Source organism: Corythoichthys intestinalis, chromosome 22 (assembly GCF_030265065.1).
Source record: "Corythoichthys intestinalis isolate RoL2023-P3 chromosome 22, ASM3026506v1, whole genome shotgun sequence".
Taxonomy (NCBI): domain Eukaryota; kingdom Metazoa; phylum Chordata; class Actinopteri; order Syngnathiformes; family Syngnathidae; genus Corythoichthys; species Corythoichthys intestinalis.
The window spans coordinates 33,202,753-33,274,841 of NC_080416.1; the positions used below are offsets into that span (position 1 = coordinate 33,202,753).

General features: G+C 41.4%; 2 protein-coding genes across 4 annotated transcripts; one reads left to right on the forward strand and one right to left on the reverse strand.

Annotated features, from left to right (window-relative positions):
- Positions 1–9,548: 9,548 nt before the first annotated feature.
- tatdn1 (TatD DNase domain containing 1) lies at positions 9,549–37,095 on the reverse strand. 3 transcript variants are annotated; one of them, XM_057827967.1, is made up of 12 exons: positions 36,812–37,095; positions 26,979–27,044; positions 26,863–26,912; positions 25,000–25,063; positions 24,782–24,928; positions 24,673–24,715; positions 19,193–19,278; positions 19,061–19,101; positions 18,918–18,994; positions 18,788–18,858; positions 18,594–18,720; positions 9,549–12,237 (listed from the first exon to the last, which is right to left on the reverse strand). In XM_057827967.1, the coding sequence occupies exons 1-12, from the start codon at positions 36,867–36,869 to the stop codon at positions 12,135–12,137; spliced, it is 933 nt and encodes a 310-aa protein (XP_057683950.1). In that variant the 5' UTR covers positions 36,870–37,095; the 3' UTR covers positions 9,549–12,134. The 3 variants fall into 3 exon arrangements, with proteins under 3 accessions (XP_057683950.1, XP_057683949.1, XP_057683951.1); XM_057827966.1 differs by having other exon boundaries at positions 18,788–18,873; XM_057827968.1 differs by lacking the exon at positions 36,812–37,095 and adding an exon at positions 29,548–31,807 and having other exon boundaries at positions 18,788–18,873.
- A 17-nt stretch (positions 37,096–37,112) lies between these two features.
- On the forward strand, positions 37,113–51,287 carry ndufb9 (NADH:ubiquinone oxidoreductase subunit B9). The gene is made up of 4 exons (XM_057827969.1): positions 37,113–37,314; positions 44,715–44,907; positions 44,971–45,084; positions 51,037–51,287. Exons 1-4 carry the CDS (start codon positions 37,226–37,228, stop codon positions 51,166–51,168), a joined length of 528 nt encoding a protein of 175 aa, XP_057683952.1. The 5' UTR covers positions 37,113–37,225; the 3' UTR covers positions 51,169–51,287.
- The last annotated feature ends 20,802 nt before the right edge of the window (positions 51,288–72,089 follow it).

A 72,089-nucleotide genomic window follows, 5' to 3' on the forward strand; every position in this document is an offset into this window, starting at 1 on the left:
ATGTCCAAAGTCCGACCCGGGGGCCAAATGCGGCCCGTGGTCAAATTTCATCCGGCCCCCAGCCTCTATCATAAAATCAGTCATGTCTGGCCCACACACAGACTTAATAAATTGGTCAGAAGTACTGCTACCAGCACATGAAGTATCTTACACACTAAATGCTGCTCCTCAATTACCCACTAAAAGGCAGCAGCACTCTAAGCAACATTACGCCGTGTGACTCTTTACAATCAACAAAAAAAGGGAAAGTTGACTGCGACGGCCGACGATTCAAGGATAGGTGGAATTTGGACTATTTCCTCACTAAAGTACGCAACAACTGTGTCTGTCTCATTTGCAGAGACACTCGCTGTTTTTAAAGAGTTCAATGTGAGGCGATATTACCAAACAAAACACGCTAACATTTACAAGATTACAGGAAAGATTCGCAGAGAGAAATTGAAGCAACTTGAAGCTAGTTTAATTTCACAGTAGCAGTATTTCGCAGGAGCCCGAGTCGAAAGATAACTCTGCAAAGGCTAGTTGCGAGATTGTTGAAATTATTAATTAAAAACAAATAATAAAGCAAATGTGACACACAGAATGCCTTGCTAAAATTTGCTTAAATATATTGTTCTACGTAAAGGACGTCAGCCAAGGTCGGCCCTCCACATTTTTACCTCACCAAATCTGGCCCCCTTTGCAAAAAGTTTGGACACCCCTGGTCTAAGGTATCACGCTCATGGAAGAGTACCAAGTCAATGCATGACAACCTGTATTCTTTACGACAAGAGTACCAAGTCAATGCACGACAACCTGTATTCTTTACGACAAAGTGTTTGACATTATTATATTTTAGAGATCTGTATCGATTGAAAAGTGATGTCAACAAACAATAAACACAAATTTATAATAGAAAACTACAGTAATTTTATGTTTGTTTTTTTTAGGTCACATTTTTAATGATCTGCTACTGCTGGGGACTGCTGCTGCTGCCTGCGGGCACGAAGCCCGTTTTTCAAGTAGCAAAAAACATATTAAAAGAGCCTTTTTTCATGTTTTGACGGCTGACCATTGCCATCCATTTTTTCTGCTGCTGTTGTTCTTTGGGGAAACCATGCTGCAAAGCTAGCCGTCATAGGCCACTGATCTATAAAATCTTAGGTGTAAACAATGAACCATGACACCAATTTCACCACTTGTTCAATAAAAAAAATATCTTTTTCTTTATCAAAGGGTAATAAGTTGTTATTGTTATACATTACACCATGTTACAGAAAATAATACATTTTTGTTCCTGTCTTTTAATCATTTCGTTTGTGTTGCTTGGGTCCAAACTACCGGTAAATGAAAAATGCCTCTAAAAAGGTACAGGTTTGGTTTTGCGAAAATTAGAGGCCAAATGTGAAGTGAGGTTGGCCAACCATGTTTTTTAATAATATCAATGGCTAAACAATTATAAGCATATTTTCGTTATATATATATTTTTTTAACGCAACCCTTCCAGATTCTTTGTTTAACCCATAGCAACGCCCTTGACAATGAAAATGCTTTTCTTCGACAATCTTCGGAATTGACGTCACACTGAGAACTGCGAGGGAAGTCCGCCATACACACAGTATTGTTGCATTGCTTCTTGGTAAGATGCCACAACGGTGTGTGGCGATGTATTGTTCTCAGTCTAAAGAAAAGTTGTATGAGTGGCTGAAGGATAGCAGGGCACGTAAATGGACATCTTTTGTTCGCACTAAGCGAATGAATTTAACGCCATCATCGAGCCTTGTTCTCTGGTACAAGGACTTCGAAGATGCCTGCTTCCTCAACTGGTCTGCTTATGATCAAGGATTTGCAAAAAAGTAAGTGTGATTTTTGGATTGATGACTGATGACTTTGTCAAAGCAGAGCTGCCAACTGTTGTGGAACAGTGCTTAATTTGTAAATCAGAAGGTGCCGGAACGCAAAGCACATATGACAGCGCAGGGATGATGGCACGTGGACAGGTCCCGGAACATATTGTAATAGCCCGAATAGGGAAATAGAAAGGAGAGGAGAGAATGATGGCTTCCTTCACTTTATTGTGGCAACAGTTAAATAACAAATAACAGCGAACTGCTGCAACATGCGACCGCCAACTTCGCTCTCACGCCGCACTCTTCTCCTCACTTCCCGCTACGTCACACCACTCTGCTGTCCGATGGCCCCTTCACGGGCCCGCACAGTTACGGATATTACATTATGCAGAAAATGGTGCTGAAAATAAAACGCAAATGCCCCCTTGCCATGCTGTGGGACTCCTTTTTTTAATTTCTTTTCTATGTGCTTTTCTGACTCGTTTTGAACCATCTTCCTTCTTTTTGAAAAAAGACAGTAAATGCAAGTCTTTTTGGCATGTTGAAATACTGTCTGATACTGGTTTCTTGCTCCCAAGATGCCGCAGATTTTAAGTTTTTTTTTTTTTTTTTTTTTTTTTAAATGTCAGGAGTGTGATTTGTTGGTCCAGTTTCTCAGTGCACCAACAAATCTCCGACTCTTTCATATGACGTTAATTTTCATAAACTACATGCAATTCTTGGGATTTGTTGTGTAAATGAATTTATGCATATAATTATTTTATTTTATACTGTAATGTCCGAACTGCGTTTAATATTCTGATATCATGTTTTTCGAGGCTCCCTGAAGTGCACGCAACATTACTCTTGTTTTGGTCACATGACGCGGGAGTGTGATAGAGAGGTACAGACTCTATTTATCGCTCCGCACAGCCTGCCGAGAGCCCAAAGCTGTGTTCGTACTGTTAGCTCCATGTATTAATAAAGAAACAAAGTTGTCGGCACGTCGTGTGTTGAATACCTTTGTCAACAAAAAGCTCATAACAAGACACTATGCACAATCCGTTTAAGAGACACTGGGACTGGAGAGCTGTGAGTAGTAGGAGGCGAGGGGGAGATGAGTGAGAAGCAAAACTTTGCGGTCGAATGTGGCGGCAGTCCGCTATTATTTTGTTTTCTTATTGTTACCACAATAAAGTGGAGAAAGCCATCAACGACTCATCTCCTTCTTTCCCCCCAACATTTTTATATTATTATTTTATATGCACGAGAGCTGCCGGATCTGCCAAAATGAACATGAAGTCTAATTTTTTCTTTTTTTTTTTAAACATTTGCCACGTTTACATGGAGCCAAATATTCCAATTACTCTCGGAATATTTGTTCAAACCGAATAAATGTGTTCCATATAAACACCTCATTCGGAATGAACAGGCCCAAACTGAATGGAATTTCATTCCGATTCACAGGGGTGGAATATTCCTTTTCCCAAACCGATTAGAAGTAAAATTATATCATGTAAACAGGGAAGCGGAATGGTGTCTGGTTGCGTTCTTTCTGCACATGCTCCTTACTGACGTGGTGACGTCACTTGGTGACGTAAGTAACGTCACTTGCAACATGGCTTCCACGCACACGCACAGCGCACCCACACAAATTTTTAAATGAATGGCGTGTCATTCTGAAGTTTTGTTTCCACTCGAAAAGTTAAAATAGCAGCTGATCTGACGATCGATCTCCATGTTTTGCAACGTGACGCTTTGTTTTAATTAATCTGCGCATGTCAGACGGCAGTTGTCAAATGTCCTTTCGGAATAAAGGCAGACACATGTAAACGCTGGATAGGAATAGATGAAGTGACATGTAAACAGCTGATGTGAAATTTCCATTCGGAATGATTTGAATCGGTATGAATAAAAGTCAGCATGTAAACGTGGCTAATGTCCTCAGATAGACAAAAACATAAAATTATGTGCAAATGCCTGCATCTTCAAATCAGGAAAATAATAACAGCCTATAGCTTACCCATCTTGTAATCTCGATGGGTCTTGTCTCCATTCCATGTCAGGTAGTCAAGGCACATTGTTTGCATCCTGATTAGCGTCTGGCTAATACATGTTAGGTCCAATATAAAATTCCAACCTCCTCTTCTTCCTCCAACTCTTCAAAAACTTGGATCTCCTCCTTTGCGCTCGATCAATCGCTTATATCGCTGTTTGAATCATTATTTAAAGGGCTTTGTATGGCGGCCGCATGGAGCGCTGCCATCGCTGTTTTCGGTGTGACGTATCACTTCCGGGTTCGTCCCCTTTCAGGGGAAACGCGATTATTTTGTCAAATATACAACATATATATTATTTTTTTCATGCTTTATTTGTTGGACAATGTTTAATTACTTTAATTGTGACCCTATTTGGCATGTTATGAAATTACTTCACACTTGGTCTTTAAGCGGGAAATATTTGTTAAATGTAATTTCTTTGTGTTTCAGGTCAGTCAGTCTATATAAAATAAAGGAGTATGTACATACACACACACATATACGTGTGTATATATATATATATATATATATATATATATATATATATATATAAGCATTAGAAAGTACAACAGTAAAGAAAAGTGGAAAATAGAATTTAAAAGTCATGACCTCAAACTTTTTGGGAAACAACAATGTTTTTATAAGTCAATATGCAAAACAAACTAGGATGTGCCATTTAGAACTTGGGAACGAAATATGTTATACATAGTGTTATCTTTAATATATTACCACAGGGAGGTGAATCGAGGAAATCTAGACATTCTCTGGAAAAACAGTATTCTTGTTGTGAAAAAAGAAACCTAAATCATCTTGCAGTTCAATGTAAAAGTTGATTTCCTGTGCTAATGCTAACACAAACATGAAACTTTCACTCCACATGGGAAAGTTCCCTTCTTGTGTAACAGTTTACATAGTTTTAAGTTGTCGCCTGAAGGAATCCGCCCCCCCGGCCAAGCCGCACGGAAGCAGCGACAGCCGAACGAAGTGCCCCTCTGCTGATGCCGCCTCCGCGCTAGTCAACCGGGAGGGCTGACATTCCGCGCGTTTCCTTCCTGTGTTAACCCTTTGTACTGACTCAATGTTCCAAAAGTTTGAAGAATGCTCACCGAAAACAGGTTGACAATTTATTCGTCGACAATGGTCAAAAAACAAGGCAAAAACAGATGACGAAGGGACAATTCTGGATCCAGGGTCGTCAAAACAACGGCTACATAGCAATGATTCCGAGCAGCATACTATTTGTTATCACAGTGTCCAGTCTTTTTTGAAAGCTGCGATGGAGTGGGCCGGGCCGAAGGTGTGGCTGGGTGTTTTCTTGGGATAATCCCTCTGTGGCCGGATTTGGGCTGTTAGGTTTGTGCGTGGCTGGGACGTGGTTGCCACAGCGACCGACGCTGATCTTGACGTCCCAAGCGCCCGCTATCAACTTGTTACCTGGGCTGGGCGCTACTGGTTTTAGGACAGAGCGCCCTGCTCTTTGTCCTTGGAGTGGCAGGGAGAACTGATTGCAAGAGTTGGTGCGTCAATCTTGCTCGTGACACACACGTTGGGCTTCTGTGATAAGATGGCGTTGCGTATCTATTCTGCTTCTTTTCATTAAACTATGGTGTGCTATTTATTTTATATTAGGTGTGTTAGAGTAGTACAGTCCTACAGTAAATATGAGAACTGATACTATTTCCTGATTAATTATGTTACGTGTGTTAGAGTAATGCAAACAGTTATATGGTGTGTGCAAGAAAGGTAACTATTCCCTTCACGCCTTACCCCTTCAAATGTAAAACTAGCATTTAAAAATATGTTATAATGCAATGACATAATCAAACTCGTACTTCGATACGCTATTTTATTTTATTTTATTTTATTTATTTTCCTATAAATGTTGCAATTACCGCTGTCAGTTCCATTGAAAACCACGACAGCGGTGCATGTGTTTGGAACTACCCACACCCTACAGGAACCACGTGACCACCTGCGGCGACATCAAAGAGTGTCGCAACCCTCTTTATATGGCCCACATCTTTGCTCACTTAACAAATTGCGAGCATCTTAGTTTGATGACATCTAGGGGTCATTCTAAGCATAGCTGCTGCGCTGAGCTGAAACTAGCCAATGTACAAAGTGCTAAGTTTGCAGGCTTTACATTACCTTTTAAGCCAACATACATATTGGCAAACTTTTTTAAAAGACCTTATTGGCCACAAGTCAATACTAGTGATTTACTTTGTTACGGCCCGCAGCGAACCGGATCTGGCTCCTTTAACTCGGTGTGCAAAAGAGTGGGCAAAACGCTCCTCAAGGGCTGCAGTGGGTCTTGGTCTTTGTTCATCTTACTAAAAAAAATGTAATTAGTTACAGTTACAAATTAGTTCTCCCCAAAAGTAATTAAGTTATTAACTCAATGTAAGAGTAATTAGTTACTCAAAGTAACTGATGTTACATTTTATGTTCTACACGTCATTACACGATCCATTCTATAATGCCTTTCACATCAAATATGTTTATATTAACTGATTGAACTGAGCTAAAGTGTGTTATTCATTCCCAAAAAAACATAGGTCACACTTTTTACATTTTTTAAAATTTCACCTATAAGAGTGTAAAGGTATGGTATACTAACTTTAGCATTCAAATGTTGTAAGAAAAAAAGCCTTTTTGTTTTTCCTGTTGTACTGAACCCGCACCGAACCTTGACCTCTGTACCAAGGTACGCACTGAACTGTGACTTGTGTGTACCATCATTCGATTTGATTTTTGGTGTTGGACAACATCGGGATATCGGTTAAACAGTCATTATCAGACAAAAAAATTCCCGATTTCCCACGTAAAAAAAAATTAAATCGTAAATAAATGAATAAAATTGGAAAATAATTGACTGGGAGGGGCGAAGGAATGATCGTTCCTTTTCACCTTCCAGTCTGATTGGATTTAGCGCCGGCAATGGCACATAAAGATGATTTAAATATTTATCCAAAGGAAACCGTAAGTACAAAACTTTTAAAACCTCAGGTTAGTGTTAAAGTGCCAGCATTACCTCAAGTTTTTCTTTATCTAGCTTACCAGCCTCCATCTCATACGAGCTCAAAAAAACGCCGGTTGGGGCGAGCCTTAGCGACAACGCCATCTTTGATATGACATCACACAGGCGCTCATCATCCGTGTGTCCCCTAGTGACGTTTGGCATCCTGTGGAAAAGAGATGCTCCAGAGCAGAGAAAAGCTTTCCAACAGTGCGCTTGGACAACGGCGTTGCTCCTTTAAGAGCTGACGGAAGGCAGAATGGAAGCTTCGGCGATCCCGCACAACGCAACGGAGATGGAGCTCATGCGCAAGGTGATCCAAGAGGTGGCAGCCCAGAGCCAGAGAGACATCGATTGCCTCAGGCAAGAAGTTCAGAGTGCCGTGGGCCAAGCGCAGCGAGATCTGAAGACGGCCCGCCTGGAGGCCAAGAGCATGCGGCAGGAGATGCAGAAAGGTCTGCCGGATGCCGAGGTCCTGAGGCAGGAGATCCGCGAGCAGACCCAAAGGGACTTTGAGGCGCTCCGCCAAGAGGTTCTGCGCACGCTGCAACGGGACATGAGAGTTTTCCGCCAGGAGTCCAGAAGGCTCCGGCAGGAAGCGCAGAGCGTGGTCAACCTGCGGCAGGACTGGGAGGAGGTCCGCGGCAACCTCTGCACTCTCACCGACCGCCTCAAGGCGGTGGCCGAGCAGGCAAACCTCCACGTGGGGACCCACAAGAGTGTCTCCTGCGTATCCAGGAGGAAGCTAAGAGACACATGTTGGGGAATCTCCCTGCCTCTGGCCATGACGCTCTGCGCCGTGTTCGGCTTCGGGATCGGAATCACCCTGTCCTAGGACCCTTTCCAAAAATGGTTTCCTTTTTTATGTGCAGTAATGACCCTATTTTTCTATTTCTATAGCCCGCAACAAATGTCTCAAAAGGCATCACAGGCCCACAAACAATGGCGCTGATCCTAAGCCCTAAAAGAGCAAGGAAAAACCCCAACAGGGGGAAACCTTGAGAAGGGCCACAGATGGGAGCTCCCTCCCCCATTTCGGGATATGCAATAGATGTCCAGTGGGTGACATTTAACAAACTAAAGTCGCACTTATTCATCGTTTGGCTGGGCCTGCGACTTATACTCAGGAGAATTGTTTTTTTTTCATTCGGACAGCCGCCAGGTTGTTGTGTTGTATTGTTTAGGCTATAGATACTGTTAATATGTTATGTTAACAGATGCCTGTTTTCTCCATTTTACCATGATTACTTGAACGATTAATGTTTGCTCTTGGTTTCTGATAAATTAAAAAATTGCCCCCCAAAAACGCAACTGGTATCCAGTGCGACTTATATATACAGTGGTATGAAAAAGTATCTGAACCTTTAGGAATTTCTCACATTATCTGCATAAAATCACCATCAAATGTGATCACATCTTTGTCAAAATCACACAGATGAAAAAAAACAGTGTCTGCTTTAACTAAAACCAAACATTTATAGGTTTTCATATTTTAATGAGGATAGTATGCACACAACGACAGAAGGGGGAAAAATATGTAAGTGAACCATCACATTTAATGCTTTGTGCCCCCGCTCCTTTGGCAGCAATAACTTCAACAATAACAAACATCCTGATAAACTTTTGAATTCATTCTTTCATTAATGATGGCAAGTTGTCCAGGCCCTGGGGAAGTAAAACAGCCCCAAATCATGTTGCTCCCTCCACCATGCTTCATGATGTTGATGAGGTGTTGATGTTTGTGAGCTGTTCCATTCCCCCCCCCCACATGTTGTGTGTTACTCCCAAATAATTAATCGGTCCACAAAATATTTTGCCAAAACTTCTGTGATGTGTCCAAGTGCCTTTGTGCAAACATTAAACAAGCAACAATGTTTTTTTTTACAGTAGTGGCTTACTCTGTGGAATCCTCACATGAGCACCATTCTTGGCCATAGTTTTACATACAGTAGATGATGCACAGAGATATTGGTTTGTGCCAGTGATTTCTTTGAGTCTTTAGCAGACACTCTAGGGTTCACTTTTATCTCTGAGTATTCTGCGCTGAGTTCTTGGCGTCATCTTTGGTGGACGGTCACTCCCTGGGAGAAAAGCAACAGTGCCAAATTCTCCATTTGTAGAGAAATTCTCTGACTGTTGATTGATGAAAATGCAGACTTTTAGAATTGGTTTTGTATCCTTTTCCAGCTTTATACAAATCAACAATCCTTGATCGCAGGTCTTCAGACAGCTCTTTTGACCGAGTCATGATGCACATCAGACAATGCTGCTCATCAAGACATTTCTTACCAGATGTGTTTTTTATAGTGGGCAGGGCAGCTTTAAACCACTCATCAGTGATTGGACACACACCTGACTTAAATTGTTAAAAATTGGTTTCAATTGCTCTCTAAGTCTCCTTAGGCAGAGGGTTCACTGACTTATTTTCCCTCTTTCTGTCATTGTTTGCCTGCTATCCTTGTTAAAATATAAAAACTTATGTTTGGTGGGTTTTAGTAACAGTTTTTTCATCTGTGTGATTTTGACAAAGATAACACTTGGTGATTTTATGCAGAAATGTGAGAAAATCCAAAAGGTTCAGATACTTTTTCATACCACTGTATGTTTTTCCTCTCTTCATTATGTGTTTGGCTGGTGCCTGTCATTATGTGTTTGGCTGGTGCCTGGTGACTTACAGTCAGGTACGACTTATAGTCTGAAAAATATACAACTAATGTTGCATCAATACTATTTTTTGACTCTGCTAGCCGGTTGTGTGCTACTGGCAATGGGAGCGATGGCAGTTATGTCCAGGTTAGCTCATCAAATTCACCAATAGCAGGTGACTGTGTGCCAGATTCGGCCTCAGCTCGTCAGATTCGTATCGCAATCAAACGCGCTGAACATTAGTGTGCTAGATGCGGCCAGGATCATGAATCTGACAGTCAAGAAGATAGGTTACGCACTGTTCCGGGATGGAACGTGCAGACCGGACGCGTTAAAAATCTGTAATTAATGGTCAACGTGTGATGTCACAGCTGCGCGCACCCTGAAAGCAGGCATCCATGTTGCTACACTAAAATGGAGAACATGCAGGATCAGTACACAACTTCTTGGCGGACGGCACTTTTTATGGTAAGTCCAATATATTCAAAGTCACAATCACATTTTGAAGTTACTGCTTGACTGTTTTAAACTAGCGTTAACGTTACCCAGATAGCAAAATATAACGAGTGTATATGGGCCAGATATACTGCAAATTTCGGCCCGGTTTCGTAAAACGGATCCACTCCAGTGTCTGTTTGAACAATTGGCCAAATTCAGTATGGATTCACTTGCCAGATCAGCAAACAGCTGGGGCCAGAACTGGTCCAAAGTAGCAAAAACCATGTTAATATATGGCCCGGATATGGCAAACATGTTACCCAATGTGGCCCAGCACTGGGCCAGATTTGTATCAAAACCATTTTCAGCCTGGCTCACCATTCACCTGTTCTGCCACCAAACTGCCCGCTGGATTCTTCGGATATTACCCGCCAGTCCATCTAACAGTCAATTATGTCTTATTACCACAGTCAGTTTGCCTCCTGTCTCTGCATTTGGTTCCCCCCATTACCCCAGAACCTTAACAAATACACTATGTTGTTTACAGTCTAAAAATGGGCCATCTTGAATGTGTAATTGCTCGTTCCAAATGAAATAATCTTTTTATCTGGTCCATAGATTGTGGTTTCTGCTACTTTGGACCAGTTCTGGCCCCAAACTGTTTGCTGATCCTGCAAGTGAAGTCAGTTTGGGGTGGACCAGTTTTATGAATTTGGGCCGAAATTTGCATTACGACTGCCCCATCTCCACTCCAGTTATATTTTGATATCTGGGAATCTGGTCTACATCTGGCCAAGTGCTGGCCTAGATTGGGTAACGTGGACAATATCCGGGCTATACATTAATGTCATGTCTGCTACATTAGACCAGTTCTGGCCCAAAACTGTTTGCTGATCCGGCAAGTCAATCGACAGGGGCGGATCTGGCCCATATCCACTCCAGCTATATTTTGCTATCTGAGTTAGCAAAGGCTGCGTACTGAACTTGTTGTTTCCGTCCAAAATGATTATAACAAAAACATTTCCTTGACGAACATTTTTCATGATGATGATGTGATTGTCATGAGCTAAAAATGTGTCTTCAATGACTGCAGCATGACAAGACGATTGCCAGCTTTTGTCCGAACGAGACGAGAACAGGACAGAAATGCCATAGTTTCTGTCATATGTTAACAATGCTTGACATTCGTTTATTGTACATGTAGTTAGTCAGCCTGCATCGTAGTAGTGTTTGGGTTGTGTCACTCACGTGACATGTGCTGCGCCCCTTGCACTCCACACCCACCAATGTCTTTCAAGCTAGGCTTTGCTCCAGGCTTGCTTGTTTTGAACACATGGTAAGATTTGCCTTCTTATCTTGGCAAGAGAGAATACGCAATGTTGCTTTAGCTTTGAAAGGTCTGTGCTGAGTGATCACACACTAAATGTAACTCATAGCATCAGCAGAGCATTTACGTTAGCGTTGGCATTAGCATTAGCAGTAGCGTGGCGGCCATCCTCCTAAAGTTTACAATTTTTAGCGTTTAGGCCGAAATAATTAATTGAAAATAATGTACTGTTTTCATGTTGAGTGTGTATTATCATTGGAAGAAGTGCTGCATTCGGTGGTTTGGACTTGGTAGCAGTTTACATTTGGCTTTTAATAATGGTAGTAGTTTTGATAAACCTGCTCCTGATTTAGTGCTGGTGTGAACATGGTTTTGGTTATATTAGTTTGCGTACATTTTTCAAAACATATGCTGTGTAATACTACTCAAAAACAATGTTGTTCATGCGAAATTGTTGGATTTTTTTTTTAAGACTAAAACCTTTAAATATTTGCAGAATAAAACTGATTATCCGTCAACTTAACCTATACGAAAATGCGTGAGTATTCGTTGAACAAAACTGACACATTTAGAAATGACTAAAATGCGCGTATGACGTTGACTAAAAAGTATTTCCGTTCAAAAGACTAAGATGAAAATTTTAAAGGGTTGCCAAAAACAGCACTGGCTGAACTCAAGGCCTCATGAGATAACATTTACAGAAGCTGGATTAGAAACACCAAAGCTCCACTCAAGGGTGAGAAAACAGGACGAATACAAGAGAGCAATCAGAGGACGCGTGTGCTCAGGCAATTAAATCTCCCTTTTTATTAAGTATAGGCATTGTGTCTCTGACCCTGAAAAAGCACCAACCGGGTTCATTTAGCAGGGACGAAAACCTTGCTAGTGTTGCGGTAGATGCTTGCGGAGAGCTCCGAGGGGTCCTCCTCCCTCGCCGCGGCCATCACCTCCAGGATTTGTCTGTACCACACCACAAATGTATTCAGTGTGAAAGCCATCCGGGCCAGAAATTTTGATCAAAACATAATTTTGTTTTAATTTACACCTGAACTTTAATGAAATGTCATTGTTATTTAAGATGAAGTGGGGAGTTCAACTTGACAAATCTTGTGCGTCGACCTTACCTTTCTCTCTTAAATACCAGTGCCACTGATGGCACTCAGTCAAATTCGTTAATTCGCCCCCTCCCAGTCTACATTGCGCCATCAATGGCAGCAAATGAGTTAACAAAACATGTCGTGACATGAAATCATCAGGAAGTAACCTGGAAATGCCCCAATTATCAATACTAAATGATCCAAAATTTACAGGAAGTGACCTGTAATTACCCTAAAAATCACAATGAAGTGACACAAAATGAATGCACTGCCTACCATTGACAATGACAGATGTCCAATGGACATATCCTAATAGCCCTGCCCCACTGTAAAACTTGGTCAACCCAAGGCTCTGTCATATTCTCTCAGTGACAGTGATTAAGGAACGATTGATTTATGGATGATGGCGGGAGTTCAAATTTCTAAATTTGCACAACTACAGCTGGCAATAGACCTGTTTTTTTTTTTTCAAATGAAATGTTTTTTGTATGCTTTTTAAAAAATGATTTTCGTCTTCAACCAGACAGAGAGGGTTGCAGTATACAGTGGAGCGGTGTGTCCATGGTAATACTAGTCCTTCTCAAAAAAATTGCATATTGTGATGAAGTTAATAATTTTCTGCAATGCACTGATAAATATTAGACTTTTACATATTTTAGATTCATTATACAAAACTGAACAAGGTCTGGAATCGGCCCTTCTCCACAATCTTTCTCAGGGTGCTGTCACCTCTTCTGGTTGTGCAGCGTTTCCTGCCACACTTTTTCCTTCCCACAGACTTTCCACTGAGGTGCTTTAATACAGCACTCTGGGAACAGCCTATTCGCTCAGAAATTTCTTTCTGTGTCTTAGCCTCTTGCTTGAGGGTGTCAATAATGGACTTCTGGACAGCAGTCAGGTCGGCAGTCTTGCCCATGATTGCTGTTTTGAGTAATGAACCAGGCTGGGAGTTTTGAAAAGCCTCAGGAATCTTTCGAAGGGGTTTTGAGTTAATTCGTTGATTCAGATGATTAGGTTAGTAGCTTCTTTTGATGACCTTTTCATGATAAGCTAATTTTTTGAGATAGGGAGCTTTGGTTTTTCTTGACTTTTTTGACAAAATCATCAATATTAAAACAATAAAAGGATTGAACTAATTCAGTTGTGTGTAATGAATCTAAAATATATGAAAGTCTAATGTTTATCAGTACATTACAGAAAATAATTAACTTTATCACAATATGCTAATTTTTTGAGAAGGACCAGTAAACTCTACAGAGAGGAGACCATTATTATAATCGAGGCAAAATGCTACCGCTCTCAACCTAAAAACGAGAAACCCCACAGGCCGAATATCAATCTAGCTATGATGTTAGCTACTTAGTAGCGTTATGTCATGTGTTCTGAAAGATTTGTCCCTCGGTTTCCAGCGGCTGTGTGAAGGATGAATAGTAATATGGTAATGAATCATATGCTAAACAATAGCATATGACATGCTAAACAATAGCATATGACAGTTAGCAACAATGTGGCGTAATGTAATCTCATCTGAGCACACGGTCCCAGTTGAAGCCTGGGACCGTGTGTATTTTTGTGTGAAACCAAGATTGAGCTTTTTGGCAACAAACACTCTAAGTGGGTCTGGCGTGCCACGAAAGATGCGCATGCTGAAAAGCACCTCATACCCACTGTGAAGTATGGGGGTGGGTCAGTGATGCTGTGGGGCTGTTTCGCTTCCAAAAGCCCTGGGAACCTTGTTACGGTGCATGGCATCATGAATGCTTTGAAATACCAGGACATTTTAGATCAAAATCTGTAGCCCTCTGCCCGAAAGCTGAAGATAGGTCGTCACTGGGTCTTTCAGCAAGACAATGACCCTAAACATATGGCCAAATCTACACAGAAATGGTTTACCAGACACAAAATCAAGCTCCCTCCCCATGGCCATCTCAGTCCCCAGACCTTGTTTTGCTGGCAAAAGGGGGTTGTACAAAGTATTAACACCAGGGGTACTAATAATTGTGACACAAATTATTTGATGTCAAATAATTTTTCTTTATGTGGGATTTTTTCCCCACTGAATGAATGCACTTGTATTGAAGGTTGGATTGTTCTCTTATTTTTCCATTAAGGTCCCATATTATTTGAATAAAAAAAAAAAACTAGCAGTATTCGCACGAAAGCGTTTGTATTAGTGCTGCAGTTATCGAATATTTTAGCAATCGAGTAATCGTCTGAAAATTCTATTGATTAATCGAGAAATCGGATAAAACTTTTTTTTTTTTTTTTTTTTTTTTTTTTAGGTAAAGAGCAATTATAAATATATATGAGAAAAAAAGACATTTAATCCTATATTGAACCATTTTCAGTCAATCAATGTCTTTATTTTCGATGTACATTGTTGAAAACCGCCAACAATTGCATCTCAGATGTAACTAGAAAAAAAAATTCACTGCTTTTAGAGCTTATTGGAAAAAAAACATATTTCGTCCCTAAAAATGTAATTACGCTTGATAACACACATCACTTGAAAGCTACGTGTTTTTCCCACGTGTTTCAATTGAATTTTTATTTGTGTCAAGCTATTTTTAAGTTCTAGTTAAGTTTTAAGTAAGTCTAAACTGTAAGTACTGATAGGATTTTGAGTTTTTGCAGTGTTCAAAATAAATGTATGATACCTGCTGTATTGGAGCACATTAGGGACCAGTGCTACTTGGTTTTTTATTCAGCAATGACTACTGAGCTAAAACTGACAGTTAGCTTTATTATGTTTTAATTTTACACCCTCATAACTCTACAGCGCTGTGTTTTTACAGATTAAATAAAGCCTGTATGTAAAACACGCTAGCCACGCATCGACAGTGGTCATAATCAATAGAAACCTAGCCCTCCGAAGGGCTAACATTACGTGAGCGAGTGACAGTAACGTTTAGCGGCAGTTTACTAACGCTGCCCAGACGCGGCCTAGTCTGTCATTTCGCATCTAGTCCTAAATGCATGCGATATCAATGAGATGCATCGGACACTACCTGCTACCATACTAGCATCATGCGGGCTAGTTTTTAGCAACGTCGGCGTAGTTTGTGGCGGCTGTCGGCTGCAGTAAGGTTTTTTTAAAATTTTTTTATTGCTTCTTCCTCTACGCACGTGACGTCAGCGCGTTGTCCCACATTAAAAGTAGTCCGGGCAAAACGTGATGATTAGAGATGGCAAAATTAAACGATTCCTCGAGGTGAATAAAATTACTCGGATCAGTTTTTAAACTCAAATTGCTCAAGTATTCATTTCAGCTCTAGTAAATAGTGTAAGAACGAGATGTTTACTCTAGAGCAGGGGTGTCCAAACTTTTTGCAAAGGGGGCCAGATTTGGTGTGGTAAAAATGTGGGGGGCCGACATTGGCTGACGTCTTTTACGTAGAACAATATATTCAAGCAAATTTTAGCAAGCCATTCTGTGTGTCACATTTACTTTATAATCTTTTTTAAATTAATAATTTCAACAATCTCGCAACTAGCCTTTGTGGCGTTCTCTTTTGACTCTCGGGCTCTTGCAAAATACTGCTGTTGTGAAATTAAACTAGCTTCAAGTTGCTTCAATTTCTCGCTGCGTATCTTCCCTGTAATCTTGTCGTACATGTCAGCGTGTCTTGTTTGGTAATATCGCCTCATAATGAACTCTCTAAAAACAGCGACTATCTCTTTGCAAATGAGGCACACACAAATGTTGCGTATTTTAGTGAAAAAAAAAACAGTCCAATTTCCACCTATCCTTGAAGTGTTGTCCGTCGAAGTCAACTTTCTTTTTTTTTTGTTGTTGATTGTCGCCATTTTAGAAAATTGGAAGTCAAGGGTCACATGGGGTAATGTTGCTTAGAGAACTGCTGCCTTTTAGAGGGTAAATAAGGGGCAGCATTTAGTATGGAAGCAACTTCATTTTCTGGTAGCAGTACTGCTGACCAATTTATTAAGTCTGTGTGCGGGCCAGACGTTATTGAGCTTATGACAGAGGCTGGGGGCCGGATGAAATTTGACCAGGGGCCGCATTTGGCCCCCGGGCTGCACTTTGGACATGTCTGCTCTAGAGCCTACCTGTAGGCATGACCAGGCTTACTACAAAAAGACCAAGGCCAAACATGGCAAATTTATTGAAATATCTGTATTTTAGAAAAATAGGACTCCTTGACTCTTGTGATATATAAATAATATTTAAGTCGCCAAGCTAAACAATAAGTAAAAATATCAAAACGGCTTACCACTTTCGGGCAGGGTATTGCAGGGAATGGATCAAGATTGTCATCTATAGGACCATGACCCCTAACAAAATGTTTACTACATATGAAGGTGAATAGTTTGAATTTGCTGGCGTTAAACTGGTCTTTTGGACGGCCGCACAAGTCCATCCATTGTTCACATTTTTTCCCTGTTGGCTTCGGGAAACGTGTGAAAAAAAAAACATCCTTCATACGTGGATGGTCGTAATGTCCAGAGTTGTTTCTACAAGTTCCATAGCAGCAGTGTTTACTTGGCTTGTTCGTTTTTTAAAAGACTACCAGCTGAAAACAAGCAGTACTAGCATTGGTTGTATGCAAGCGCGGTTCTACAGTATGTTAACCCGGTTCCGGTTTACGATGGTGACGTATCGCATCCTTACGGTCTAAAATTAGCATTCATGCGGTACTCTATCACAGGTACCCCACACAACATTAAACCATCGTGTTATTGCTATTTTAAAGTTAGAAAAATTATGTTTTAAGTAGGGCTGTCAAAATTATCGCGTTAACGCACGGTAATTAATTTTTTAAATTAATCACGTTAAAATATTTGACGCAATTAACGCACTAGGCCCGCTCAGACAGATTTAAATGTCAGTACAGTGAAAGGCCAACTTGTTAATTGTGTTTTATGGAGTTTTTTCGCCCTCTGCTGGTGCTTGGGTGTGACTTGCATATGTTATATGGCGTAATGTCGCCCTCTGCTGGCGATTCAGTGCAGCTGATTATTTGGGTTTCGGCGCGCTTTTCTGACGTGATTATATGTTGACGCGAACTCACACTAATAGACAGTGCTATTCAGACCAGCTAACGTCCGCATCCAGTATTCAGTGGCAGTTCTCATAGCCCCATCACACTGTTTGTGTCTAATACATGCATCACTTGTGAGTTATATTCCTCCTTTGTTTATATTCATGAGCATTAGATAGCTATTGATGATGTGTATTTGAATTTGTTCACATATGTGGTGAAATGCAGTTACATTGTTAGATGCTTGTGAGCTAATTGGCTAGTGCTACTGCTCAAATGGACACGTGTGTGTACATTTTATGTTATTTTGTGATTTATGCAAGTTATTGACACATTGCCTTGTTATTTTCAGTTTTACAAAAATACAAGAAACGTGCTCCTGTCAAAAAGAGATGACTTCAGTAAAGCCCATGCAACTTTGCCACACCGTCTGATTTCTTTTTGGAACTTATGTTCGCTGTCTGTCCGTTTGTGTACTCACACACATTGAGGACAGAATAGGGCCACTAGTTTATTTTTTGATTGAAAATTTTACAAATTTTATTAAAACGAAAACATTAAGAGGCGTTTTAATATAACATTTCTATAACTTGTACTAATATTCATCTTTTAAGAACTACAAGTCTTTCTATCCATGGATCACTTTAACAGAATGTTAATAATGTTAATGCCATCTTGTTGATTTATTGTTATAATAAACAAATACAGTCCTTATGTACCGTATGTTGAATGTATATATCCATCTTGTCTTATCTTTCCATTCCAACAATAATTTACAGAAAAATATGGCATATTTTATAGATGGTTTGAATTGCGATTAATTGCGATTAATTACGATTAATTAATTTTTAAGCTGTAATTAACTCGATTAAAAATTTTAATCGTTTGACAGCCCTAGTTTTAAGTCATGACCACATAGCATCCCTATGCAAATATTTGGCTAGATGTCAGACTTTTCGGATTTGGTGGCGTGGTTTTGCGATAGGTCAATTCACTTAACCTAGGACTAGCTATGGATGCTCATTTTTCAGTGCCATTGACGGCGCTTGATGTCCAATCTATTTTGACTGGGAGAGGGTAAATGAACAGTTCATTCGCCCTCTCCCAGTCAAAATGGCAGCCAGTGATTTAATAAATTTGGCCAAAAATGAATTGGTCCGGCCCACATGAGATCTAATTGACATAAATGTGCCTCCCTGTCGTACAACAAAAGACTCACATGATGTGACACGGCTCGTTCCGGTCCTTCAAACAATGCCCCGCCTCCCACTTCTTCTTGGTGGGAAAGGTGGTCTTTATGTATTTGAATCCTGCGTGCGTGCTCTTGACACCGCACCACGGCGCATCTGGCGGGCCAGAGGAACGCGTCAAAACCCGAGACGTCAGAGACCCGGTCCATTCGCCACTGCTCACCTGTTTCTATCATTAGTCTCTCGGTGGGAATTCGCTTGATGGCTTCCACATTGGCCTCGCTTTTAAGCGAACTGGAAGGAAATGCCCTATTAGTGGAATGTGAGCATCCGAGACGTTTGTGGTTTCTCACCAGCCGTTTATCCCGATGTAGAGGTCCAGATCGATGAGGGCGGCGGCTTCCTCCGCGGTCCCGTCGAAGGAGTGAACCTGGCAAAGTGGATTTACAGTAACTAGGTGCAAAAAGACAGAAGAACCCACAGAGATTTGACGTACTACGCCTCCCACGCATCTGTCTCGATTTCTTCTCATGATGTCTGAAAGCCGAGAAGATGGCGTGAGATGACTATTACTGACCATTGACAACCATTTTTTTTTAAAAACACCAACAACGGGAATCTGACTCACCTACAAAGTCCTGATGAGCGTTGCGGCAGTGCAGGAACATGGGAAGCTTGGTTGCCTCGGCCAGATCAAACTGCATCTCAAAGTATCTGCAGAAAAGATAGAACACCTCAAACCACGTGTCGAAAAAACGCCAAAAACACGTTCGCTGTGATTGGTGAACCAAAGTTGCTGTTTTTACATTATCCACCTTCCATCATTAACGGATTACCATTGTAATATTTCGCCGAACAACAATTTTGGTGACGAGCTAAAAACGTGTCTTCGGAGCCCAAACATAACAGGACGAATGCCGGTTTCGTCTGACAAGAAAGACATGAAAATGCACCAGTTTCCGTCATACGTTCACAAGATGTGACATCTTTTTATTGTACTGTACGCATAATAAGCCTCGTAGCATTGCTTGGGTCGTGTCACTCATGTGACATGTTGTGCGCCCCACCCTGACAGTCACCAGTGACTGGTGGTTTACTCCTTCATTACCAAAAATGTATAAGCAATGATGTTCTACAAGCCAGGCTGCGCTCCATGCTTGCTCGTTTTGAAACACATGGTAAGATGTTTTCTTATCTTGGCAAGAGAGAATATGTAATCATAGACTTAATAATGTATTGGCGGGACACGGGGCCGATAAATAGGGGGCGTGCATTGTTGGCAAGGCTGTCAAAGGTGACCGAGTGGAATCACAGACAAGGAGCTTTTTTCGTTTAAAATTCTTGTGAATAAATGCTTAAATCCCTGAATTCTTTATAGATATAGACGTAAAATGGTCTCAATTCTTGGTTGAAAGCAAAAAAAACCAAAAATGTGCAGTTAGCTTTATCTTACATATGTCGAAGTACAATGCTAGTCTGTTAGACAATGTAGCTAGCGGCTGCCTGATGTAAACAGAGCTTTTCCGGTGAAAATTCTTGTGAATAAATGCTTAAATCCCCGAATTCTTTATAGATATGGATGTAAAACAGTCGCGATTCTCGGTTGATAGCAAAAAAAAAAACAAAACGTGCAGTTAGCATTTATTTTACGTAAATAATGCAAACTATGATGCCAATGCAGTAGCTGTTAATTTCTCCCATTGATTTTTGTCACAACGTTTCAAAATGCATGCATGGTACAAAAAATATAATAATTACCTTGAATCCTCGAACAAATCACTCCTGAGACAATCCTCCCTTTCTGTATGCGGTACAGCTTTCGTACTTTTTCAATAGAAATCCGGCGTTAGATCGCTGCCTGCGTGTTTGTGAATAGCATCTCTTGATGTGGGCGGCCCCCTACTTGAATGCGAGGCGCAATGCATGACCGATCTTAGCCGTCCAATACATTATGAAGTCTATGACGACAATGAGCTAAATATACGTCTTGGGGGACCAAAACATAACGGGATGGATGTCGGTTTTCGTCTGACCAGACCACAACGAGACGAAAATGTGCCAGTATCTGTCATACGTTCACAATGTGTGACATTTTCTTATTGTATGTTTTGGTTATGTCACTCATGTGACATTTTGTGCACCCCCACCCTAACAGTCACCAGTGACTGGTGGTTCACTCCTTCACTACCAAAGGCGTATAAGCAATGATGTTCTTATAGCCAGGCTGCGCTCCAGGCTTGCTTGTTTTGAAACACATGGTAAGATTTGTTTTATTATCTTGACAAGAGAGAATATGCAATGTTGCTTTAGCCTGTAAAGGTCTTTGCTGAGTGAGTAAATGTAACTCATAGCTTTAGCATAGCATTCGCATTAGCATTAACTTTAGCGTAGTGAGCGTTGGTTTTTGGCATTGACTACAGCTTACAGTAGTCATGCTCGGTGCTTCTGATTGTAAATAAAACCATTGGAAAACCCTTACCAAGTTGGCGTTGTCCTCGTAGAGGCGATAATATGTGCTCGTCTGTTAATGTTCATTCGAAATTATTAGAAACCTTTGAATTCTTACAGACGCAAAGTATTTGTCGACTAAAACTAGATGAAGACTAACACCTTTTGAAATGATTAAAAGATGACTAGGACTAGGGATGTGCTCGACTAGTCATTTAATCGTTTAACCGCCTACTCATAATGAAACATTTCGTATTTTACTAGTCGATTAAATGCAACATCATGCATCTTGAGCCCTTTCACACATACATTAAAAAAATCTTAAATTTCACTTATTTTGTCATGCTATTCTTAAAGTTGAAAAATCATTCAATAATACAAAAAAAATAAAAAATATTTCGATAAATAAAATAATTGGACAGTAAAGGTACTATTATAAATGTAAAAAATACGTACAGTGCTGGCCAAAAGTATTGGCACTCCTGCAATTCTGTCAGAAAATGCTTAATTTCTCCCAGAAAATGATTGCAATTACAAATGCTTTGGTAGTAATAGCTTCATTAGTTTGCTTGCATTGAAAAAACACTAAAGAGAATGGAATTTTTAAAAAATCATTATCATTTTACACAAAACTCCAAAAATGGGTCGGACACAAGTATTGGCACCCTTTGAAAAATCATGTGATGCTTCTCAAATTTGTGTAAATTACAGCACCTGTTGCTTACCTGTGGCACTTAACAGGTGGTGGCAATAACTAAATCACATGTGCAGCCAGTTGAAGTGTATTAAAGCGATCTTCTGACTTAAATACATGTAGGCTCTAATAAACCACAATTGTTCTCTTGAACTAAAATATGTTGTTAGAAACACTTAAAATGTTAAATCAATGGCAATATTTTATAATTTTTAGTCCATATTTTGACCGTTAGTTGGCGCCATGGTTTGCGGGCTCGCAGTGATGACGTAATTGGTATCTTTCCAAATTTGTAGCGTGTTAAACAATTGCTTATTGCTGCCTAAACTCGCGAAGTAAAATGCCACGATGAGCTGCTTTTGGATGCAATTTCCAGTCAAATGGAAACAAGGGGAGCGAAGTGAGTGGTCAAGGTGAAATTATTATTTTTAGTGAACAAATGTGCATAAGTGGAAGCTTCTCCCCCTTTTTGGTCCCTGTATGCACGTACCCTACCCACCACGCATTACAACTGGCGCCTGAACATGTTTCCTGGATCCTCAGTCAAGTAAGGGATCTGTCTATTTTCTGGATCCGACGGTCCCACCACATCTGCAATATTGGTTTCGGATCTGTCCATTTTTTGATTCGTCGGTCCCACAACGGCTTTTCGGATCAGTCTATTTTGTGGAATCGACGGCTGCGACATTGCCATGGGATCGGTCTAATTCCTGGATCTTCGACTGAGTAAAAAAACGCAGATTTGGATTACTATTGCTATCTTTTATGTTGACTATTCTTCGTGGGAGTTTTCCCCAAATCATACTGAATAATTAAAGTACTGTGGCACGCTACAGTGACTCTGACGTGGACCTCACAACAATGTTGGGAGTTCGTCAGGGAACACTTGTTTGCTTACTGCTGAGCTCCCGAGTGAAGAGTGGTCAAGGTGGAAATATGATTTTTTGTGAATAAATGTGCATAGACGAAGCTTCTCCCCTTTTTGGCACTTTTATACTCGTATCCTAGCTACCAAGTGTTACAATGCACAAGACATGGATTACACAAGGTGTGCTCTTTGGCCTGTACTGTATGTAAAGCACACGACAGCTCTGGATGCTAACAATCTACATAATTATATTGGGATAAGTTTGAAAACGAAATATGCTTACCTTGAATATCTGCTAATAAAACCGGACAGCATACACTCTCGCTCCCAACCGGAGTTCCCAACAGGACTCTCTCGCATCACCAGTTTTGCCCAACTTTTGTCTTATCAGGTATTTGCTGCACGCATTTTTCCCTGAAGCTCGTCTTGTGAACGACCGACAGTGCTGTCCTGCTCTTCACTTTTCAGATCTGGTTCAAATAGGAATGGTAGAACTGATGACAATGTTGGGAAAGCTAACGAGTGACACGCCGGAATTTCGGCCACGGGACCAGTGACGTGACGTCACTGCGACGTAACAAGAATGGCGATCTATCACTTAAAATAATTTTACAAACTTTATTAAAACAAAAACATTAAGAGGGGTTTTAATATCAAATTATTATACTCATACTGACATTTATCTTTTAAGAATTACTTGTCTTAATAGAGGATCCCTTTAAAGTTTGAAAGACTCAACCTCTGTCCTGTGTGCTTGTGTGTACCACATTTAGCATGAAGAAAAGAAAGAAGACCAAAAAACTGAGGACTTGAGAAGCAAAATTGTGAGGAAGCATGGGCATTCTCAAAGCTACAAGTCCATCTCCAAAGACCTGAACTATCCAAAAACTATCCAAAGACTGGAACAATCCAGTGTCTACCGTGCAGAGTGTCATCAATAAGTGTGAAGCCCACGGCACTGTGGCTAACCTCCCTAGATGTGGACGGAAAAGAACAAAATGACGAGAGATTTCAACGAAAGATTGTGCGGATAGTGAATAAAGAAACTCGACCGTCATCCAAACAAGTTCAAGCTTTCCTTCAGTCCGAGGGTACAAGAGTGTCAATCCATACTATCCGTCGGCGTCTGAATGAAAAGGGACTCTATGGCAGGATACCCAGGAAGACCCCACTTCTGACCCAGAGACATAAAAAAGCCACGCTGGAGTTTGCCAAAACTTACCAGAGAAAGCCAAAAACATTTTGGAAGAATGTGCCCTGGTTAGATGAGACAAAAGTAGAGCTTTTTGGGAAAAGGCATCAACATAGAGTTCACAGGGAAAAAAACGAGGCCTTCAAAGAAAAGAACACTGTCCCCACAGTCAAACATGGCGAAGGTTCCCTGACGATTTTGGGTGGCATTGCTACCTCTGGCACTGGAATGCTTGACCGTGTGCATGGCATTATGAAGTCTGAAGACTACCAACAAATTTTGCAGCATAATGTAGGGCCCAGTGTGAGAAAGCTGGGTCTCCCTCAGAGGTCATGGGTCTTCCAGCAGGACAATGACCCAAAAAGCACTAGAAAATGGTTTGAGAGAAAGCACTGGAGACTTCTAAAGTGGTCAGCACTGAGTCATAGAACACGTGGACAGATCTGAAAATGGCAGTTTGGAGAAGGCACCCTTCAAATCTCAGAGACCTGGAGCAGTTGCCCAAAGACGAATAGTCTAAAATTCCAGCAGAGCATTGTAAGAAACTCACTGATGGAAACCGGAAGCGGTTGTCCGCAGTTATTTTGTCTAAAGTTTGTGCTACCGAGTATTAGGCTGAGGGTGCCAATAATTTTGTCCGGCCCCTTTTGGAGTTCTGTGTAAAATGATGATGATTTTTAAAAAACTCCCATTCTCTTTTGTGTTTTTTTATTGCACGCAAAATAAATGAAGCTATTACTACCAAAGCATTTGTAATTGCAATCATTTTCTGGGAGAAATTGAGCATTATCTGACAGAATTGCAGTGGTGTGAATACTTTTGGCCAGCATGATATATCCATATTTAAAATATTATCTCAAAATATAAAAAAAAGAAAAAGTTTTGTGACTGTATTTGTGGACTTACTTGAGTTGAGTTTCTTTGGGGCAAAATTCCAACCTGTCAAAATCTATAAAGACGACAAGGCAAATTCAACTCATTGACGTCGAGTGAGGTGTCGGCGACTTGGACCTGCCTAGTCCGCACTCTCCGATGGCGACCGCTTTGGTCGGGTTGTCTTCCGCCAAACCCTGGAGTCGGGACAGATAGTCGACGGCACCGTCGCCCTCCTCGAATTGCCCGCAGCGGGTCGGATGGCAGCCCACCGTACAGTAGAAGTCGTCTGCGTACGGGTGAGGACGACCCGCTCAGAAACTCCGGGAAAAGGAAGCGCACCTTCCTTGCGTTTGGTACCTCTGCTGTGGGCTAGACGGACGGCATCCTCGCTGTCTTGCAGGCTTCCTCCTGTAATCAGAAACTGCGCACAACGCATTCCCTTCAGTTTTTTTTTTTTTTTAATAAATTAAAAAAAAATTGTATATCTTAAAGAAATGGAATATTTACTGGAAAATTGTAAGTTTTAAAGAAATCGAATATTTATTGTGTTTTCAATCAAAAGATATAGAACATTTTTTAACTGTCAAAAAAGTTTTTTTTTTTTTTTAAATTTCAAAATAAGTTTTGAAAATAAAAAAAAATAAAACAATTTTCGGAATATATTTCAAATAGAAGTTTTAAAAAGTAAAAAATAGTGATTTACCAATTTTGAAATTTTAATTAAAAAACAATTATTAAGAAAAAGATAGAAAATAAAATAAAATTCATTTTGCTTTTAAAATAGTTTTAAAAAGTTCATTTTTGTTTTTCAATTGAAATATATATATTTAAAATAAAAGTTCTGAAAACAAAAAAAATGAGAAGTTTTTTTTAATTAAAACATAATTTTTAAATAAAAGTTTTTTAAAAGTAGAAAATATTTACCGATTTTTCAAATTAAAAACATGAAAAGTTTCAAAAAGTTTAAAATTGAGAATATTTTTGTTTTTTAAAGAAAAAAATATATATAAATATTTTTTTTTAATTCAGGTTTTATAAGTAAAAAAAAAATAGATTAACTGTTTTTTTCATTGTTTTTAAAAAAAATAAGTTTTAAAAGTAAAAAAAATTTGAGAAGTTTCTTTGTTTTTTAATTATGTATATTCAAAATAAAATATTTAAACGTAAAAAGTACCATGTATACTGGTTAATTAAAAAAAAAAAAAGAAAGAAAAGCTTTTTCAATTATTAAAGAAAATATTTACCGTTTTTTACATTTTTAAAATATATTAAATACTGTATATTTTAAATAAATAGCAATATTTACAGATTTTCTCCAACTTTTTCCCATTTGGAAAAAAACTTAAAAAACAAAAAACAAAAAAAAAACGCCAAATCTATATGAATATGAATAAAATGAGGATTCTGTCCATTTTTTTTCGTCAACAATATCCGTAAACGATAAATCGACAAGCTAAATACCGTATTGGCTAGAATATAAAACGGCCCTGATTATAAGACGACACCCTCTTTTTCAAGACTCAAGTTTGAAAAAAGACTTTTTGAACACCAAATTAATTTTTATACAGAAAATTATTACAGTACATCTGAAACAAATTATTATAACAATATATTTGAGAGAAAACGCATGTAATTTTGCCTCATTCAAATCTTAATATCTAAACATTTAAATATGTAAACTTAAGTGCAATCACATTCGTAAATGAATGGCTTCTGGTTTTTGAAATGTAAATAAACACATCCATTGTGATAAAACAACAAAATTGCAATAACTGCATTAACCATTAAAGTGAAGCCTAACTGTAACTGTTGTCTTGAAACAAATCTGAATAAGGAAAAACTTTGCAATAAAATAATGCAAACTGGTTAACTTAAACTAGTAGCTGAGATCTGTCATGACAGAACATCGCTTCAATGATATCTGGCGCCATCTAGCGTCGTGAATGGGGAGAGTAGCTGAGATCTGTCATAACAGAACATCGCTTCAATGATATCTGGCGTCATCTAGTGTCGTGAATGGGTATAATGTCTAGACCGCGAATATAAGACGACCCCCCCTCTTTTTCAATCTTATTTCAATGCAAAAAACACAGTCTTATATTCGGGCCAATACAGTAGCTGTCGATTCATTTGATAATTGACTAGTTGTTGATTTGTCAAATTCTAAATAACCAACAAAAAAACATGAGTTAGGAAAAGTTCACGTGGACAAAAAAGCACCTTCTCGACGCCCACGTGGACAGCTCTGTCAATCACGTCCTGGAAATCATCTGGGTAGAGACGATACAGGTCAAGTCAGCCAAAAGTCTGAAAGGAGACGTGACAGAAAGACTCACCTTGGTGCTTGCGTTTGCCTCTGGAGAGCCCTCGGAATACCGGATCGGTCAGGTTGACGCCGATATCTAATGAAATGTGGGACACAAAAAAGACATTTCACCCATTTTTGCCAACTATAACCAACTCACTGGCTGCCAATGCCATTGACAGCAATCCACATTCAATCCAATAGAACTGGAGGCCCTATGCAGTGAATGGTCATGTTCACGCATTACCTTTAATGGGAATGTCCCCCCTACCAACATGGCCACAATGAATCATCTCGCTAGCTATTTTTTGCTTTATTCTTTACTTTGTCTCCTTTTATGAGACAACACTTCACTTACAGTATTTACTGTCAGTGAGAGCAATAGACGTCAAATCCATTTGAATTCCGATGGCTTATGTAGATATATTTATTAGGGACATCCCGATCGAATATTTTTGCACCCCAGTTGGAATCACCTGATTTTGTGAATCTGCGAGCCGATACCGAAAATTTTTTTTGTTTGTTTTTATTTGAACAAAAGCTCCAAACAAGTTACAGTACTGTACTTTTTACAGTGCTTCCTCTTCCGCTTTTTCCGGGGGTGTAGCGGAGCTTAAAGCATATTTTTGTATCTTTTGGCAATGACATTGTATTTAAAGTTATTTTGGGGTACATAAAGGGTTAATTCAGACTTTAGCAGAAATTCGGGTTACGTCGCCAGCGCAGGAACAGATATCGTTCGTAACCTTGGGAGTACCTGTAAATGTATATAGTTTATATGATTATTGCTTTCTTTTTGTTCTTGAATTTTGTGTCGTCATCTGCTGTTCATTTAGGAAAATAAAAAAACTTATTAAAAGAGAAAATCATTTTCCTCTTCCTCACTGATCATGTTTCAGTGCCCCTGACGATGATAGAGGGTGACCATATTTTGATTTCCAAAAAAGGGGACACTTGGCCCGGCCTCAAGATACTTCAATTTTACTCTAAGTTCACTCAGATGCCTCAGTACTTTAATATATTTAAAGTGTGCCTCCGACGTCTGGATAGAAAATACAATTGGAAAAAAAAAAAAAAAAAAGCTATACAACCAGACACAAATTCAAATTTTCTGAGGTTATTCAACGGGCTTTATTATTCCTAAAATAATAGAACAATAATAATGTAAAAAAAAAAAAAACAACTGGAATGAAATTCTGATTTAAAAAAAAAACGCCTCTTCTGTATTTGCGAATCATCCTTGAACAAAATAATAGCTGTCTTTTCAATTCTTACAGTACAAATAAGTAACCTGAATAATGTTATAAACAGGGGTGAAAGTGGGCTGGAACAGCATTTTGTTCCGGTACAAGATTTGGGGCCCGAACGGGGCGGAACGGTGCTTTGATCCAGAAACGGGGCGGAACGGTGCTTTGATCCAGAAATATGACGGCAACTGTAAAAACGCCATGTATAAAAAAAAACCTGCCACGCAGCCACACATGCATCTCCAATAACAACGATCTACTAACTACAGATTTACATACACAAGTGTTAACAACAAGCCTAACAAAGCGCTTGTGTAGCGTCATCCGTTTCGACCAATATTTATTATTCATTTATTTATTCTACGTAGTTCTTCCCAGCGTCTCTCTGTATCTGACAAGTTGCGTCAGAAAAAAAATAAAAAATAAAAATAAAAATAAAAAACCTGGATTTTGCTGTCCGTTCAATTGTGTGACATACTGACATGTGATCAGCATGGATAGTTAGCTCTGACTGGTTCAAATGCACATGTTTTTTTGGGACAACAAATAGAGGGAAAAAAACAAGCTTATTGAATTAAAGGGGCAATGCAACAGAAAATAGATCAGATCTTTAAGAGAAAGGAAAGAGTTGTTGAGGTTTATTTTATTTGGGGGGTTCGGAACATCTCCCATGTTAAAGTCCCTGTACAGCATAAAAAAACTTACAGTAAATACCATTATTATTTTAATTAGAATCATATTTTGAGATTATTCGACTATATGCAACAATTTGGCAAAGCGCAGATGATGAGAAATTAGTCCTTTAATCTGCCATTTAGCCCCACCTGTCATTATAGCGCTCTAGCTTCCCCAGCTAGGGGATGACGTCAGCAGGGTCACGCTTTCGTTTGAATTTCTTTAGAATTCAGGCCATTGAGGGGGAATTATTCAGAACGAGGAAAATGTGACGAAGAGAGCGGCAAAACGTCATTGTTTCAATCTCTCCACTCCAATATTTTTACAGGATATTCTTTTTATCTAAGTATTTTTCCCTAATTTCTTAATAAATGGTATGGCCGTGACAAATAACAGTCTTGTGCTAAATGGAATATGAAATATTCAAAATGCATTTATTCAGAACGACAGAGCAAAATTACTGCATAATGGTCAAAGCTGTCAACTTCTTGCACCTCCCGAACAGCATTTTATGCCACCAGAGTTAGTCCGCCTTTTGTCATTTCCCTGCCCTGGCTTCGGAGGAAAGAGTAAACAAAACAGGAGGCGTGACAGCTAGCTGACATGCTAACCCGAACCGAGCGGCGTTTTCCAAGTCTTATTCTCGCCTTTCGAAAACGAAAAATCACACATAACTACCTCTGACCATTTCACACTGCGGCGGCGTTGATGGTCTTCACCGATCGGCCAACTCCCCGGCGGCGAGCAAGTTACAGCTCGCTGATTCCCTGCAGGAGTGCTTGTTGCCGGGGAAGCAGCTGGAGAATGACCGCCGAGAGGCTGTTCCAATCTTTTTCGCCTTTCAAAAATGAAAAATAGCACAAAACTACCCCAATTTTTATTGATTTGTGTGGATACAATGTCCTCTAGTGGCAACAGACATAACTTATTTCACAAGGCAGAATCCAGCTGCTCCCTGTTAAGACCAACATAAGCTAAGTTTTTGTTTGAGCTTCTGTTTTTTAATGCATTCGTAATTTAGTTTATAGGTATATTGCCCTGTTTTTTTGTGGGAATATGTGTTTGAATCATTAGTTAAGAGCATTGTAAAAAAAAAAAAAAAAAGTTAGCATTTGTTGTGTATTGGAATTATTTCACTATTGATTTGAAATGCCACCATGCCGCTAGTGGGCGCCCAGTATGTGACTGTACTTGGGTTGCGAGGAAGAAGGAGTTGAGTTGAATAAATGGAGAAGTGTGAATGTTAAGAGAAGACGCTCGTCTCGTGTACTCCTTCGGCCTTATTCTAATGATACAATCTAGAATAGAACAAATTGGCGACGAGGATGCCGGTTGCAGTGCCTCTTCCTGCTTTATTTCTGCCGTGTGCGGGTCAACCTACGATTCCGTTCGACACGTGGGCTCAAATGTTCGAGAATTACCTGCTTGCTATCAACGCGGATGGCGATGACTGGCCGGACACGAGATTACGCGCTCTCCTTCTTCATTGCTTGGGCACAGAGGGTCAGCATTTGTTTTATACACTTGCAAATACTGGTACTACCTACAAAGAAGCTATGGCTGCTCTCCGTGCGCACTTCTACCCTGCAATAAACGTCATGGTGGAACGACACACGTTCAGGCAAAGAATACAGAAGTCGCATGAGTCCATTGCTGAGTATGCTGCCGCGCTGCGTGAGCTTGCTGCTACGTGCGGGTTTGACTACAATTGTGATGAAATGATTCGGGACCAGATCATTGAGCATGCAAACTGTTCAAAAGTGAGAGAGAGAGACACTGGAAAAGACATTACAAATTGCATGTCGTGTGGAAGCTGCTATTGGATATGCACCGACGCTAGGACCAGAATCCCAGGCCCCAATACAAACGGTAAAGGCTAAAACTAAGCATCTGAGTAGCAGAGGAAAGGGCAACAATGCTGTGGCTGCTACAAATGTCAGCACAAGACGGGACCGCCGCTGCTGCTTCAGGTGTGGATCTTCTAATCATCTTGCTAATTCCCAAGATTGCCCTGCACTGAAGGTAAACTGCCGTAAATGCAACAAAGTGGGACATTTTGGCAAAGTGTGCAAGTCTTCAGAAAAGGAGTCCGAAAGAAAAGTAGATGAAGTTGTGGTGCTGAAAACTGATACAACACAACATATACAGAAAATAGCATGTGACGTGAGCATCACTGCTGAATCAAGGTCCTGCACAGTGGAACTGGTGGTGGATACGGGTGCTGCTGTGTCTATCATTCCCGAATCTGTCTACAAAGAGCATTTCAACGGCATGGTCCTTTCCGAACCAAAAGTAAAATTATTGTCTTATACAAAGACACACATCCCTGTGTTAGGCTGCCTATCTGCTTTAGTGCAGCATTCTACATGCTCTGTGCCCTATTGTACATCGTGAGGAAGACGGGCGCAGCTATATTAGGGATGGACTTATTCAGAGCACTGAGACTTTCCATTGTTAATGACACTGTGTGTTCACCTGAACTCCCAGTGAATGAGGTCAAAGCTGGACTAGCAACCGAGAAGCTAGGCTTAGCTAAAGGCTTTGTTCACCGGGTGAGAGTGAATGAAGGCAACGAAGCAGTGAAACCTTTGCAACAACAGCTGCGGAGGCTTCCTTTTTCAGTGAGTCAAGCTGTCTCCACCGAACTACAGAGACTATTGGAGATGGACGTTATTGAGAAAATTCATGGATCACAATGGGTCTCGCCAATTGTGGTTACACGACGCAAGAATGGCGCGGTGAGACTTTGTGTGGATTTACATGAACCTAATAAGGCGATAGTGATGGACTGTCATCCATTTCCACATATGGATGACTTGTTTTCTGAAATGAGCGGTGCTACAGTATTTTCCCTTATCGACCTTGCAAATGCTTATCATCAAGTGCTCTTGGCAGAGGAAAGCCAAGACTTGACTGCATTCATAACGCACGATGGACTTTTTAGGTTTAAACGAGTACCTTATTGTCTGTGCTCAGCTCCAAGTGCGTTCTCCAAGATGATGTCACTTGTACTGAAAGGGAAAAAAGGGGTCCAGTAGTATTTGGACGAAGTCATTGTTTATGGCAAAATGAAAAGTGACCATGATCGCAACCTGCAGGAGGCTCTTGCAGCGATCAAAGATGCTGGACTACAGCTAAATGTGGAGAAATGTCAATTCAACCAAACCAGCCTTCGATTTCTTGGACACACAATTTCCGCAGAGGGTCTTCAGCCACTTACAGAACACGTCAAAGCCATTACCGATGCTCCTGCGCCAAGTGATGCTACGACACTGCGCTCATTTCTAGGGCTCCCTGCATGGTACCAGAAGTTTGTACATAACTACACGTCACTCGTGGAGCCGATGAGAGCATGTTTGCGTGACGACACGTTCCAGTTGTCTATGGAAGCTCAGGAGAGTTTTTAAGCTGTCAAGGACCGCATTGTGAATAGTTCTGCGCTTTCTGTTTTTGACTCACCATTGTGTCTACAGACGCATCGGATTATGGTTTGGGGGCGGTGCTTACAGTTACATCCTGATGGTACCGAGTGTACTGTTGCATGTGCATCACGCACATTGAACACAACTGAACGGAAGTACTCCTTTGTTGAAAAGGAAGCACTTGCTTGTGTGTGGACTGCTGAAAGATGGAGGACTTTCTTGTGGGGCACAAGATTTATGCTGCGCACCGATCACGAAGCGTTAACAACTTTGCTTTCAACAAAAGAACTGGGTCGCGCAGGAATGCATATTGCATGATGGTCTGCGAGACTTTTGTGTTTCACTTACGATATGGAATATCGTCCTGGCTCACAAAATCAAGCGATTGACTGCTTCTCCCGCTTGCCCCTCCCTGAGGAAGAGGATGCGTAGCCGGTGACGGAACCAGAACTTGTTGCTCTGTTGGACATAGAACTAAAAGCACTTTCTGTGAAGGAATTTGCTGAACCATGTGAAGCGTGCCCTGAGCTCTCAGCCCTTAGAGTACAGATAAATAGGGGTTGGCCTGAGACTGCAAAATATCTACTGAAAGAGCTCAAACCATACGTTGCTACGAGACATGAACTTTCAATTCAAGATGTGATCATTTACAGGGGACCTCACCGTCGAACTTGTGCCATTTGCATTGAGGAAGAAGCTGGTGGACTTGGCACATGAGACTCACCAAGGGGTTGAACGTACCAAATAAAGACTCCGGGACTTGTACTGGTGGCCAAGCATGGAGATGTGTGTGCAGGACACTATTTGTTCATGTGAAGCTTGCCAGTGGAATGACAAAAGTGCAAAGACTCATTTCGCACCACTTCAGCCTATTCCACTTCCTGATTCCCCGTGGTAAAAAGTGGGCATAGACATTGTTGGACCATTTGAGTCTGCTAGCTGGGACTGCAGGTTTGCTGTGACACTCACGGATTGCTACACAAAGTGGCCTGAGGTTGCTTTCACTCAGAGTATAACTTCTACAGCGATTACCACCTTCCTTGCTTCTGTGTGTGCTCGGTTTGGAAATCCGACTGAGGTGGTCAGCGACAACGGAACTCAATTTACTTCTGCCGAGTTTGCCGAGTTTCTGGCAGCGAGGGACATTAAACACAGAAAAGTGTCTCTTTATAATCCTCAAGCTAATGGTGCTATAGAGCGCTGGAATCGCGTTCTTAAGGAAACGATATTGTCTGCTGAACAAGTGAAAATGCCATGGAAACCTTTTGTTCAAGAATTTCTACTTTCTTACTGTGCTACACCATATGCTACTACCTGGATGTCACCGTATGAACTCATGTTCAATCGACCAATGCGTACCAAAGTGGACGTTGGTTCTCCACGGAAATCTGACTCACTACAATTGGAAGGATTACGAAGACGTGTCACCGCTAAACAGAGTGCAACTAAAACTTACACGGGTGTGAAGCGGGGTGCACGGGTACCGAAGAGCAGAGAAGGAACTTTAGTCCGAGTGAGGAAACCTTTTCATGTCAAAAGGGGAATGTCAAAGTTCTATGATCCTACTCGAGTGCTAAGAAAAGCGGGTTCGAGAGCTTATGTGCTGGAGGATGGATGTACATGGAACGCTTCTCACCTTTCTGTGGTGCCAGAAAGTGTGACAGACAGTGATACAGGATCAGATGCTGTTGTCTGCTTTACCCCTATTCCAGGGCCGGGATTTAGTTCATCAATCTATGGACAAGCAGGTGATGGATATGCCTACTAGAGCAAGAAGGCAGCCTGCCTGGCTTAAGGACTATGTACAATAATTAAATGTTGTGAAAATGTTGATGTGAAAAAAAAATAATGCTGTTTACTACTTTTGAAAATGTTGAAATTGTGGTTCAATAATTCCAGGTTACTATACTGGACTGTCTCAGAAAATTAGAATACACAATATTCTAATTTTTTACACAATATTCTAATTTCCTGAGACAGTCAGGAAATTAGAATATTGTGTATTCTAATTTCCTGAGACAGTCCTGTATATATACACAGGACTGTCTCAGGAAATTAGAATACACAATATTCTAATTTCCTGAGACAGTCAGGAAATTAGAATATTGTGTATTCTAATTTCCTGAGACAGTCCAGTATATTGTGAAGCGTTCTAGTGATTCTTATTGACAAGTTTTGATATTACTCTTCAGTGAAGTGAAAATTACTGCTCCCTGCTACATTTGATTTATATTATTCCCCTTACCGGATGAAACCTTGGCTATACATTGAATATTATTACTTTGGACAAGTGTTTTGCTGCTGCTAATAATCCTTGTTTCATTACACTACATTGCAGTGTATGTTGCTTTAATGATGAAGAAACTTTATTTAAGTAAGGGGGGGGGGTTTGTGTACTGGAATTATTTCACTATGGATTTGCAATGCCAAAGGAGTTGAGTTGAATAAATGGAGAAGTGTGGATGTTGAGAGAAGACGCTCGTCTCGTGTACTCCTTCTACCTTATTCTAGTGATACAGTCTAGAATAGAACAGCATTTTATAGCGTTTAAGCTAGCGGACTTTTCCTATGTAAGTTAGCCAAGTGTTTTTTTTTGTACTTATATCCTCATTTATTTATTTTTTTATACGGTTCGAGGCTCAGCTCAGGTATTTTAATTAGGGCCCGAGCACCAACAAGGTGCTAAGGCCCTATTGTTATGCTAAGGATTATTATTATTCGTTTTTCATGGCAAATGAAAATCGCCCATTTGGAGGTCTTAACATGCTCAAAAACTCACCAAAAATTGCACAAACATGCGGATTCGTGAAAATTTCGATAATTTGGCAACGTTGTGAAAAAGTATCAAATAATGGCTCAGTGGCGCCCCCTGGAATTATTAAAAAAGGCCTCTCCATTTAGGTTTTTTCAACGTAGAGCGATGAAATTTGGGGAGTCGATACCTTGTGTAAAAATGCTTCAAAAAGTCTCTTGCACCCATATTCCAAACCCAAAAGGAAATTGGGTATTTTGGATTGAATATTGAAAAACATGCCATTTTTGTCGAAAACCAGGGTGCACGTTTGAGACCATTGCACCGAGGCAGTTAGTTGGATCCTCTTCAAAATTGGTGAGACTCTTCATGAGACATGTGAGATGTTAAGTTATCAAAATGGTGAGTTTTCATTCATGGGCCTGACCTGGGCGGAGTACCAAAGTCGGTCTTATTTGGGGATTAGGGTTAGGGTTTAGGGTTAGGGCTTCTTCAGGGCAAATGAAAATGGCCAATTTGAAGTTCTGAACATGCTCGAAAACTCACCAAAGTTTGCACATATGAAAATGGTGAGTTTTCATTCACGGGCCTGACCTGTGCGGGGTGTTTTTTTTTTTTGTGTGTGTGTTCGGGTTAGGGTTTAGGGTTAGGTGTCACACTCTGCTACTTCTTCCGTGGAAGAAAAAAATGCAATGTATTTTTCGATGAAATATTTGAGGGATAAAACTACTTCTTCTGTGGGAGAAAAAAAATACTATGTACTTTTCAATTAAATATATTAGGGATAAATTGGTTCATCTGATGACAGCAGTGAAAATCTGCTTTGACTCATTAAGGCTGTTGCTTTACACTCCGCTACTTCATCTGTAGGAGAAAAAAAGATACAATGTATTTTTCATCGTGCCAAAGTCGATGGGGTCCCAAAGTCGTACATTTTTTTGACAAAACACCAAATTCAGAAAATGACTAATAACTCCACGATACAAAACACCAAATTATGAAAATGACTAATAACTCCCCGATACAACGTTCAATCTTTTTCATATTTGGCATGTACGTGATGTATCCCAGCCTGAACTCAACTTCATTGAAATATCACCCATTAGGCCTGGCGCCCCCTGCTGGGAACAGGAAATGTCCTTTTTTACGAGACAGACTCCTCCTGGAAGGGAAAAAAACCTAATGAGCCCCAAAAAAATCACCGAAAATAAATTGGAGAAATTATTATTAGGTGGTTGATATGTCTTATTTTCTTGTATTTTTCTTTTTTCATGGCAAATGAAAAGGATCCTTGCTTTTTTGACATTATGTCGAAGCGTAGGCCAAATGTATTTAGCATCCACAACAACAACAAAAATCACTGAAAAGAAATTGGAGAAATCGATAGGTTCCCTGACAAGAAATTGGAGAAATCGAGTCCTGCTTGCAGGGCAAGTTTTTTATGTTACTTATCCGATTACTCGATGATTCGAACTAACTAGTTCAACGATTAATCGACTACAAAACTAATCGATAGCCGCAGCCCTACTGAGCACAGACGTCCAATCCATCTGAACTGGGAGTGTCTGGCATCGATCTATCGCTGTCAATGGTAGTTAAGGACTTAACTTCTCTGATTATTGTTATTGTTGGTAGCTGTTGTCATTCCGTTTTTCTACCAGAAGCTAGCTTCATTAGCTTTGTTGCTAAACCAGTGACAGTGAGCAGGTTACGTGGAGGACTAGTGACGTCAGCATAATATTGAGTTTTGATGCGATAAATATCTTACCGATGAATTTGTGTCGGACCATTGTAGAGAGGGAAAGAAGACACATGTGCAGCTTCATCCGGGTATGTGGCTTGTCAACCTGTCATTTACTATTAGCGTAAATCCTACAAAAGGAAAGCTAGCATTACTGAAACAGCAACCGGAGCTGACATTAAGTGAAAATGTAGATTTGATAAGCTTAAACAAGAACATTCTTGGACTTTATTATGTAAATTAATGAAATGTATCAAGTTATCATTTGATTTTTAAAAATCATAGCTCAGCACCACGCGCGTTTCCCAGGATTACGGTGGAAAAAGAGTGACGCCATCAAGTCCCAGCCTGCTTTGCGCGGCGCCCGACTGGAAGGTGACACGAAAGGATAAAAAGGAGAAAAACTAATCAAAAAAGAGGATATTAAGCGCGAGGTCAACGATGGCCTCCGCGTACCTCAGCCACCAGCAGAAAGTTCTGCGACTCTACAAGAAGTCGCTGAGACATATCGAGTCCTGGTGCATTTTTCGGTAAGAGATATTTGGTGCTAGCGGACGGCTAAGCTAGGGGCTAGCCGGGTCACTCGTAGTTCTAGTGAATTTTAAAATAAAATGTATTTACATTGTTCATGATTGAGCATTAATAAAGGACTCGTCTCCTATGCAAATTCAATAGTAATCTTTCAGATTTAGAAGTGATTATCGCAATGGTTATCATTTTAGTTCTTGTAGCAGTAGTAAGTGGAAATGTCAAAATGTCAATGTTGTTAGCATAAACAATAAATCTGGAGGGATGTTCCATCATTTTGGTTTGCGGCCCACATTTATGGCAGTAATACCTCATGTGGGCCTCACTAGTTTATTTTTAGCCAAAATAAGTTATCTCACTGGCTCCGTTGGACGGCGCTCGACGTCCAATCCATTTTGACTGTGAGTGGCGAATAAACGTCAATGGCACTGAAAGATGAGCATTCACAGCCAGTCGTTCCAGTGTCCTTTTACGTAATTTCCTTATCATTTTATGGTAATTACTGGCAGAGGTGGGTTGAGTAGCTTAAAATGTGACGATTAATCGGATGACTAATCGGATAAATGTCACTTTTTTTTTCTAATAACATTCGCAATTTACCTTGAAGAATTTCTCGGCAGGTTGTAACAATAAAGACAAAATGGCTGACTGGCGCCTTCAAAAATAATATTTTATTACAGCTTCCTTTCTTTCAAATTTCTTTTTATTGGTGTTAAAAAAAAATACAGAACACCCCTCCCAAACTAAACAAAATAATAATAATAATAATAAATACATTTAAAAAAAAAAAAAAAAAATTGTTTCACTCTAAGTTATCCAACACAAACAACCATGAAGTCTATGTCTAATCGTAAATGTCCAGAGAGTCATAGAAAGTTCTTCCGTGCCATCACTTCGATACATAGTGGTTACGGAATAAAAATACAGTGCAATACATTCAAATGTCCCACCAAATAGGAGCAGCATGGAAAGCGACCGTACCGTTGCCCATCCCCCATGGCTAAATTAGCAATATAACAGTGCATATGTCATTCCTGCACTTGTGTAGTGGTGTTGTCAAAGAATGAAAGAAAAGGTCCCCATGTATTATAAAATTTCTTTTCAGAACCGCGAAGAATATATCTGATTTTCTCGAGCCTAAGATTCATCAGCACATCCCTTATCCAATGCGAAGTTGTGGGTGGGGCAGCCTCCTTCCACCTCAAAAGAACTAAACGTCGCGCCAAAAGGGTGGTAAAAGCAATAACCCTACACCCCCAAGTAGGCAGCCACAGACCCTCCGGTAAAACTCCAAATATTGATATTATAGGATCAGGAGTGATTCCGACCCCTAACACGAGGGAGAGGGCTTCAAAAATACCCTTCCAAAATATTTCTAAGCTGGGACATAACCAAAACATATGGATCAGTGTCGCATCCGCCAGCTTGCACCTATCACACAAAGGGCTGATTTCTGGAAAGATTCTGGACAATCTTACCTTAGAATAGTGTACCCGGTGTACTACCTTAAATTGAATCAGAACATGACGAGCGCACATAGATGAATTATGTACCCTACCCAAAACCTTAGACCACAGTCCCTCTCCGATTGGTGTTTGAAGATCCCGTGCCCACAGGTCTTTGATTCTGGATAAGGACGGAGCTACCTTATTAGAAATTAGATTAAAAATGCGCTTAATTCCCCCTTTCTCTGTCGGATCTAAAGACATAACATCATCTAAAACTGTTGTAGGAGGTTTATTTGGGAAAAGCGATATAATACTCTTAACGAAGCTTCTAAGTTGCAGATATCTAAAATGATGAGAGTTAGGAATATTAAATCTTTGGACTAGCTGTGCGAAAGAGGCAAAAATATCATCCACAAAAAGGTCATTTAAACGTGTAAGACCCAGGCTGGACCACAAATGAAAGGCTTTATCGACTGTTGAGGGGACCAAAAAATGATTCGATGCCACTGGGCTAAAAAGACAAATACCAACTACACCATTTTTTTTCCTAAATTGAGATAGTATCCGAAGGGAGTGAGATAATACTGGGTTATTTCCTGATACCCCAACTTTCAAGGGCAGTGGCGCACCACACAAGGCGGCTAATGAATTTGGGAGACATGCACATGCTTCCATCTGCACCCAAGCGGGACCATTCTCCTTAAGATGGTAATATAACCAATATGCCATACAATTTAGATTTGCGGCCCAGTAATACAACTGAAAATTAGGAAGAGCCAAACCGCCGTCGCTTTTAGCCCCTTGCAGGAATTCTTTACGTAAACGTGGCTGTTTATTATTCGATATATAAGAAGAAATAATTGAATCCAATTTTTTAAAATATGAAACAGGAATGAAAATAGGCAAACATTGAAACAAGTATAAATATCTGGGCAATACCGTCATCTTGACAGCATTAACGCGTGCTGCTAGTGAGGTATGCAGCAGTGACCAATTAGCCAGGTCAGTCTTAGTCCTGACCAAAAGCCTGTCAAAATTATGCTCACGGAGTGCCTTATATTGCTTGGTTACCGATATTCCCAAGTAATTAAAGCTACTAGTATTCACTTTAAAAGGCAGGCTGACATCACCAATTTCAAATTTGTGAACATCTAAAGGCATCAATTCACTCTTATGGAGATTGAGCTTGTAACCTGAGAATCTGCCGAATCGTTGTAGCAGGTCAAGAGCAGGTGGAATCGAACTTTGTGAGTTAGATATGTAAAGGAGTAAGTCGTCAGCGTATAATGAAACTTTATGTTCTATGCCTCCTCTATTTATTCCTGTTATATATCGGTTAGATCTAATAGCAACTGCAAGAGGTTCAATGGCCAAAACAAAAAGCAGAGGGCTTAAAGGGCAACCTTGACGTGTCCCACGATATAAATTAAATGGCTCTGAAAGCTCATTATTAGTTAAAACCTTAGCCACAGGTCTGGAATATAATAATCTAATCCAAGATATAAATGTAGCCCCAAATCCAAACTGTTTTAGCGTCTCGAACATATAGTTCCATTCCACCCTGTCAAAAGCCTTTTCGGCATCCATAGCTATAACACATTCAGAGGCAGACTGGCTAGGAGTGTAAATTATGTTAAATAACCGACGGATATTGAAAAAGGAACGTCTATGTTGAACAAAGCCCGTCTGATCATGGGTTATAATATTTGGTAAAACAGACTCCAAGCGATGCGCAAGTACTTTAGCTAGTATTTTGTAGTCTGTATTTAAAAGAGAAATAGGCCTGTAAGATCCAAGTTCCAATGGATCTTTATCTTTTTTCGCTAACAATGTAATGCAAGCTTGATTTAAAGTAGGTGGAAGGTAACCTGAGGAAAGGGACTCGCCATACACAGCCGTCAGAATGGGAGTCAACTGCCGAGCAAATTTTAAATAAAACGCACATATTACAGCTTCCTGACCTGTAGGCTACCACTGTGTCGATGATCAAATTCATTGGCAACTAATCTATTAATCTATTGTAATCGATTAGTTGTTCAAGGCTATTAAGAAGCTAGTTTAGACGGTAAGATGTCTGAATTTTGGCAAAGATGTGAATTGTTGTTTTCCAAAGTAAAAGCAGATATCTGCTCATGTCCTACGTCGATTTAACAAAAATATATTGAAGCATTCTGATAATATTTACAACTAAGAAGTTATATGTATGTTATGATTAGAGCTGAAACGAATACTCGAGCAACTCGAGTAACTCGAGTTTAAAAACTGATCCGAGTAATTTTATTCACCTCGAGTAATCGTTTATTTTGACAGCTCTAAGCATCACGTTTTGCTCGAACTACTTTTAATGCAGGACGCGCTGATGTCACGTGCGTAGAGGAAGAAGCAAAAAAAAAAAAAAAAACTTACTGCAGCCAACAGCCGCTACAAACGACGCCGACGTTGCTAAATACTAGCCCGCACGATGCTACGTTGGTAGCAGGTAGCGTCTGATGAGTCTCAAAGAGATCACATGTATGCTGTACTAGATGCGAAATGACAGACTCGTCCGCGTCTGGGCAGCATTAGTAAAAAGCCGCCATCTTAAAGCAGTAGAGCGCTAAGCACTAATAAATAAGATTAACGTTACTGTCACTAGCACAAGTAACGTTAGCCCTGCGGAGGGCTAGGTTTCTATTAATTATGACCACTTTCGATGCGTGGCTAACGTGTCTTACATACAGGCTTTAACATAACATAGCGTTGTGGAGTGATGAGGGTGTAAAATAAAAACTCAATAATGCTAACTATCAATTTTAGCTCAGTAGTCATTGGTGGATAAAACACCAAGTAGCACTGGTCCCTAATGTGCTCCAATACAGCCTGTATCATACATTTATTTTGAACACTGCAAAAACTCAAAATCCTATCAGGACTTACAGTTTAGACTAACTTAAAACTTAACTAGAACTTAAAAATGGCTTGACACAAATAGAAATTAAATTGAAACAAGTGGTACAAAAATCCTAACTTTTAAGTGATGTGTGTGATCAAGCATAATGGCATTTTTAGATAAGAAATATATATATATATATATATATGTATATATATTAGAGCTGAAACGAATACTCGAGCATCTCGAGTTACTCGAGTTTAAAAACTGACCCGAGTAATTTTATTCACCTCGAGTAATCGTTTATTTTGACAGCTCTAAGCATCACGTTTTGCTCGGACTACTTTTAATGCGGGACAACGCGCTGATGTCACGTGCGTAGAGGAAGACGCAAAAAATATATATAAAAAAACCTTTCTGCAGTCGACAGCCGCTCCAAACTACGCCGACGTTGCTAAAAACGAGCCCAGATGATGTTACGGTGGTAGCAGGTAGCAGGTAGCATCTGATGCGTCTCATAGATATCACATGTATGTTGAACTAGATGCGAAATGACAGCCTCGGCCGCATCTGGACAGCGTTAGTAAACCGCCGCCATCTTAAAGCAGTAGAGCGCTAAGCGCTAATAAAGAGCGCAAAGCGCTAATAAATAAGACTTAACGTTATTCACTAGCTCACGTAACGTTAGCCCTGCGGAGGGTGACGTTTCTTTTAATTATGACCACTGTCTATGCGTGGCTAACGTGTCTTATATACAGTGGAGTGATGAGGGTGTAAAATAAAAACTCAATAATGCTAACTATCAATTTTAGCTCAGTAGTCATTGGATACAACACCAAGTAGCACTGGTTCCTAATGTGCTCCAATACAGCAGGTATCATACATTTATTTTGAACACTGCAAAAACTCAAAATCCTATCAGTACTTACAGTTTAGACTAACTTAAAACTTAACTAGAACTTAAAAATAGCTTGACAACAATAGAAATTCAATTGAAAAACGTGGGGAAAAAATCCTAATTTTTAAGTGATGTGTGTTATCAAGCGTAACGGCATTTTTAGGTATATATACTGTATATATATTTTTTAAATTTATTTTTCATAAGATCTAAAGATTTTTTGAGTGAAAGCAGTGAATTAGTCTTTTTTTTAAATTTTTTTATTGTAGTTACATCTGAGATGCAGGCTGTTTTCAACAATATACATCGAAAATAAAGACATTGATTGACTGAAAATGGTTCAAGATTAAATGAAATGTCTTGTTTTCTCATGTATATTTATAATTGCTCTTCACCTAAAAATATATTTGTTTTAATCGATTACTCGATTAATCGATAGAATTTTCAGTCGATTACTCGATTACTAAAATATTCGATAGCTGCAGCCCTAATATATATATATATATATATATATATATATATCCTTTTTTTTTTTTTTTTTTTAATAAGATCTAAAGGTTTTTTGAGTGAAAGCAGTGAATTGGTCTTTTTTTTTATTCTAGTTACATCTGAGATGCAATTGTTGGCTGTTTTCAACAATATGCATCGAAAATAAAGACATTGATTGACTGAAAATGGTTCAAGATTAGATGAAATGTCTTGTTTTCTCATGTATATTTATAATTGCTCTTCACCTAAAAATATATTTGTTTTATCCGATTACTCGATTAATCGATAGAATTTTCAGTGGATTACTCGATTACTAAAATATTTGATAGCTGCAGCCCTAGCTATGATTTCAAGAATTTAGACAAGTTTAAGGTAAAGAAGGTCCTAAACGATTAATTGGTTTTTAAAATTTTTGTTGATTAATTTGCTAATTGTGTATTTGTCGATTAATCGATTAATTGTTGCACCTCAAGTCACTTCAAAAATAATTCTCAAGGAAAAGGAAAAGTAGTCATCCAAGGAGTGTACTCAAGTAAGAGTAAAAAAGTATTTGGTGAAAAGAGCACTCAAATAATGAGTAACATTTGCCACGTTTACATGGAGCCAAATATTCCAATTACAATCGGAATATTTGTTCAACCCGAATAAATGTGTTCCATATAAACACCTCATTCGGAATGAACAGGCCCAAACCGAATGGAATTTCATTCCGATTCACAGGGGTGGAATATTCCTTTTCCCAAACCGATTAGAAGTAAAATTATATCATGTAAACAGGGAAGCGGAATGGTGTCTAGTTGCGTTCTTTCTGCACATGCTCCGTACTGACGTGGTGACGTCACTTGGTGACGTAAGTAACGTCACTTGCAACATGGCTTCCAAGCACAGCGCACCTAATTTGAGTCCGGCGGAAAGATTGTATTTAATTCAAACTTTAAAAGAATTGAATATAATTGCTCGCTTAGACGGGCGTAAAACGAGGAACAGTGAACTATTTAAAAAAAGTTCACGAGAGGTTACACAAAGCCGGAATAGACCGGAGCGTTGACCAGATTAGAAACCGGTGGAAAACCGGCTACTATAAGGCAAAAGAGCAAAAGAGCTGAAGCGGATACGACCCCACAAACACAACAAGTGGGTTAAAGTTAAAACAGCAGCACTCTGACGATCGATCTCCATGTTTTGCAACGTGACGCTTTGTTTTGATTAATCTGCGCATGTCAGACGGCAGTTGTCAAACGTCCTTTCGGAATAAAGGCAGTCACATGTAAACGCTGGATCAGAATAGATGAAGTGACATGTAAACAGCTGATCTGAAATTTCCATTCGGAATGATTTGAATCGGTATGAATAAAAGTCAGCATGTAAACGTGGCTACTGTGAGTAACTGCTTGGGATGTATGTTTTTTTTAGAACAATGGGTATATATTTTTTTCTCAGATCAAAGTTATCTATACAAACTGTTAATATTATACCGTTCTATAACCTATTAAATAACCACATTAAGTCAAAGGAGTATTTCTGCTTTTCAAATTTTGATGTGTTAGCAAGTACGTTGTAAACTCATTGGCTGCCATTGTCAGTGGACGAACAAGAGTCGCTTTAGATTTCAAGTCAATGACAGGACTTGAAAAGCCTGAATGAATTGAAGTAGAATTTTGGTTGGTTTTTAAAAAATGGTTGTCTTTGTCCTTTGAGGGACAAGTACCGCTTCTACGCGTGCCTTCTGCGCGCCCGCTTTGACGAACACAAGGACGAGAAAGACATGATAAAGGCCACCAAGCTGCTGAAGGCCGGCGAGGAGGAGTTCTGGGACAAGCAGCACCCGCAGCCCTACATCTTCCCAGACTCGCCCGGCGGGACATCCTACGAGCGCTACGAGTGCTACAAGGTCAGCTCTATTGAAATCATTGGCTGCCGGTCTGTTAAATAACATTTGTTTTGTTGGCGGCAGGTCCCAGAGTGGGTCTTGGAGCACTGGCACCCATCCGAGAAGGCCATGTACCCCGACTACTTTGCCAAGAGGGAACAGTGGAAGAAGCTGAGAGAGCTCAGCTGGGATAAAGAGGTGCATCATTATATTTTCAGTTGTCTATATGAAACCCTTCCACTTTCATTCGTTAAACAGAGGATTGGAATTGGGTGTTTTAAAGCGTCGCTTGCCGTATGCCTGTTGCCAAATGCTGTTTTGTGTTTACACTAGGCCTGCAGGAATCGGTTATTTAAGTAATCAATTAATCTATTGTTTAGTTAGTTCGAATGATCGAGTAATCGGATTACAAACATTTCATGCCTTCCTTGCAGAATAAATTTTAGGAGATTTAAAAGGAAAGAAACAAGTGTTTATGCCTGCAATACAGTGATCCCTCGCTACTTCGCGCCCTCAGTCTATCGCGGATCCGTGTCACTGTCGCTCCCTCCCTCTCTCTTTGCTGTCTGATTCCAGGTTAGGGTTAGGGTTTAGAGTTAGGGTTAGGCAAGCACTGCGTGCATCGAAGTTGCTTATTGAAGTTAACTATGGTGACAGATGATTGCGCGGCACTTCTCAATCATCGTTTAACTGCCAATAAATGTTAACAAGTTTGATCTCTGTGTGCATACGCGGGTGGGGAGAGATAGGGAAGCGCGCGCTGTAATGTGTGTGGTTGGCAAGGTTAGAAGCAGCCGGCCTGGCGTGATCGTCCACAAGGTACACAGTTATCGAGAGCAGTTTGTGATCGCAAGTCACACCAAGGGAGGTAACCGTGTGTATGTGAGAGGATTTGGTGCGAGGCTCTGTGTGCGCATTGCGGGGGGTTGGGGGGCTGGGGGGGCGCTGGAATGAATGTACGTGTGTATACAAAAAAAAACAAAAAAAAAACATTTATTACAAGACAGTATATATAAACATATATAATTTTTTAAAATACTACTTTTAAAAAAAGTGAAAAAACATGTCTTATATGTATGTCTTTCCAATGGGAAATCTAAATAAATACATTGTACACACAAAAAAAAGTTTTTTTGAGTGCATTGCTTCACGGTTTTTCCCTTATCGCGGCGGGATCTGGTCCCCATTAATCGCGAAAAACGAGGGATCACTGTAATATTTATTTTGCACTTTAAAAGAACATTAAATGCGAATACAAAATAAAATTCCTGAGTGTTTCTTCAAACTATGCAGGATTGCACTTTCGTTAAAAAATTAAAATACCTGAGCTTAGGCTCAGTGTAAATAAATAAGGATCTAAGTACAACAAAAGAACAATTGGCTAACCTGCATAGCAAAAGTCAGCTATCTTAAATACTATAAAATGCTCACATTTTTTTTTTTACAAAACTTTTACCAAATTGTTCAAACACATAACACTAACCCGTCTAAAAAATCTAAATATACTTCTAAACTAAATTACAAATGCATAAACAAACATAAGCCCAAACAAAAACTTTATGTTGGCCTTAAAGTGCCTGTGACAGCATAAAAATCTTAAATAGCATTATTATGTGAATTTGAATTATATTTTGGGACGATTCAACTATACACAGCAATTCAATTAAATTTTATTTGTATAGCCGTATATCACAACAAGGTTGTCTCAGAGGGCTTTGCATCACGGCCCCAATGATGGCCCCAAATTATTAAATGTAATAAGGAGGATTTTAGATTTAATTCTAAACTCGACTGGAAGCCAGTGAAGGGCACAGGGAGCACAGGGGTGATGTGCTCTCTTCTATTAGTTCCTGTTAAGTCTTGCTGCTGCATTCTGGACTAGCTGAAGACCTTTTAGGGAACTTTTAGGACAAGCTGCGAGTAAGGAGTTACAGTGATCCAATCTAGATGTAACGAACGCTTGAAATTCTCTGCATCGCTTTTAGACAGAATATTTCTAATTTTAGCTATGTTGCGCTGGTGGAAAAAAGGCTGTTATGGAGGTTTGTTTAATATGAGCTTTAAATGGTAGGTCTGAGTCAATTAGAACTCCCAAGGTTTTTAATTGTGGTGCTGGAGGCTACACTCACATTGTCCAGAGTGACTATCTTGGAAGTTAGAGAGTCTCACACTTTTAGGGCCTATTATAAGGACTTCTGTCTTTTAAGGTAGTCTTTTAAGGTTTTAAGTAAAAGATAATTAGTGCTCATCCAGGTATTTACATCTCAGACACAGGTACTTATTTTATCCACTTGCCTGATCTGATCAGGTTTAATTGATAAATATAATTGTGTGTGGTCAGCGTAACAATGAAAATTACTGCCATATTTTCTGATGACAACAATTTGGCAAAACGCAGATGACGAGAAATTAGTTTTTTAATCTGCCGTTTCGCCCCGCCTGTCATTATAGCGCTCTAGCGTCCCTAGCTGGAGGATGACGTCGGCTAGTTCACAATTTCATCAGATTTAGAATTCAGCCCATTGAGAGGGAGGATTCAGACTGAGGAAAATGCGACAAGGAGAGCAGCATGTCATTGTTTAAATCTCTCTCTACTCCAGTATTTTTACATTTCTCAGCCCGTGAAACCAAGCAACGCGTTAGGTATAAATAAGCAACAAAAACAACAAATAGCTGATGTGCTATAAGGTGACAAGTAAGTGCATAAGGACTACAGGCCTATACATTTAAACTTTCTGGCCAACATATCACGATAATAGTGATATGAGATCGTCAAGACGAAATGCCGTTATATATCGTTTTCATGATAAACAGTGTATACGCACATCACTATTCCTGTGTTCCCGTGGGTCCCTAAAATTCTTAAAGGGAACCACAGATAAAAAGACATGTAGTTCTTAACTCATTTGCTCCCAAAAACGTATAAATGCATTCTATTTTTAATTGTTTCAGTGTCCCAAAAACGTACTTATACGTCTTTTATGTCTTTTACTTGTTTTTTTTTTTTTGACAAGAGGCATCTCTATAAGTATAACACCATTTACCATTTAGGTTCTGTTGCACCTAAACTGCAATGCACAATGCTCAAAACTCATTTTAAAGCAATAAAACTGGCCACTGGAGGGCAGTAGCACATTTTGCAAGAACTCATGTCGGGCCAAGAAAGGAAGTGAAGAAAAATAGTCAGGAAACGGAAGTTGGAGGGATCTTGTGAAGACTCATGAGAATTTGAGAAAAATGTGGAGAACGATCGGGAAAAAAGGCAAACGACACTGGAGGAGTGCTTTGAAAAGAAAACGAAAACCATCGTTAAAGAAGGATTAAAAAGAATCTATCTTGATGAGACAGACGGTGACAGCCACAACAGCGTCAGGTTCCACACGCGTTCTGTGGAGCTCACGTTGTGTTACTCCTGAGCCCGAGGTTGAAACCAATGATGAAGATGATGAAAAAAGTGAGACCGATCTTGAACCGAAGTCATCAGATTACTGGGGGCCACCTCATTCAACCGGGAGCCTTCCCCGTTGTTATGTGCGCAAATAGTTCATTAGTTCATTCATTCATTTTCCATGCCGCTTTTTCCTCTCGAGGGTCGCGGAGGTGCTGGAGCCTATCCCGGCTAACTGCGGGGTACACCCTCAACTGGTTACCAGCCAATCGCAGGGCACAAGGAGACATACAACCATTCTCGCACACACTCATACCTATGGACAATTTAGAGTGTTCAATCAGCCTATCATGCATGTTTTTGGGATGTGGGAGGAAACCGGAGAAAACCCACGCAGGCACGGGGAGAACATGCAAAAAGCCATAGCCCGGGATTGAACCCTTGATCTCAGAACTGTGAGGTGGGCGTGCTAACCACTCAGCCACCTTGCCGCCCCAATAGATTAGTTATGTGTAAATAAATTGTTACTTTCCAATCAAAAGCTCTATATGTCTTGTTGTTTGTTATTTTGTAAAACGAAAACATTATTCATATGTTTGGGGTGTCACAAAAGCGAAAAATAGCTGTGTCAAGTCAAAGTTATGTTTGAAATGTATGCATTTACAAAAAGCTCAATTTCTGTTTTTTCATCAGAAATTGGAAACTTAAACTAAGCTATCTTGTGGTGGGTTCCATGTTTATATAGCAATAGAACAGAATTTTCTGTGGGCCTTGCAAAATCAGTCAAAATCCAGTAAAACGGTTGGGAGCGAAGGGCCTTGCTTCGGTGAAAATGGCTGGGAGTGAATGAGTTAAAAGATAAACGTGAGTACGAGTAATACTAATTTGATGTTAAAACTCCTCTTAATGTTTTCATTTAAATACATTTTGTAAAATTTTAAATAAAAAAAATAAACTAGTAGCTCGCCATTGTTGTTGACGTCGCAGTGCGGTGACATCACAGGGCCACGCTGCCGTACTTCAGTCAGTCTAACTATGTAAGGTAGTGATTTAAATACACCACAAGGTGTCAATTGTGAATTTTACATTAATAAAACATCAAGACAATGAGTGCGTTTTGTCCCTCGACTGACGCAGTAGCTCCGTGATTTTTTAAAAATTTTTTACACTGGGTCTACTGTGATTCACGTTCATTTGAGTGTTGTCTTCACAAGACCCCTGAAAATGGTTCCCAGCATCATAGTTTGTGTATTGTGACTAAATATTGCCATCCAGTGTATTTGTTCAGCTAAAGGAATTGCTAAAATGTTTCACTATAGTTTGACCAAAGTCTGAGTAAGTTTTATGCGTATTTTGCGCATCTATTTTGATTGTGAATGCCAGTTCTCTTTGCATTGTTGTGTTAACTGTGTGAGAATAGGACCTCGGTAATAGAAATTGAAGCACTTTTCTTCTTGGTGACATTTTTTGAGCGAGATGAGTATTAGTTTTGTAGTATTTTTACTATATGATACTTATGTGTGTTGTGAAAGAGTTGCCAAAGCTTATGGCAATAAACGGCGCGGTCCAAGCTACAAATCTGAATGCCTTTGTCCAATCTGTCTCTCTCTCACTGTGGATTAAAGAAACTACAGCATCAGTCAAGGGAAAAAACGCACTCATTGGCTTGGTCCCTAATTAATTTAAAACTCGCCATTGACACCTTGTGGCGTATTTAAATCACTACCTGACATAATTAAAGAGTGACACGTTTTTTTTTTTTGTTGTTTTTTTTTAAAGAGTGACAGGTGGAATTCTGGCAGCGTGGCCCTGTGACGTCACCACCCTGCGACGTCAACAACAATGGCGACCTACTATTTAAAATAATTTTAAAGAACAAAAACACCAAGAGGGGTTTCAATATCAAATTATAATAACTTGTACTAACATTTATCTTTTAAGAACTACAAGTCTTTCTATCCGTGGATCCCTTTAATCCCACATATTTCAGAATTGGTACTAGAATATGTAAATACTATAATACTACAGAATTCAGATTCTACACTTTCAGAATTGGTACTAGAATATGTAAATACTATAATACTACAGAATTCAGATTCTACACAAAGAATAGCTTTAAAATGACACCCTTTATGAAAAATATGATTGGCAGTGAATAATTATTATGATACTATTATATATAGTTGTATACTATAATAATAATATATTTTTAAGAATTGTTTTGAATCGTGGGAAAGGCGAAGTCACTGTTCTGAATCTGTTTACATTCCATTCTTTTGCACTGGTAAATGCTATCAGCAATTGATCTCTTTGTTTATGTGTGATTAATTATTGTTATTTACATGTTTTTTGTACTTTGATAAAGAATTTAAGTGTTCCAAAATGTTTTTGTGAATAAGTTTCAACAAAAATTTCATTGCTAAATTGGTTTTTTAAAAAATTATTATCACATTAGTCGACTAATCGTAAAAATAGTCTGACTAATCGGGAGAAAATTAGTCATTAGTCGTTCCGGTACACTGTACCAGAATATATTGCCTCCACACCCTTCTCACCTTTTTAACCCCTGACCCACTTTCATGCCTGAGTGAAATAAAATGTTTTTTTTCTTCATTAAAAATTGTTGACGTTTTTTTTAAATTATATTTTTAAGGTCTTAAATATGTCTTTAAAAGCATTAAATTTGGACTTTCAAAATGGTGCGAGAACCTTGCATTCATCATTCAAACATACTTAATGTGACCCCTGTTGCACTCGGTCAGGTGGCTCAGTTGCAGGCGGAGACTCCGGCCGACGGACCCAAGACTGAAGCGCTCCCTCCAGCCCGCCGCGAGGGCGACCTGCCGCCTCTGTGGTGGCAGTTCGTCACCCGCCCCAGGGAGCGCCCCACATGAATGCTTCACTTGACTTCAGATGACCGCTGTGATGAGCGTGAATAATCCCTCCACCTCCCTAACACGTAAATAAAGATGTGATGAAGAAATGACTTTTTTTTTTTTCTTGTCAAAATGCATACAGGCCAGTTGTTTTGTTCCTTTATTTCACATGTAACGGGTACACAGTGTATCCGTTGTAGCACGTGGAAACCTCCTCGTCGATTCCTTCATGTAAGAATGCTAACGGCTGCGCCGTTGGCTCAAGTCGCGCGGGTTCGCGTCCCAGCCTGGTCAGAGGATGGGGCCCAATCTTTGAGCTTCCCCGCACACGCCGGAGCGGCGGCACGTCATTCCCCGCGGCGATAAACGGGGGACGCCCGGGGGATTTTTCGGCGCGTCGCGTTTCACGAATCGGTCGAAACGCGCGGGCCCCGGGGCTGCGTCGAACCTGCGACCGTCGGCGTACAATGCCGGGTGCGCGCGCTGTTCCTATGCGTCGTCCTTCCGCAATGTATCCGTCACGTGGAGAGCACGTTCTTTCACTTTAGAACATTCAGATTGTGCCATACGTTTAGATTCCTCGCTTGTTTCAATTGATTCCTGGATAGCAATTTACCTTTTAGATGAATGAAGTAGTTTTCCCATTTGATTTGCTTTTCATTCATTAGAATAGAATAGCCCTTTATTGTCATTATACAGTTGTACAATGAAATCTCCCTTTACAGTGCAGGACAAGAAAAAAAATCTTAAAGTGGCTTGCAAGTATAAAATCTAAAAAAATATAAAATATGTAGGAGGTAGTCCATTGTTCAGGCAGTGCAAATAATTGAAGTGGAGTAGCAGCAGTTGACAGTGAAGGCATTGAATATTGCTCACAATTACACTATCCGGACAACTTCATTCCTTAACCTATTTTCATTTGTCAATATGTATAGTTTATAAATGGTGTAATATGTACTCAGCCTAGTGAAGTAGCAGTACAAAATGCAGTGTAAATTTTCGTCTTTACATAACAAAGTCATAGAATACAATTTCATGTTTACTTTAATACCCAGTAGTACTTTATATTACTTGCATAAACTATTACTACAAATATGTTTAGCACAAAGAATCAGTGAGTCAGTATTTATTTACAAAACGATATGCAAGACATAACACTCTTACCTTAATGAACACACTAGTAAATTTGTGTAAATACAACATGCAAATAATGTCCAAATATAATGCAGTATTTAGTCATATAAAATTAAACATAATATATAGACAGGAAAAGGGTAATAGAATTTACATTTTAGTGCAATAAATGGGTTCACATATTTACAGTTTATTCTGCATTATTTACAAGTGTGTCAACATCCAGATTATTTTTATGGGGGCGGGTTTCCCAGTTGTTTCTAGTTACCAGGCCTAGTGGAGTAGCAGTACAAAATAGTGTTGTATCGGTCGCGAACGATTCGTTCTTTTTGAACGAATTGTTTTGGTGAACGAGACCGAACTAATCATCATCTGCACTGATTCGTTCTATGAAGGTGGTGCTTGTTCGCTGCGTGGGAGGGCGTTGAGCAAGCGGCAGCGTCTTCTGACATCGCACACGACCAATCAGACGCCAGCCTCATCGCGGGCAGGGGAGGGAGCGGAAACAGAATCAGGGCGTTTGTCACTCACGTCCACGTGTGGCCAATAAGCAGCCAGCGTGCAGGCAGGGGGGGCAAGACTGAGTTTTGTCACTTCCCGTTCAGTGACTCGGTCCTCCGGTTCCTTTCCTAGCTTGCTGCTAACTTGATTTTCCAGTAATGACTATGCGGTGAACGAATCAGAAAATGAAAGGAAATGACTTTGTCACATATTTGTTAACGTGGAGCCTATCAAATGCTGCTCAAACAGACAAAAACACCACACAAATCTAGCGAGCATTGTTTAGAGTAGTACTTTTCTCAACAAACTCGTGACTGCCTATGACGACATACTATCAAATTTACAGTAATTTAAAACACGGGTAGCTACGAGGCAAGCAAAAGCTGAGCTGCGGTCGCGTGACGGCAGTGAAGCGGGCAGAGAACTGTCACTATATGGAGGCTTCATGGCAGCGATATTTACCTCATATGTGCACAGAAAAAAATATTTAGTATGATCACCATAATACTGATTTGCAATGAAACTGTATATACATGTCAATTTTTTCCCGAGTGTTTTATTTTTTTTTTCGTGTCAGCGTGTCGGGTGTTGGTTGGTTTGACAAATTATGTCAATCCGTCCATCATGTGCTACTCAAGCGCCCAAAACAACGCACGCAGACACGGGAGATGTCGCAATATGTCTACATTTTTCTTAACAGACTAATGAGAGTAGAAAGGCGACATCGTAAAGAGCTAACAATTATTTCTCGTCAGCATTTGACGATCTGAGATGCGGGGACGACAGGGGAGCTGACCGGATTATTTTATTTATTAATACCAGTGCAAAAAAACAATATGATCACCATAATACTGATTTGCAATGAAACTGTATATACATGTAATTTTTTTCCGAGTGTTTTTTTTTTTTTTCGTGTCAGGTGTTGGTTGGTTTGACAAATTATGTCAATCCGTCCATCATGTGCTACTCAAGCGCCCAAAAACAAAGCACGCGGACACGGGAGATGTCGCAATATGTCTACATTTTTCTTAACAGACTAATGAGAGTAGAAAGGCGACATCGTAAAGAGCAAACAATTATTTCTCGTCAGCATTTGACGATCTGAGATGCGGGGACGACAGGGGAGCTGACCGGATTATTTTATTTATTAATACCAGTGCAAAAATTCAACACGATCATCTTAATACTAAAAAACAAAAATACAACAGAGCGAGATGTAAATATGATGTGTTGGTCGTTCCATATTCAGAAATTAAACTTTCGATGTATTTTTATTTTCGTGACAGCAAACATGCTGTATATGTGATTGTATGTGTGATCAAGAACCTGCTAAAGAAAGTCCGTGCGCCCCCGCCCCCTACTCCCCTCACAAAAGGAAAATGTTTAACCGTGTCCTAAATCAAAATGCAAGCACGAGCCATGACTTTGAGCCCATAGAACTAGGACAGACGACGCGGAAGTTCTCCCTCGCTTTTGCAGCAGCAGGAGGGAGACGAGGCTGTCTGTGAAAGCAGAATGATACCGCCTGTCACTCATTTCTGAAACTACGACGAGTGGTCAATGTGGAAGAGAGGGAGGGACCAAGCAATGTCACTTCCCGTTCAGTTATACTGCGAAGCGGTCTTTGGTGATTCGTTCGGCAACATCACTTCCCGTTCAGTAACCGAACGATTCGTTTGGGCGGGGAGGGAGATGAGGGGGGCGAACGATTCGTTGAACGATTTGTTTGAACGAATCTTTTTACTGAACGAACCGGAATGGATTCGTTTACTCAAGTGAACGACAAATCTCGTCACTACTACAAAATGCAGGCTTTATCTTTAAATGACATATGGTCATAGAAAAAAAAAATATTAGACCACCCTTGGATTTCTAGAATTTCATGTTACTTTAATGCTCAGCACTATTACTTGACTAATATGTTGTTTAGCACAAAGAATCAGTATTTATTTACAAAACAATATGCAAGACATAACACACCTTAATGAACACACTAGTAAATTTGAGTAAATAAAAACATGCAAATAATATCCAAATATAATGCGGTATTTAGTCATATAAAATTAGACATAATATATACACAGGAAAAGGGTAATAGAATTTACATTTTAGTGGGATAAATGCGTTTACATATTTACAGTTTATTCTACATTATTTACAAATGTGTCCACATCCAGATTATTTTTATGAGGGCGGGTTTCCCCAGTTTCTGCTGCCGCTGCTCATTCAGCCACTCTTCTAAAGTTTTGCTTCCAAATGAAATGGGGCAAAATGAGGCCCCGCCGAAGCGGCTGTGTCCAAACTCTTTAGTTTTGGCCTGCCACTGGGGCAACAGGAGTAAGAGCCCAGACAGGAGCAGCTAAGGTCCCACCTGCACCAGGGTATAGAACAATGACCTGGGCAGGAGCTGGGGGAAGCAGGAGGAGCTGCTGGAGTGATGGGCCGCACGGCAGTGGCACTAGCAGGTCGCCTACCCGGCCGCAACTTAGCCTGTCCCATCCTGTTTGGAGGAAGGACGAACTCATGCTGGGGCCCTGATGTGGAGGGATGCTCCTCCAGCCTTTCCCGTGGAGCAGGAAACTGAGCTGGCCACAGCGATGTGGTCCTCAGAAGCAAGGCCTTGGGAAAGGACACTTCGCTCCTGAGAGTTCTCCCGTCGATTAAATCTGCAGCCATAAAATGTAAACATTATAAATGACGGCTAAACTTTTTACTTAAATGTCAATATAAAATATAGAAAACATTGTGGTTACCACTGATTAGATGAGTTGACCATAACCACCTTGTTTAAGGATGTTAGAGGTGCATGAGCAAGGGGGTGGGGGGAATATTTTATTGGTGAACGCGAGATAGTTGATGACGTGAGAGCCAAGGCAGAAGGTGGGTGACGTTAGGCTTGGAGTAGTTTAGCCGGGGCGAAGAGGAGGCTCGGAAGGAGGCAGGCGTGGAATCCGACAATCAGCGCTGAGGCAAGAGCAAAAATAGTCAAAAAAAAAAAAAACTAATCAAATGGATGAATCAAAATGTTAAGATGCAACTGACAGAGGTAAGCAGACAAGTTGATCGGGCGAGGAGGTGGTGGCGTCCACTGGCTTTTAAAGATGGCTGATTGTTATTGCCCACACCTGTGGCCGCTCCACCCGTCAGACATCCCAACCCGTAATCAGATAAAAAACACGTGCACCTGCCCCAGGAGGGTCTGGTCTCAGGAGGGATGGGCGGAGGCACTAAAAAAGAAGGAATGGGTCAATATTTCGTATTTATATGTGTACATGTGTGTGTATTTATGTATGTATACATATGTATACCTACACACACACACGTGTATATATATATATATATATATATATATATATACCGGGGTGCACATAAGTGGTCCGCATGCGTACTGGAAGGAGACAAATGCGCTGGCCCTCAACGGCTTCCATACGCTTTTGCGTACCGATGGCTGACCACTGTATTTGCGGCGGACACGAGAAAATAACTTCTCAAAATGTTGAAGAGGCAGGCCACACTGAGTAATTACTTCAGTGTTCCTCCACCCCCGTCAAAAGACAGATGACAGAGACGTCACCGGAGCTACCGAAAAAAAGGACTTTTGCTGAAAAGTGGCTACAGGACGTACCATGGCTAGAAGCAAATGATGCTCGCACGGAAATGCGGTACAAAATGTGCCGTGAGAATCCCAAAGTCGCCGATAAGAGCAGCGCATTTTATGTAGGGTCAAAGAATTTCAGCCATCCAAACTTTGAAAAGCACGAAAAAAACAGAGCATGTGGCAATTAAGCAAACTATCGATGTCAAACAGGACCCCACTCGCCCTATGGACAAGTGGCACAATAAAGTTAATGAAGAACAGCGCCATGCACTGACAAACGTGTTTTTTCTCGCATTTCACAAAGCTAAACATGCACGTTCAATGAGGTCTTATGAGGAGGACATCCCACTTTTAAAAAGGCTTGGAGTTAATGTGGGAGCCGCATAATGCCCTTTATTTTGAAATGGTGCTTTTACAGTGCCTTGCAAAAGTATTCGGCCCCCTTGAATCTTGCAACCTTTCGCCACATTCCAGGCTTCAAACATAAAGATATGAAATTTAATTTTTTTGTCAAGAATCAACAACAAGTGGGACACAATCGTGAAGTGGAACAACATTTATTGGATAATTTAAACTTTTTTAACAAATAAAAAACTGAAAAGTGGGGCGTGCAATATTATTCGGCACCTTTACTTTCAGTGCAGCAAACTCACTCCAGAAGTTCAGTGAGGATCTCTGAATGATCCAATGTTGTCCTAAATGACCGATGATGATAAATAGAATCCACCTGTGTGTAATCAAGTCTCCGTATAAATGCACCTGCTCTGTGATAGTCTCAGGGTTCTGTTTAAAGTGCAGAGAGCATTATGAAAACCAAGGAACACACCAGGCAGGTCCGAGATACTGTTGTGGAGAAGTTTAAAGCCGGATTTGGATACAAAAAGATTTCCCAAGCTTTAAACATCTCAAGGAGCACTGTGCAAGCCATCATATTGAAATGGAAGGAGCATCAGACCACTGCAAATCTACCAAGACCCGGCTGTCCTTCCAAACTTTCTTCTCAAACAAGGAGAAAACTGATCAGAGATGCAGCCAAGAGGCCCATGATCACTCTGGATGAACTGCAGAGATCTACAGCTGAGGTGGGAGAGTCTGTCCATAGGACAACAATCAGTCGTACACTGCACAAATCTGGCCTTTATGGAAGAGTGGCAAGAAGAAAGCCATTTCTCAAAGATAGCCATAAAAAGTCTTGTTTAAAGTTTGCCACAAGCCACCTGGGAGACACACCAAACATGTGGAAGAAGGTGCTCTGGTCAGATGAAACCAAAATTGAACTTTTTGGCCACAATGCAAAACGATATGTTTGGCGTAAAAGCAACACAGCTCATCACCCTGAACACACCATCCCCAGTGTCAAATATGGTGGTGGCAGCATCATGGTTTGGGCCTGCTTTTCTTCAGCAGGGACAGGGAAGATGATTAAAATTGACGAGAAGATGGATGCAGCCAAATCAGGAACATTCTGGAAGAAAACCTGTTGGTATCTGCACAAGACCTGAGACTGGGACGGAGATTTATCTTCCAACCGGACAATGATCCAAAACATAAAGCCAAATCTACAATGGAATGGTTCAAAAATAAACGTATCCAGGTGTTAGAATGGCCAAGTCAAAGTCCAGACCTGAATCCAATCGAGAATCTGTGGAAAGAGCTGAAGACTGCTGTTCACAAACACTCTCCATCCAACCTCACTGAGCTCGAGCTGTTTTGCAAGGAAGAATGGGCAAGAATGTCAGTCTCTCGATGTGCAAAACTGATAGAAACATACCCCAAGCGACTTGCAGCTGTAATTGGAGCAAAAGGTGGCGCTACAAAGTATTAACGCAAGGGGGCCGAATAATATTGCACGCCCCACTTTTCAGTTTTTTATTTGTTAAAAAAGTTTAAATTATCCAATAAATTTTGTTCCACTTCACGATTGTGTCCCACTTGTTGTTGATTCTTGACAAAAAATTTAAATTTTATATCTTTATGTTTGAAGCCTGAAATGTGCCGAAAGGTTGCAAGGTTCAAGGGGGCCGAATACTTTTGCAAGGCACTGTACATTATGTGGGGAATGTTGTGGCCGGCGGAGCACGAGGCACGAACTCTACTCACGAGCTATGAGACTGATCCAACATCATCCGCTACACATTAGTCACGTACCGTGTTTAAACCGTCCTTATTTGATATAACTACAGGGACACTAGAGAGTTAGAAGAGACGAGCGGCAGAACACGGAGCACGAACTCTACTCACGAGCTAAGAGCCTGAAGGAGTTCATTAATGAGTAAAACAGCAAGCATTGCACATTTATTTGTTAACAGAGAAAGGAATTTTCAAACTTACTGTTCACTAAAGCGGCCGTCCTGTTAACTTGCAGTGAAGAAAAGGAGTCGTCCCGATAACTTGCAATGAAGAATGAAGCGACGTCACGACGGCAGTGAGAAATATTCCCACCAACCCATGTCGCGATTTGCGCGTGCGCGAGAGGTCTGCGCTGATTGGTTTACTTTTCGGCCCCACTTTACTAACTTTCCACCAGCTCTGCGGTGATTGGCTTATTTCTTCCCTAACTTTCCGCGAACTCAGCGCCGATTGGTTTATTATGCCCTAATTTTGCCCTAGCATCAGAGTGCAGCAGGCGCAAAGGATGGGGCGCGCAACAGAGGTGGGTTAGGGTTGTCACTTGGGTTACACACAGATACGGTCAGTAGAGAATCTTAGATACAGTTTAAAGACTATAGTTTGGAAAAAAACATTCAATCTTCTAAAAGGGCATGTTAGGTCTTAAAACATCTCGAAATTGCAGTTTTCAAATTTTCTAGAAGTTTAGTCAAAAATATGTGGAAATGTGATGATAAGTATAAAATCTAAATGTTTATAATTAGCAAAGTTTTACCTCCTCCAGGCCAGGATGCAAGTTTCCAAATGTAGGATGAACTATGAACGTATCAGCAAGCATCTTTTGTGCTAAAGTACTTCATTTAAGTTGGGACAGTGGTCAATAGAATTAACTTTTTTTTTTTTTTTTTTTTTAAATTTGAATAAATTTGATCTAATTTTGAATTACAAACTAGGACGGTCAACAAAACAACATTTCACAAGTGTAGTTGGAAGTGGTGGAGTGTTCCGATTGACAATTTTTGTTCAGGAAACCTCAGCATTGTTGTCTTTAGCAGCACTTCTAAATCCACATGCAGTATTGCCAAATGTATCACATTTAATCCAAGCATTTCAGGACCTCATTGCAGTGCACAAAAACTTTGTTTAAAACCTTATTGTGTTAAATCTGACTTTTAGTTATACCACGGGTTACGAACGACTTCAGTTCCTACGCTGGCGACGTAACCCAAATTTCCGCACAAGTCAGAATTAACCCTTTAAAAATGCAAAATTACTATCCAAAAAGTGCAAAATTATTGTATTTTGTTTAATGATGGAGGACACACTGCCCTCTGGTGGTAGTGTTGGATCTGGCTGGACTGTCACGTCATCACCTAGGAGCAGACTCGTCTGACATGGATAAAGGACAGCTGCGCTCTGGTTTGGCCCACATAATACTGTAAGTTTCAGCGAATACAACCCCTAGCAAAAAGTATGGAATTACCAGTCTCGAAAGAGCACTCACTCAGACATTTAATCATGTAGAACAAACTCAAGATAAAAAGCTTGAAAAAATAATGAATTATTTTATTTGTATAGCCCTATATCACAACAAGGTTATCTCAAAGGGCTTTGCAGAGGCAATATGATACACAGAGTCAGAAACAGCAGATGAATTAGATGAAGTTCAAGTCCTGGGCATCCCCCATCCTTAGACCCTTGATGTTGGCAAGGAAAAACTCCAAAAACCGTTTGGAAAAATGAGAAACCTTGGGGAGAACCACAATCAGGAGAGATCCACTCCCAGGACGGATAGACAAGATACACCAGGACTGTTAACGGAAATTAGCAGACCGAGTTACAGTTTGTAAAGATGCAATAGAGTGAGGGAACATGAGGAGGTCCATCTAGCCAGGTGGGGGGGGGGGGGGGGGGGGGCAACGAGGACGTCCAGCCAGCCAGGGGTCCAGATAGTTAAATAGGGGACACCAGGTGACTAGTGATGAAGAAACTAGTCAACTGGATATTAAAATTAGAAAGTAAGTATAAAGTAAGACAAGTGGTAGGTAGGGCGAGAAAAAGGAGATAGGACTCGGTGGCTGTACTTCCCCCAGCATTATAGCTTCTAGTGCAGCTTAGACTGAACTATGAGTCCAGTCCGATTTCAACTAGCCTGACCATAAGCTTTGTCGAATAGGAACATTTTTAGTCTAATCTTAAATGTACAGACTGTGTCAGCTTCTTTAATACTAGTTGGAAGCTGATTCCATAAGACAGAAGCTTGGTAGCTAAAGGCTCTAGCTCCTACTGTACTTTTAGAAACACTGGGAACTACCAGTAGACCTGCATTCTGAGAACGGAGTGTTCTGTTGGGGCTGTATGGAATCAGAGCATCGGTGAGATAAGATGGCCCCAAACCATTAATGTTCTTAAATGTAAGAAGGAGGATTTTAAATTTAATTCTAAATTCGACTGGAAGCCAGTGAAGGGCCTGGAGCACAGGGGTGATGTGCTCTCTTCTATTAGTTCCTGTTAAAAGTCTTGCTGCTGCGTTCTGGACTAGCTGAAGACCTTTTAGAGAACTTTTAGGACAAGCTGCAAGTAGGGAGTTTCAGTAATCCAATCTAGATGTAACGAACGGGTGAATTAAAATTTTCTGCATCGTTTTTAGACAAAATATTTCTAATTTTGGCTATGTTGCACAGGTGAAAAAAGGCTGTTCTGCAGGTTTTTTAATAGGAGCTTTAAATGATAAGTCTGAACTCCTAGGTTTTTAACTGTGGTGCTGGAGGCTGCACTTAAATTGTCGAAAGTAACTATCTGGGCAGTTAAAGAGTCTCTCACACTTTTTGGGCCTATTATAAGGACTTCTGTCTTTTCAGGGTTAAGTAGAAGATAATTAGTGCTCATCCAGGTATTTATATCTTGGACGTACAGTACGTGCTTAGTTTATCCACTTGCCTGATCTGCTCAGGTTTTTCTTTTTCTTTTTTTTGGGGGGAACTTTGTTTTTATTTAGCACACAAAACATTAGAAAACAAAACAATCATTGACATCGTCATCAGTATTATACAGAATGTATATATACACCGGGACAAACAAACAAATCAGACCTGGTAAATGAAAAGCGGACACATTTTCACACGACTGATTATTAACATGAATACAGCATGTTCTGGGTTTCTCTTCAAGAAGACAAATACTCTTCAATAGGCCTCCATCTTCTCTGGAAACTCAAATACCTCATTTGTAGCCTGGCAGTTATACCTTCCATTTCATACACCTCCCTCAGTTTATGTCTCCACTGCATCACCGTTGGGGGCTGTGGATTCCTGCATTTAATAGTCACCATTTTCCTAGCCACCATTAACAGTATGGTAGGAGATACTTTTGTTTGCTAGTGTAGACCTCTTCAGGGGTTAAATCTATGATAATCTGTTTTGGGGGAAGTTCCAAGAAAACACCCAGGATTATGTCAGTTACTTCCTTCACACACCTCCAAAAAGCATGCAACTTTGGGCAGTCCCAAAATACATGAGTATGGTCACCAATCAACCCACTGTCCAGCACTTTGTTACATTTGGGTCATTTACAAATTTAGAGACTGCCAGGGGAGTCCTAAAGAACCTTATTTTTGTCTTTCAATCAAACTCTTTCCATGTCTTGCTATTAATCCCTTTATGGCAACCAGTACACATTTTCCCCCATTCCAATTCCTCAATTATAACATTCATCTCAAGCTCCCATCTGTTTTTGATATAAAACGTATTATCTACTATATCCATCAATAGATTTCTATATTGTTGAGAGACATGTTCGTTGGTGGGCAATTTGTTTTTGATTATATTGATGAAATATGTTTCCAAATTCGATGGCTCGTTCTTGATAATTTCCCAGTCCTTATGAGTAGTAATATGTCGAATTTGAAGATATCTGAACATATCACCTTGTGCCAGAGAGAATTTTTCTTGGAGGTATGAGAATGGCTGCTGTTGAAATTCGCCCCCCCCCGGCCCAGACGCACCCGAGAACAGCACCAGCCAAAACAATTGCCGCTCGGCCGACGCTGCTCCGCGTGCGCCCGCCGGGAAGGCCGAATCTCGCGCGTCCTCTTATTTTAACCCTTTCTACTGACTCCATGTTTCAAAAGCTTGAAGAACACTCACCGAAAACAGGTTGACAATTTATTCGTCGACAATGGTAAAAACAAGGCAAAAACAGACGACGGAGGGACAATTCTGGATCCAAAACAAGGCTATATGTTTCCGAGCAGAAAAAATCTGTGTTATCTAAGTGTCCAGTCTTTTTAAAGTCTTTGCTGAGGCGGGCCTTGTCGAAGGCGTTTCTGGGCGTTGCTTTTGGGCCATCCCCTCTGTGGCCGGTTTTGGGCGGCTTAGGTTCGTGCGCGGATTGGGACGCCCGCTATCAACTTTGCTGTCCGGGCTGGTTGTACTTGTTTTAGGACAAGGCGCTTTGTCCTTGGAGTTTGCTGGGAGAGCTGATTACACGAATTGGTGCGTCAATCTTGTGATAAGACGGCATTGTGTATCTCTTCTATTTCTTCTCATTAAACTATGGTGTGCTATTTATTTTATATTAGTAGTGTAGTCCTACCGTAAATATGAAAATGATACTATTTCCTGATTAATTATATTACGTGTGTTAGACTAATGCAAACAGTTAGACGGTGCCTACGAAAACCTGTACCATATGTATGTGTGAGACTATATATGTGTTAGACTAAAGCAAACAATTATATGGTGTGTGCGATGACGATATCTTTTCTCCTTCACTGCAGAATGTTGTCGTGGAACAACTGATCAATAATTTATGGTTATTATTCGCCCGTCTCATAAAAGAGATATCAGATATTGAGGGGGGAAAGTCCACATTCCCATCAATCTGTACTGCCCGTGAAAGGGCAGCAACCCCTTTAACTCTCTTTTGGACTGTTGACCAAATTTTTATGGTGTGTTTTACCCACACATTATTTATCTGCACTCTATTTTGGGTTTGTTTATTTAAAAACACCAAGACAGATAATGGCATATTTGGCAGTGCACTCTGTTCTATGTTCACCCATCCTGATTCTTTTTCATTGGTGAACCAAGCAACAATTATTGTCAGTTGAGCTGCCCAAAAGTAGTATTTCAAGTTGGGAAGTCCGAGTTCACCCTTATCCTTCCCAAGAGTGAGTGTTTTAAGTCTCACTCTCTGCCATATAAACCTGTAGATCAATTTATCCAACATATTGAAGGCTGAAATTGGAATTCCTACCGGGAGAGACTGAAACAGAAATAATATTCGAGGTAGAAAATTCATTCTAATAGCCTCTATTCTACCCAAAAGGGAAAATGGGAGGACATCCCATCTCAACAATTCATTTCTAAACTTGTCAAATAAAATTTCGTAATTTGCTTTATACAATCGTGTAATTTGAGGAGTGAGTGTGATACCTAGATATTTAAAGCCCTGTTTTACTTGTCGAAATGATGCAATCTCTTCAAGCTGACTGGGCCATGTCCCTGATACCATCATTACTTGTGATTTAGTGGGATCTACTTTATATCCAGACACTAGACCATACTCCTCAAGATTTTGTAGAATTGGCGGAATCGATTGAACAGGATTTTTGATAAATACCAATATATCATCTGCATACAATGCAATCTTATGCTGGTGACCACCCTCGTTCCTTATTTCCTTTATTAAACCATTATTTCTTATCAATTCCGCCAAGGGCTCGATACTAAGTGCAAACAAAATAGGAGACAAGGCATCCCCTTGCCTCGTTCCCCTACCAACAATTAAAAAATCAGAACATTGACCTTTAACTCTGACTCTTGACAGCGGTTTTGTATAAAAGACTACAATCCATCTAACAAACATTTCATTAAAGCCCATTTGCCTCAGTGTTTGCCTTAAGAATACTTAATCTAGTCTATCAAAGGCTTTCTCCGCATCTAGGCTAAGAAACATTGATGGGGATTGTCTTCTAGAGGCAACTGAATGGAGACTTAGAGCACGTCTAACATTATTAGTGTTAGGTTTTGTGTTTGTTTTCTCCTAGTGTGACTTGTCCCTGTGATTGCCCATTGATTTCACCTGATGTGCCTTCTCCTAGTCTATCCTCCTGTGCTCACCTGTTCCTTGTTGTCTCGTTACCCCTTGTCTGCTTGTGTGTATATAAGCTCCAATTTTCTGTTCACTCCTTGTTGCGTCATTGTCTATGTCTACGTCTGCCAAAGTCAAGACCTGTCCAAGCCCTCGTGTACCAGTCCCTCCGTTTAAGTAAGTTTTTGTTTGAACATTGCCTTTTTGATCCCCAGTCCTTTTGGTTGTACTTTGTGCTTTTGGTCAGTTGTTATTAAAACGTGTTTTGAGTTCTCCTCCACCTGCCTTGCTGCTTTTTGTTTCCCTGCAATTGGGTCCACACAACCTGCCTTCCCGCGGTTCCCTGACAGAATGACGCAACCAATGGTGGACCCAGCGGGAAAAATCCGATACCGGCGTGCACGCCGACAACCATCCGCCCGTTCCCCTGATTATGTTCTGCCTCGCCACGTTTTTTTAGATTCAGATTTTTCTGATTTTGAAGAATATCACAATTCATATGATTTTCTTTCTGACACCGACTCCGACCCAGATTTTTATTCCATGCCCTATTCTTCACCCTCTCAGTTTTTGTCACACCTCAGTCATTCCACGTTCCCTTCCCAGCCTTTTTCTCTGGACCCTTACCTGGGTTCCCGTTTGGCCATCTACACTGGACCTCCGCGTGGTGGCCAGCGGGGGCGTCCAGGTAAGGGCCGTAGTTCCTTCACTCCTCCTTCAATCCCACCATGTAATGTTCCACATAGTCTGCCATCGGACAACGTACAGAAGCCTTGGCGTGCTCGTCCAGGCCGACGTCACGGGCCCGCGCCGGCTCCCCACATCCAAGTGCCTCCCGCGCCGGCTCCCCGCAGTCAAGTGCCTCCCGCGCCGACTCCCCGCAGTCAAGTGCCCGCGCCGGCTCCCCGCAGTCAAGTGCCCGCGCCCGCTCCCTGCAGTCAAGTGCCTCCCGCGCCGGCTCCCCGCAGTCAAGTGCCTCCCGCGCCGGCTCCCCGCAGTCAAGTGCCTCCAGCGCCGACTCCCCGCAGTCAAGTCCCTCCAGCGCCGACTCCCCGCAGTCAAGTCCCTCCAGCGCCGACTCCCCGCAGTCAAGTTCCTCCAGCGCCGACTCCCCGCGGTCAAGTGCCCGCACCGGCTCCCCGCGGTCAAGTGCCCGCGCCAACGTCCAAGCTGCCCGAGGTGCCCGTCCCGGCGCCTCGTCGCCTACTCCCTGTCCCGGCACCTCGCCGTCTGGCCTCCGTTCCAGTGCCCGCGCCGACTCCACGCAGTCTAGTGCCCGCGCCAACGTCCAAGCTGCCCGAGGTGCCCGTCCCGGCGCCTCGTCACCTAGTCCCTGTCCCGGCGCCTCGCCGTCTGACCTTCGTTCCAGTGCCCGCGCCGACTCCCCGCAGTCTTTTGCCCGCGCTGACCACTCCTGTTTTCTCCTGCGACTCCGCTGCTGTCCCGCCAGCAGACTCCTGCGACTCCGCTGCTGTCCCGCCAGCAGATGACGACGACGACGACTCCGCTGCTGTCCCGCCAGCAGACGACGACGACGACGACTCCGCTGCTGTCCCGCCAGCAGACGACGACGACGACTCCGCTGCTGTCCCGCCAGCAGACGACGACGACGACTGCGCTGCTGTCCCACCAGCAGAAGACTACAACGACTGCGCTGCTGTCCCGCCAGCAGACGACGACGACGACTCCGCTGCTGTCCCGCCAGCAGACGACGACGACTCCACTGCTGTCCCGCCAGCAGACTCCTGCGACTCCGCTGCTGTCCCGCCAGCAGACTCCTGCGACTCCGCTGCTGTCCCGCCAGCAGACGACGACGACTCCGCTGCTGTCCCGCCAGCAGACGACGACGACTCCGCTGCTGTCACGCCAGCAGACGACGACGACTCCGCTGCTGTCACGCCAGCAGACGACGACGACTCCGCTGCTGTCACGCCAGCAGACGACGACGACTCCGCTGCTGTCACGCCAGCAGACGACGACGACTCCGCTGCTGTCACGCCAGCAGACGACGACGACTCCGCTGCTGTCACGCCAGCAGACGACGACGACTCCGCTGCTGTCACGCCAGCAGACGACGACGACGACTCAGGCGCTGTCACGCCAGCAGACGACGACGACGACTCAGGCGCTGTCACGCCAGCAGACGACGACAACGACTCAGGCGCTGTCACGCCAGCAGACGACAACGACTCAGGCGCTGTCACGCCAGCAGACGACAACGACAGCGACTCAGGCACTGTCACGCCAGCAGACGACTCCAAATCTGTTCCTGGCCCACACGACGACTCCAAATCTGTTCCTGGCCCGCACGACGACTCCAAATCTGTTCCTGGCCCGCATGACTCCGACGACGACTCAGTTCCTGGTCCGCCCGACGACGACTCAGTTCCTGGTCCGCCCGACTCCGACGACGACTCTGTTCCTGGTCCGCCCGACCCCGACGACGACTCTGTTCCTGGTCCGCCCGACCCCGACTCTGTTCCTGGTCCGCCCGACCCCGACGACGACTCAGTTCCTGGTCCGCCCGACGACGACTCAGTTCCTTGTCCGCCCGACTCCGACGACGACTCAGTTCCTGGTCCGCCTGACTCCGACGACGACTGCGTGCCTGACTCTCTTCACGATGACGACGACATTGCTCCCCGCTTCCTGCCACGGCTTGGCGGCATGAACGGCAAAGTCTTACCTCGCCCAGGGCGCCCGCCTGATCATCCTGTGCGGTCGCCCAACGTCTGGCGCCCCAAGCGCCCACCCGATCGACCCGTGCGATCGGCCAACGTCTGGCGTCCTGGACGCCCGCCTGACTAGCCCTGACGGGCTAATGTTGCTCCCTCCTTCTTCTCGCCGTGTTTGGGACTTTGTTTTCGTTGAGACGTCTGGGATCCGTCCCTTGAGGGGGGGGGTACTGTTAGGTTTTGTGTTTGTTTTCTCCTAGTGTGACTTGTCCCTGTGATTGCCCATTGATTTCACCTGATGTGCCTTCTCCTAGACTATCCTCCTGTGCTCACCTGTTCCTTGTTGTCTCGTTACCCCTTGTCTGCTTGTGTGTATATAAGCTCCCATTTTCTGTTCACTCCTTGTTGCGTCATTGTCTATGTCTACGTCTGCCAAAGTCAAGACCTGTCCAAGCCCTCGTGTACCAGTCCCTCCGTTTAAGTAAGTTTTTGTTTGAACATTGCCTTTTTGATCCCCAGTCCTTTTGGTTGTACTTTGTGCTTTTGGTCAGTTGTTATTAAAACGTGTTTTGAGTTCTCCTCCACCTGCCTTGCTGCTTTTTGTTTCCCTGCAATTGGGTCCACACCACCTGCCTTCCCGCGGTTCCCTGACAATTAGTACCATGCCGCCCAATGATGAATCCCGTTTGGTCCTTATTTACTAGTCGTCTGGTATATTTTTGTATTCTATTTACCAGGATAGAAGTCAAGATCTTAAGATCCTGACATGGCAGACTTATAGGTCGATAACTTGAACATTGTGCGGGGTCATTTCCTTCTTTGTGTATTACAGTAATACTTGCCTCCGACCATGTTTTTGCCGGGTCCCTGACCCTAACGGCGCCAAAGTCTTTCTAATTTATGTGCTGATTGTTTAAGAGAACGTGTTTCAGCATTATACCAAGGAGAAGCTTGTCTCGGCTTGACAGACTTTAATTTGGGGGGAGCGACTACATTGAGAGCAGTTTGTAGTGTAAGCATGACACTATCAACAAACTCGTTGTGAACAGCGAGGCCAGACATTTTCCCTTCATAATCTGACAAGGAGGCGAATATTGGCTGATTTATCTGTTTATACTCTGAAACAGAGTGATCACATAATGTCCTTTTCATCTGAGTTTTATTCAATAGTAAACTGAAAGGTACTTAGAAAATGATCTGACAGTACGAGGTTGTGGGGGTGGACAATAAGATAGCTTAAGATCAGGTCTAGGGTGTGCTTGTGACTATGAGTTGGTTTATTTACATTTTGAATGAAACCAGTCCCATCTAGTAGGTCATTAAAAGTCTTACCAAGAGAGTCGCCGTCATCATCACCATGTATATTAAAATCCCTACAATTATAATTCTATCCCAGTTTAGCAAAATACTGGATAAAAAGTCAGAGAAATCTAACAAAAACTGTGAGTAGGGACCAGGGGGACGGTAGACTACTATGAAAAGAACTGGTTTTTGGTTCTTCCAGTTGGCATCAATAATTGATAGTATTACACTGTCAAAGGAGTTATAAATGTAACTGCAAGCAGGACTCAATGGGCCCTCAAAAGTGCTGTGTTGATTTCTACAATTTCTTTTCAGTGATTTTTTTGGGGGGTCATTAGGTTTTTTCCCCTTCCAGGAGGAGTCGGTCTCGTAAAAAAGGCCATTTCCCGTTCCCAGCAGGGGGCGCCATGCCTACTGGGTGATATTTCAATGAAGTCAAGTTCAGGCTGGGATACATCACGTACATGCCAAATATGAAAAAGATTAAACGTTGTATTGGGGAGTTATTAGTCATTTTCTGAATTTGGTGTTTTGTCAAAAAATGTCCGACTTTGGCACCCCATCGACTTTGGCACGATGAAAAAAACATCGAACCTTTTTTTCTCCTACAGATGAAGTAGCAGAGTGTGAAGCAACAGCCTTAATGAGTCAAAGCAGTTCTATACTGCTGTCATCAGATGAACCAATTTATCCCTAATATATTTCATTGAAAAGTACATAGTATTTTTTTTCTCCCACAGAAGAAGTAGCAGAGTGTGAACCCTAAGCCCTAAACCCTGACCCTAACACATACAAAAAAAAACGCCATGCACAGGTCAGGCCCGTGAATGAAAACTCACCATTTTGATATGTGCAAATTTTGGTGAGTTTTCGATCATTTTTCAGAACTTCAAATTGGCCATTTGTATTTGCCCTGAAGAAGCCCTAACCCTAAACCCTAACCCCCAAAAAGCCCGACTTTGGTACTCCGCCCAGGTCCCGTGAATGAAAACTCACCATTTTGATAACTTAACATCTCATATGTCTCATGAAGAGTCTCCATGAGGATCTAACTAACTGCCACGGCGCAATGGTCTCAAACGTGCACCCTGGTTTTCGACAAAAATGGCATGTTTTTCAATATTCAATCCAAAATACCCAATTTCCTGTTGGGTTTGGAATATGTGTGCAAGAGACTTTTTGAAGCATTTTTGCTCAAGGTATTGACTCCCCAAATTTCATCGCTCTACGTTGAAAAAAACCTAAATGGAAATGCTTTAAAAATTCCAGGGGGCGCCACTGAGCCATATTTTGACAATTTTCACAACGTTGCCAAATTATCGAAATTTTCGCGAATCCGCAAGTTTGTGCAAATTTTGGTGAGTTTTTGAGCATGTTAAGACCTCCAAATGGGTCATTTTCATTTGCCATGAAAAAAAAGAATAATAATAATCCTTTGCAGCACAATAGGGCCTTCGCACCTGTTGGTGCTCGGGCCCTAATTAGCTTTACTTTTTGGGCTGATACCTAAACAAGAGCGTGATATTACTGCCACTCGGATGAATGCCATCTCTGCGTATGAGCCCAGGCTTCCCCCAGAACGCACGCCAGTTATCAATAAAGACTATGTCGTTTTCTGGGCACCATCTGGACAACCAGCGGTTAAATGATAAGAACCTAGAGTGCATCTCATCATTGACCAAAATAGGCAGGGGTCCAGAGAACGCTACGGTGTCAGCCATCGACTTGGCAAGCTTACACACCGAGGCTACGTTTAATTTAAGCACCTCAGCTTGTCTCCGCCAGGCGTCGTTGCAGCCTGCGTGAATCACGATACGGCGGAATCCGATCCTACTCTTCTGTAAAAGAGTTTCCTTCGATGTCACTGACTCTGGCCTCTGGGTAACACCTGTCAGACACCGCCAGGTGCTTCACGTCTCTAACTATGGAGCTTCTAATTACAAGAGTGTGTGTTGCTGAAGGGATCGAACCTATTACTGACGTGAAGCTGCACTAAGGTCGTGCGTTTACCAGTGCGCTTCCCCCGTACAGTCACAAATTCGCCCTTAATCTCCCCCGGCTGCACGGGGCTCGCTCGCTGGGGGGCTAACTACGCTAACATTCCTACTACTGCAAACACGACCCGCGGGCCCTGCTACTACCTGGCTATAGCTCGGTTTAGCTTTAGTCTCTAGAGTGCAGAGCCGTGCTTCTAGCTCGGAAACCCTGGTCTCCAGCACTGAGACTAAACTACACTTCCTACAACTACTACTATTCTCGGTGAAGGAGCCAGGGTGTTCGCAATACATACAGCACACTGAGCAGAAAAGACGGGAGGCAGAAGAGAGAGGGCTAGCCACGACTCGGATAAGCTAGGCTAGCAAGATAGAGCTAAAGAGGAGAGTTCAGTAGTTTTAATCCACGAGCAGCGTTACATTTCCTGTTTGGTGCATACTAAACAGCAGGGTTTGATCCAGCCGCAGGCTGACTGACCAGAAAATAGACCTCATACGTATTTTAGTTTTGATGGATCGGAGAGGCGGACTCAGGCGCATCCAGATCGGAGCTGAGCAGATCATGTGGACCACCTCGTATTGACTACAATACAAACGTATTTGTTGCGTCGTTCGGAACGGAGCTGAGCGTAGCGCGGCGGACTCTTTACAATGCTATTTTTCTAGCCTTAAAATTAAGGGGGATTGAGCACTAATCTTAAAATTGCTGGGGGGTGGGGGGGTGTTTGTTCTAATTAGGCCCTGCCTGATCCCTTTTTATAGTCCTAAAATCAAGGGGGATTGAGCCCTAAATATAAATTTTAAGAAATCTTTCTTCTTCCCTCCCGTTAGGTTGGTGCCTGTGCGTCCTCGTGACTAGACTGGTATTGGTCATTCAGTGCTTTACCACCGCCTCTGTCGGTCAGCACAGATGAAGTAAAGCGAAAATTATTTATGTAATTACAGTTCTATTAATCCCAAATGACCGGCGGAGTGTTCCGTCACTCAGAATCCACGTGCTCATGCGACAAGGTTCTGTAGGGACTGAAACTTGGTTGTTATCTCTTTTCTGGGGTCAACCCTTGGTAACAGGTGAGGTTTTTGATATTGCTAGTCTTACTGCACATGCGCTAAGGCAGACATGTCCAAGGTCCGGCCCGGGGGCCAAATGCGGCCCGTGGTCAAATTTCATCCGGCCCCCAGCCTCTGTCCTAAAATCAATAACGTCTGGCCCGCACACAGACTTAATAAATTGGTCAGCAGTACTGCTACCAGCATATGAAGTAGCTTACACACTAAATGCTACTCCTCATTTACCCACTGAAAGGCAGCAGCACTCTAAGCAACATTACCCCATGTGACCCTTTACTCCCAATTTTCTAAAATGGCGACAATCAACAAAAAAAAAAAGAAAGTTGACTGTGACGGCCGACGCTTCAAGGATAGGTGGAAATTGGACTATTTCTTCACTTAAATACGCAACAACTGTGTCTGCCTCATTTGCAAAGAGACAGTCACTGTTTTTAAAGAGTTCAATGTGAGGCGATGTTACCA

Bases quoted from the DNA above. Each gene is read 5' to 3' on its own strand.
- tatdn1 (XM_057827966.1), bottom strand. From the start codon at position 36,869: ATGAAGCTGCACATGTGTCTTCTTTCCCTCTCTACAATGGTCCGACAC. The intron at 27,045-36,811 runs GTAAGATATTTA...ACATTTCATTAG, and splicing joins GGTCCGACACAAATTCATCG to ATATCGGCGTCAACCTGACC. The intron at 12,238-18,593 runs GTGAGTCTTTTG...GGTGTGGTACAG, and splicing joins AACGAGCCGTGTCACATCAT to ACAAATCCTGGAGGTGATGG.
- ndufb9 (XM_057827969.1), top strand. From the start codon at position 37,226: ATGGCCTCCGCGTACCTCAGCCACCAGCAGAAAGTTCTGCGACTCTAC. The intron at 44,908-44,970 runs GTCAGCTCTATT...TGTTGGCGGCAG, and splicing joins AGCGCTACGAGTGCTACAAG to GTCCCAGAGTGGGTCTTGGA. The intron at 45,085-51,036 runs GTGCATCATTAT...GCACTCGGTCAG, and splicing joins AGCTCAGCTGGGATAAAGAG to GTGGCTCAGTTGCAGGCGGA.